The following is a 72,089-nucleotide window of genomic DNA, read 5'->3' on the forward strand; positions in this document are numbered from 1 at the left end:
TTGCACCATCGACTTGTACGAGATGGGTGGGTTAATTGTTTGGGAAGGAGCGGCCTCATTGCGAATTTCAGACGTGCTTTGACTCGAAATGGCGACCGTCGATGAATTCACCAATGTCGAATTCGCAAGGAATTCGTCAACGTGCATCGTTTTCCTCTTAGCATTTTTCTGATTTGGTAGGGCAGTGAATACCATACTATCACCGATCTCATTTTCAGTGTTAACTGTGGGAGTAGCAGTGTTCGTGCTAGGGTGAGGGGCCTCCGGCGGGAGACCCGTTTGTGGATCGAGCATTCAAAAAGAAGGGCTTTTCTCTCTCTAGGGCTTTTTTTTTAAGCTTACTAATAAAGGATGAGATCAAATAAAGTGCATTATGCTATCAGCTTAAATGTTAAAACTTAAAAAACTATGCACCTTACTCTACTCTCTCTGAACAAACTATCCTGCTACCTTAAAATCAAAATTCATAAAAACAAAAGCGACAAAGTTAAAGAAGACAACAGTGCATATATGATATGCAAGAAAGATAGAATAAGAAAGACGCAAACTTTGGTGACAAGGCATTCCCATGGCGGATAATCAATGGCAGTTTGAGAATCAAAAGGTGAAGGTAATCCCAAGGAAATATGAAGCTAAAAATGATAGAAAATTGGAATATTTTGATGTTTTGATTAGAAGAGTGAAAGGAAAGAAGAAAAGAGTGAGGAATAATGAAGCGTGTTTAGTGACGAATATGTCCGTGTTCAATGAGAATTTGTGTCAAGATATACTCCGTACAAGTTATAATAATCAAACTAATTCAAACGTAAAATTTACTGCAACCTATATATACGGAGTACAAGCCTTCTTAGACCCTTCGATATCATCTGCCAATAATCAATTTTGGTAATTCTTTCATGCTTTTTGTTTCTACCGAAATCAGCAATTTACATGGTTAACATCTTTAGTTCAATCCCAATCCCCAATTTCACAAACTGTTGGAGGCAATATTCGAGAATATTGCGATTATTTCCGTTTAGCATATTCTTAGCATATAGAATATTGTTAGCACATATTTAGAGTAGTTGGCACATATTTAGCACATATTCTAGGATAGCAATCTTTATGGTTTTTGCTGAGCATAGGTCTCTTTAGGTTGTATATATTCACATCCTTTGAGCAATACAAATCAGAAAACTCACGTACAACATATTCACTTGTCAAATTCTACATGGTATCAGAGCCAGGTGACCAAAAGGTCACGGGTTCGAATCCCACCCCCCTCCATTCTAAAAAAGTGGATAATCAGAACAGGCAAGGGAATCCCGCCTGCACCCACACTTCAAGGCCAAAAAATGGGCCTTCGTGTGAGGGGGAGTGTTAGAGTATAATACAATCGATTCCACAATTCGATCGTCTATCTCATATCGAGACACGGCCGTTGAATTATGGGACGATATCCGTAATCGATTTTCTCGTGGTAACGGTATTAAGGTGTATCAACTTGAATCGGAAATTTCCGATTGTAAGCAGAGAGATGATGAATCCATCATGGATTTTTATGGTAGATTGAAAAAGTTGTGGGACGATGTCAATGATATCGATGCCCTTCCTTCTTGTGATTGCAACGGCTGCCGCTGTAATATCTCGGTCAAGTTACGTCAGCGCCGGGAAACAAGGCAGACGCGACAGTTTTTGATGGGACTAATTCCGTTCTACTCCACTGCTCGTTCCAACATTTTGGGCATTACACCATTACCCTCCTTGGATTCTGTGTATTCGCGTCTTATGCAGGAAGAGGAAGTCCGTAACGCCACTCAGGAGCGTACTCCGGCCATGGCACTAGCGGTGCAAGGTGGTGGACAGGGGGCAAAACAGGGGAAGCCGAAACTCAAGTGCTCTCACTGTAAGAAACCCGGCCATAGTGAACCGCACTGCTGGGATAAGTATGGATACCCGGAGGGCCGCGAGCCACGGTCCGGAGCAGGGGGGAGTTCGTCGTCAGTTCACACCAACGCGGTGTTCGGTGAGCCCGCAATTGATGCAAATCATGTCCGTCTTCATGGTAAGCACACTGTCTCGTGGATCATTGATACCGGTGCTTCTACACATGTATGTGGGAATTTTAATTTGTTGGATGAGTGTGTTTCAATCACACCTCTTGCAGTGGGTTTACCTAATGGTGCTCGCCTCAAAGCCACGCATAGGGGCAAGGCGAGAATCAACGACAATTTCGTGTTGCTAGACGTGCTTTTCGTTCCGGATTTCACCTGCAATTTATTGTCCGTTTCGCAGATGCTAATTTCCCAAAATTTGTGTATTCAATTCACTAATTGTTCTTGTGTTATTCAGGACCCTATCTTGAAGACGAAGATTGGTGAGGGTGCACTCGTGGATGGACTCTACCATCTGCCCATGGATACCCCAAGACGTGTTAATGCGATCGACGATGCTGGAAATGTTGGTCTATGGCACCAACGGTTAGGTCATCCATCTTTTAAAGCAATGGAGTGTCTCTCTTCTATTAGAAATTTTAAGCATTATTTGGACAATAATAAGCATTGTGATATTTGTTTTCGGGCTAAACAAACTCGGTCCGTTTTTCCGATAAGTACTAATAAAGCTACACATTTATTTGATCTTTTACATTGTGATGTTTGGGGTCCATATGATCCGAATCAATCTTGTGGGTCGAGATATTTTCTTTCTCTTGTTGATGATTATTCACGTGGAGTGTGGGTATTTTTGTTCAAATCAAAGGATGAAGTAAATAGACTCATGCGAGAATTTTTTGCCTTAGTTTCACGCCAATTTAATTGCACTGTCAAAAGAGTACGGAGTGATAATGGGACGGAATTTAAACCTTTAATTCCTTATTTTCGTGAGCAAGGCATTATTTTTGAAACTTCTATGGTCAAAACTCCTCAACAAAATGCTCGAGTTGAGCGAAAACATCGTCACTTACTCAATGTGGCTCGTGCTTTGAGATTTCAGAGTTCTTTACCGACGGATTTTTGGGGAGAATGTGTATTAACTGCTGCCCACTTGATTAATCGGACACCAACCCGTATTTTGCAAGGAAAAACACCATTTGAGTTACTTTTTGGTAAACAAGCTGACCTAAACTTACTTCGGGTTTTCGGGTGCTTGGCCTATGCTAAAAATTTAAATCCTATTGATAAGTTTGATAGTCGGAGTCGGAAATGTGTTTTTCTTGGTTATCCTTTTGGTAAAAAGGGTTGGGCTTTGTTTGATCTCGAGACGGGTACGTATTTTCAGTCCCGTGATGTGCGTTTTATTGAAAGTGTATTCCCTTATTCGAAAGATACAGTGGTCGAGTCTCCTGTCTTGGCTGATGTTTCGAATGATGCTATTTTTATTGATGATGAAACGGTTGAGACCACTGCTGTCCCTGTACCTGCTGCTGGTTCTCGCTTGGGCGACAGTGGGGGTGGTGTTTCGAGTTCTGATTTTGTTGCAGACGGGACTGTCGCTACTGACAGCGAACAGAGTGACGACAGTGGTACTGTCACTGCTGCCAGTGAACAGAATGCAACAAATGGGTCTGAAACGTTACTTGTAGAGGCCTCAAATAATCAGATTCCAGGGGGTTCGTCTGGTCCGACTGAGGATGCACTTGGGCGTGGGAAACGCGACAAAATTCCGAATAAAAATCACAAAGATTATGTTAGTTGGGATTGCATTAACACGTCCTTGGATGAGTCACCCTCCGCCAATTCCGTCTCAGGTAGTTGTTATCCTTTAACACATTTTGTAAATTATGATCATTTTTCGCAACCACACCGTCACTTTCTTGCAGCTCTTACTCGAGATATTGAGCCTAGGTCATTTAAAGAGGCCATGGGTGATGCTCGTTGGAGAAATGCCATGTCCGAAGAAATAACTGCACTTGAAACCAATAAGACTTGGAATGTGACCGATTTGCCATCTGGAAAAGCTGCTATTGGGTGCATGTGGGTGTTTAAAATTAAACACAAATCTGATGGTACGGTTGAACGGTTTAAAGCACGACTTGTGGTTCTCGGTAATCATCAAGAAGCAGGTATTGATTTCACTGAAACGTTTGCTCCGACAGTTAAGATGGTCACAGTTCGTACCTTCTTAGCTGTTGCTACTATTAAAAAGTGGGAATTACATCAAATGGATGTGCATAATGCATTTCTTCACGGTGATTTAGCAGAAGAAGTGTATATGCGCATGCCGCCTGGCTTTAGTAAAGGATTTGAAGGTAAAGTATGTCGTCTTCGCAAGTCATTATATGGGCTTCGTCAAGCTCCGAGGTGTTGGTATGATAAACTTGCTACAGCTTTATCTTCTTATGGTTTTATTATGAGCGCTTCCGATAATTCTTTATTTACTTTCCGCAAGAATAAAGTCGAAATGCACATTCTTATTTATGTTGACGACTTAGTAATTGCTGGAAATGATTCACATGCTATTTCTACCTTTAAATCTTATTTGAGCAAGTGCTTTTATATGAAAGATTTAGGGAAGTTAAAGTATTTTTTGGGGCTTGAGGTTGCCCACAGTTCAAAAGGGTTGTTTCTTTGTCAACGAAAATATACCCTCGATTTGTTATCCGAGACGGGTCTTCTCGGGTGTAAACCCGCTAGTGTTCCCATGGACGAAAAACACCAACTTGCTCTTGCTAAGGATGCTCCTCTCGAAGATGGCACACGGTATCGACGGTTGGTAGGTAAATTGATTTACCTTTGTCTCACTCGTCCTGATATTAGTTACTCGGTGCATATATTATCACAATTTATGCAAAGACCGACCTCTACTCAATGGGACGCTGCTTTACGGGTTGTTCGTTACTTGAAAAATAATCCGGGTCAAGGGATTGTGTTTCGCCCTTCTTCGGCTCTCACACTGGAAGCCTACTGTGATGCATCCTATGCTAGTTGCCCGGTCACGCGCCGGTCCATTACTGCTTATTTCGTTTGTTTAGGTGGTTCCCCTATTTCTTGGAAGACGAAAAAGCAAGCCACGGTTGCCTTATCTTCCACCGAGGCAGAGTATAGAGCCATGACGGGGGCTACATGTGAAATTTTATGGTTGAAGGGATTACTTGACGGGATCGGAATTCGTATTCCTGGACCTGTTCCGTTACATTGCGATAATACGAGTGCCATGCATATTGCCAACAATCCGGTCTATCATGAACGAACCAAGCATATCGAGATTGATTGTCATTTCATTCGTACTCATATCCGTAATGGGGTTGTGCTGCCATGTTATGTCCACACTCAAGCACAGTTGGCCGATATCCTCACTAAGGCCTTAGGCCGTCCGCAGTTCAAAGCTTTGCTAGACAAGTTGGGCATTTCCGACTCCCATGCTCCAACTTGAGGGGGGTGTTGGAGGCAATATTCGAGAATATTGCGATTATTTCCGTTTAGCATATTCTTAGCATATAGAATATTGTTAGCACATATTTAGAGTAGTTGGCACATATTTAGCACATATTCTAGGATAGCAATCTTTATGGTTTTTGCTGAGCATAGGTCTCTTTAGGTTGTATATATTCACATCCTTTGAGCAATACAAATCAGAAAACTCACGTACAACATATTCACTTGTCAAATTCTACACAAACCCTAATTTAGAGATTCTGCAGTTAGTTTTTGATCCCATTCAGATATTAATTTGATATTCCTAATTATGAAAATACCTTTTGAAAATGCTACAAAATTATCAATTGAAGTATCATTTAGAGATTAGTAATTATTTGCACATGTATTAAGTCAGTGTTATCTGTCGTATAGGCATATTAGTGATTAATGCTTACTCTCTCCGTCTCAATCTTTTGTTTAATTTTTATATTCATTGTGAGTGTTATTTTTAATCAAAGGTAGTAATTTTAAAAATCTGGGGTATTCATATAAACAGACAGAGACTTATCAAATATTTGTGGTAATCTTGAATGTAGGTTTATGGTGTTCAAATCAAATAGCAGACAATTAACATGACAAGATGGCGAAAATGGTTGTTAATGTCGAGAGGGAGAGCGAAAGCTAGAGTGGGAGCAAGTGCTACTCCTAAGTTAAAGAAGTTTCATGTTCCCTGTCCACACAAATCGTTCCAAGTTCGTTTTCAGTACTCAATGTCCTATAGAAGAACAACAAAATGCTGTGTATGGACGAGCTTCCTCTTTATTTAGGGCAATAGAGATGCCGTCAAATGTTTTGGATTTCTTCGACAAAGTGGACATCTCGCTCTATAGACCACATGGTCATAGCTTTTTTGCTGATCCCATAAGCTTTCCTCCCATCTCTTTCACTGAAATCAGCAGGTCATTTAATATATGGGTGTTAACTTCCACTATTTGTGGTCTGAATTCTTTTGCGTGGTTTGGTGTGACCATTGCTCCACTGAATCAGACGCTATAGGCGGCACAGAGTATCACTATACTTTTCTGAGGGTAATCAAGAACTCATCGACCAAAACATTAAATGCGGTGGTTCTTGGGTGTTTCGGGGATTCATATGATTACAGATGCGGAATCTTTGATGCTACCCGTGTGTAACTGCTGGTTAGTGACTTACTATTTTCTCTTGGTGCCTTTTATTGCATTGTATTGTTCGGTGTTTCCGTTGCTAATGTTGTGGACATATTCTGTGATGTCTGGTACTGGTATGGTATCAAATTTTGGTCAGCTGTTACTACAGCTACAAGCTATTCTGGTTGCTAATTATCATCAAAACTGACCGTGTTGGCGGGGTTGCTTATGTGAATCCACACTCGGTCCTCTTTCCTTTGATTAGCTGCAACTACTGAATTTATTAGTCGAGTTGTTACGGGACGGAGCCATAAGAAACTAGGCAGTGACGAATCTTGAAACATTTTTTTTACAGGGCCGGAAAAACCGAGTAGTACTTTTTCCTGTATTAAATATTAACAATATTTTCTCCAAAAACATTCCTATTTTAGATTTTTTTTTTTCTTTGATTATATATTTGTCAATATTACTTTGATTTATTACATTCAAATTAAGTATAAGGAACATTAAGCAAATTTTTTGACTCCAAATTTCTCAACTTAAGAAAATTATGACTTGAAACTCGCTTGAACTAATATTGACCCGACCCAACCTGTACGGACTCGAAATAATATAAACCGATTAAACTAACCTACCGAAATGAACGCAAATAAAATTAAATTGAAACCGAAATTAAGGTTAACCTATTTAAAATCAAACAAATTTAACCCGATCCAAAACCGAATCGAATGATCCGTTCGTCGGGTATAGTTTTAGAAATTATGATGTCATTTATAAGATCATTTGATTCGGACTCATGGCTGAGTATCTCATTCGTCAATATGAATACTCCTATAAACAGCCATGAAGCTATACAGTTAAATACAGTTGTGATGTTTCTATAAGATCATTCGGGCAATTCGCCGAACATTTCAAGAAAGAGTCGTCAATACTTGTTGTGATTTTCAGTCCAAACTCTTGAAATCCAATTTCTTTGTCAAAATACAAATTCGAAAATCAGCCTTCAATTGTACAACCCGAAATGGACGAGCACATTCGGGTGGCTCTGAATCCAACTACCCTGTAAAAATGGGGTAACCGTATAACTCTCTGCTTCCTGCCTACTGATACTCTTCTTATAACCCGGCCATTTGACTCGCTTTGAGACATCGGCTCCCGGACCATGGTTACTATACTCGGCGTAATACAACGTCTTAAGGGCAAACTGCCCTTGCCAGGGCATCCACCCTGCAGGATCAACTAAATCCTCGATAGACGATTCCATAACGATTGTTCTTGAGTATTCTTTCCATGGTCGACCTAAATACGTTTTGAACTTCTTTTGAACAGGTTCAAGGGATTTATCGGGTTGAATCCGACAGTTATGGAGTACAAACCCTGTGTTTTCATGACGGTCAGCTCGGCCTTGAGCAGTTACGATGTTTTGTTGGTTATCCATTGGTTTTCGAACAACAATCAGACAGTTTTGGAAAATGGCAGCAGCGTCACCAAAGATAAAGTCAATTGTGCCAGTGATGTAGCAGCTTCGGTAGAATTGCCGGTGTGTTTGAGCGTAGAGCGTGTCTTGGTACGCTTCCATTCGACAGTTGAGGAATATTGAACGATCTGCTTGTACACGTATGGCGACTGCTTGGTGCTTTTCCGGGCCTGCTGTGTTTCTAAATCCCATCGCTATGCCAACAAATCCTTCTCCCATCACAGCTGAAGATTGAATTTCAAAATCATTTAGTAATCTGTTTCCGTGTTAAAATATTTTGGGAAAAATGGAGGCAAACAGAACATACCGAAAGTGGCAGTTTCAAAGGTACGTACTCCGTCTACAAAATTTTTATCTCCGGTAACAACAGTCTTCTGGGATCCATCTCCATACATGGTTATATTTACCATCTTTTTGGTCACTGTTACGTACTCCTTGTATATTCCCGCTTTAATATGGATAAAGATTCTGCAAATAAACAATCATGTGCAGTGGCGGAGCCAGGATTTTAAGTCAGCACGGGCAAAAGGGTAATATTATAAGGAGGCCTCAAAAAATTCGAAAATTTTAACTAAAAATTTCGAAATTTTTAAACTTCAGCAGGGGCGACCGCCCCTGCTAGCCCCCCCTCGCTCCACCAGTGATCGTGTGAGCTCTTACTTACTAATTTCCTCTTCATTCATGATCTAAATAGTTGTACATATGTTTGTTCAGCAAATTATCGATTTGAACTTTACCTTTCTTTGTTGTTCTCCGTCAAAGACTTCAAACACTCATTGATACTAGTAAAGTTACCACTCCCATCTTTGGCCACCGTTATATTTGCAACCAAGTTCGTAACCGCCCTACTATTTGCAAGCTTCCTCTCCTCACGACCAACCCACTCGGGGAACCCATCCTTATCGAGCCTCTGTGGCTCATTGGATGAGGGGGTGTAATGTAGGAGATGACGGGTGGCAGGCTTAGGCTTAGGCTTAGCCGCAGCAGCGGCAGCAGCAGCAAACTTCTGAAGGAATGATGAAATTTGGGAAACGAGAGCAAGGGAGTTGCTCACATACTCCTTAGTAGAATTCAAAGCACTTTTGATCTTTTTTTTGGACTCGCCCTCCGGAAAAGCATCAATGCATGTTTCTTGGTACGAATAAACGGCACTTAACCATGTTTTGAGGTCAGGAATCTTAGACTTGAAGTCTGTCACTTCTTGCCCTGTCTGCAAAAGTGCCTCTCCCAATTCCTCTACTGAATCCTAAGGTCAACATAATTCGTTATCAAAATGCATAATTATTTTACGCGACATTTATACTTTCTTATAACAAATGTAACACGCCGTTGTTATCTTAGGTGGCGACTACTATGATACCAAATTCCTTGAATTTTTCAATATTTTCGACAAAAAAACTCAGTTTTTTGTTTTATCTTTTGTCTTAATTAAAATTTGGAAGGACAATTTAACATTACCTTGTAAAGCTTCTTACAAACTTCAAACGCGGCCTTCTCGTCAGGCTTATCAAACTTAAACTTTTGTGTCTTGGTAATAGCCTGAACAACTTCTTCCGAGGCTGCAGAAATCGCGGCCTTGATGATCGCTTTAGGAGCAATTGTAGGGGCAGAGGAATTGGTGTGTACAACTCTAGTTAACGTTTCCTCGCATTTTGTCTTATAATCCGTAGGGTCACATAACATCTCGACTATCTTGCCCGATATGTTTGCTGCATCGCCTCCACCTCCTCCTCCTCCTCCACCACCACCTTCCTGAGTGGACGAGGCCGGGGTGGATGACGAATTACTGCTTCCTTTACTCTTGCTTAAACGTAAATAACCAAAAACTCCACCAACAATTGCCGCAATGAAAATAACAATAAAAAGCAAAAGTAGTAGGATCTTCTTCTTAGTCTCTTGTGCTCTTTCTTCTCTTCTACGCTTTGATAATTGGCCAAATTGCTCGAAAGCCATGCCTTGTAAAGGCGACGGTATAGACGAAAAAGACGGGAATGATCAAGAATGCAAAGATGACAATGACGGATTAGTTGTGAGGGAGGGAGGAGAGAGACAGAGGATTTCGGCCACCGTGTGCTTAGTTGTTTTTCCCTCTCTGTTTTCGTCTCCTCCCGCCTTTGTTTTTAGTTTTGTTAAATTCAATTAGGACTTATTTTTAGTATCTAGTTTCTTTTTGCTGAATTTTTGTTATCTTGTCTAATTAGTTGCAAGAAAAGAAAATGTATAAGTTTGATTGGATTAGAGAAGTTTTAGGTTAATTACAAAATATTTTAACAAAAGTTGGTTATTATTGGAAAATTTTGTTTTAAAAGTTTGTTAAAATATTGAAGGGATGAAATGGGCGATAAAGGGTATTTTCACATTTAGCAAGACGATTTTTCAGCATATTCATCCAATATTTGTCACTGCTCAGTAGGATGCATTTGGCAATAAAATTGCATTTTAAGTTTTTTTTAATCATTTTCTATATCCATATGCATATGGTCTTAGCTTAGATATGTATCCGGATCGAGAATTCGATAAACTAATACTAGGTGTGATTATGAGACAATACAGCTAGTGAGCAGCTCGAGCTCGGTTTGGTCAAAGATCGGCTTGTGCTCAAGATCGGTCAAGAACTTAAAGAATCTAGCCGTTCTAACGTTTGCTCGACTCAAAAAGGTCGCTACAGGCTCAAACTTATGTGACTGATAATAATTGGCTCTTATTTTATAAGAATATTTTAACATGGTTATATCTTTATATCACCATGTCAAATGTTATAATTGACCCCCAATAATACTTTTCATATCTTGTTATTGAAAATGTCTAAAATATAAAAATTAACAATTATATATAGGCTAGAGTTCGAGTCGAGCTCGGATTTAAGCTCACAAGTTTGATAGTGGCGTCAATTTTTTTAAGATTGGTGAGCTTGAGATCGAGTTTTGCTTTATTAACAAAAGTCAAGGTCAAGTTCGTGCTCGACCGAGCTCGTTAGCATCCCCAACTAATACAATGCTTATACAAACTATGATTTTTACAAATGCTTCATTTGTTTCATTTATTTGTTTACCTTTTTTTATTGTTTTATGGTATAGTTTAATCAAAGGTAAACAAATAACTGAGTCGGAAATCACATCATAATGTACAAGAACAAGTAAAACTTTACTATATAGTATTGACTTCACTAAGCCAAATCGTAACACTTGATACAAGATTACATATAAGAGTACTATTTTTTGTAACACACTCATAAGTCATACCTAAAGAAAAAAATTGTCGAAAAAAGAAAAATAAAATAAAAAATAAGACAGGTATATGTTTATTTACTTAGTATCTCTTAAGCTGCAGAAAGCCCACTTATAAAACTAACTCCCGTTGATGGCAACCACAAATTGCCATCAATAAATTGGGCCACAGTATAATTAAGAGCATCAGCTGAGGTATTCAAAATGTGATACCCGGCCCAATTAATTCTGGACCCGAGCGAAGCCCCGGGTCCGGAATTCATGTACTCAGCATAATACAGTGTGTCCAAAAACAAGTCTCCATTCCATTCTAACCACCCTTGGGGCCTCACTATATCACTTATGTATGACTCCATAACGACCGTCCTCGAATATGCCTTCCAAGGCCTACCTAGATAAGTGTAGGTAGTATTCGTAGTCGACGAGTTTAGACTAGAGTCGCCGGTGATATTGCAAAATTGGAGCGAGAACCCGGTGTTTTCACCCGGGTCTTTGCGACCTTGGGCCGTGATTGTGTTCTTTTGGTTTGATAGGCCCAATCGAGCTTGGATTTGGCAATTTTGAAATAGGGCTACCGCGTCACCAAACATGAAGTCGACCGTACCAGTGATTGTACATTCTTTGAAAAATTGTCGGTTTGCGTGGGCGTAGAGTGTGTCTTGGTACCCACGAAATGCACATCGATATAAGGCTGATAAATCTGAATCTGATCGGAATGCGACAGCTTGGTGCTTTTCTGGTCCGGCCGTGTTTTGGAAAGTAATGCCTCTTGCTATGAATCCGGCTCCGGTCACGGCTGCATTTTGATCAAACAATGGTTATTAAGGAAAAGCAACTAGTACATTTTTGGTAAAGCGTATTAAGTTACCTATATGCAATCAAAGACAATTTATTACAACTTTCTTGTTTCAAAGATGATTAAGAAAACACGCCATTTGCAATCAAATCATAGACCATCACTTTCACATAATTAGTGTATAAATAATAACTCCATAAACACAAAAAAGCATCTAGAAAATTTTCTTTCCCGAATCTAAAAGAAATCTCGATGTAAAAGCAACTTTTAACATAAAACTATAAAATATACTCGTACAAACTATAAACCCATAATTACATATCCCACTTATTTTTTTCCCCACAATATTCCTTATTTGGCCCACAATATTACCAAGTTATCCTTAGACTTTTTGATATTTACACAAAATGTTACTCCCTCCCATTCATCATAATCTTCCCATTTTGTTTTGGCACAATACTTTAGGAAAAGTATTAAAATAGGAGTAAAAGAGTTGTGTGGGGTTGGTGATAGGAGAGAGGGATGAATTATTAGTAGTTAAATAAAGAATTGTGGGGCTAAAACATAAAGGAAAGTAATAAAATATGAGTAAAAGAGTTGTGTGGGGTTTGGTGATAGGAGAGAGGAATGAATAAAATAAGAGTAAAAGTTTCTAAAAATAGAACGGGGAACAATAGATGAATAATCCGTTTCGGGAAAGAGGGAACATTATAGTGACTGGGAGAGAGTATTACATACTCCACCTATCAACCCACAATTACATACCCCACCTATTTTTTCCCACTTTACCTCTGCTTTTATCCTCTTTTCTTAAAAACTTCATTTTTTACCATGTTACCATTGATCTGGCATGAAGGGAGTACTTATTATTATACTTAATTATGGCCCAAGAAAATCATTTCCATAATAATGTGAAAAAATAAAATATAGGGTATATAAAGCCATAAAGGCGATAAAAAGACACCGGGTTTTACCATGCGATACTTATTATTGTACTTAATTATGGCCCATTTGAATTATATGATGCAAATTATATTAGATCATTGTACGGTGATAACATAAAAAATGACCATTTTGTGTTACAAAGTGATCATTTTTTCCATTACTTATAAATATGTCTCGTTTTATTGTAAAGTGGTTATATTTTCGCCGTTGTATCATACGACGGTTACACACCATATTTACTGTTTGATAATCGTTCCAAATATGGCAATGCTCAAGACTCAATTTCATTCACGAATAACAAAATCAGCATCAATCATGAGTAAAAAAAAGTCACTACACTACACATGTGCTCTCTTTTAAGTAGTGTTTTGTTTAGTCCCCTATCAATCTTCCTTTTTATTTCTTTTGCTTCTCTTTATTTTGGGAAAAAAGTTCTTTATTCACTTTCATGCATAATAAAGATGAAACAAGTGCGTCAAAATCAATATCACACTTGAAAAAGTTAATTTATATATTCTTTTAATGGCCAAAAGGTTAAAGCCAACACACAACGCAAGAATAACAAAAACCTTTAGCTATGAGATTGTACATTGATTTCGACTCTACCGCCTACACGCTTGCATGCTCTTCACTAGACTGACTACCAATGCATGGGTGACTCATTTAGCTCACTTATTTAAGTTTCACGGAACATAACAACACGTAGAACTCACAAATTCGGTTCAGGCCATTATCAGGACAGAGGAAGTAATAGTTACAAGGAGTAGTACTTTTTAAGTTTGAATTTCCCGTGACTTAATACAAAACGACCATATATTGATAACTGACCCACTGACCCATCTTTAAGTTAAGAGTATGTTACAATGTTGGAGTAATTTCATGGTTGAAGTAAAATTCAATCAACTTAGAATTGACATACCATCCTAGTACTCCTCATTGAATTCTTATGTTAAGATCCGACTCTAACGATTTATGACTGAAAAATGCTAATGAATTAATGAAAGGAAGAGAATGAACTTTATATTGTACGAACACTTGTCTAAAGAGTTCTACTACTACTACTAAAGATGGAGAATAATGCCTTACCAAATGTAGCGCTACGGTATGTGGTCCAACCATCGATGAAATTCCGATTACCCGTAATAATCGTCACGTCGATACCATCACCATACATCATAATATTAGTATACTTCCTCTTAATCTCCACGTACTCATTGTACACCCCTTTCTTAATATAAATCACGAACCGGTCCGTGCTATGGCTTGGGGCGGAATGGACCGCATCCATGATTTGAGTAAAATCCCCTGACCCGTCTAGAGCTACGACTGCATTTGGGGTCGGATTTCCCGTGGCTTGCAATAATTTACGTTCTGTTGGTCGCATCCAAGTTGGAAACCCATTATCATCGGTTTCTATCAGTAACCTCCTCCCTCCACCCGTTCGCCCCCCATTGCCCGAACCTGAACCAGTATTGCCAGAACCCGGCTTGGAGGTGGACCCACCCTTGGATTGAGGATCGACGTGGACCATATGGAGGATTTGTTGGACCAATGACGAAACTTGGCTTATGCTGCCGGACACTAGTTGTTTGACTATAGTCTCCGAACCTTGAAACCCTTCTAGACAAGTCTCTTGATTTCCTAGGGTAGCACTTAGCCATGTTTTCATATCCGAGGCCATGTCCCCTGTCCCATTGCTTTTACCTGCATCATATTAACATAATTAATAATGTCGGTTTTAATCAACTGCCATAACTAATCGAGTTTTTTCCAATCGACTAAGACCCTATTCTTGTGAACTCAGATTCATCCAGTTCAGTTCAAACAATTTCAGTTTTAATATTATAATGAATTTATTCTTTAATGAACTATATAGTGATTAACTCTCTCGACTTTTTCCTGATGTAAGACGTTCATGTAGAGCGGGTTCGGAACGCTTCTTGAGAAGGTAAGTGATGAGGTACACAAAGGTGGTTGTATAAGGTGCAAAAAAGTCAGCATAGATACGAGACATGTTTGATTCGCACATGGACATTAAAGAGCTATGCCTATCGTTACTAGAGAACAAAGATATGTCGTAATCTTATCACTCATTTATTCTAATCGAAAGATCTACGCCGTATAAAACTCTCCTACGTCTATGTGATTACTCTATACAAGAACTCGAAACATTTATGATTTACACCATTACAGTTTGGGAAATCGGCCCCCCAAAAAGGAAACCAAAAGTCAAATATCGTCTATCCTTCTCATGCATTCAAACATCAATTACATGCATTTGTATTATTGTACGTTTTAAAATACACTTTACTCCATTATTTTACTACAAAAACATCCTTGCCTCGATACACCAAACTGTTAAAAATGAGTAGGTCTCCTGAGAGACGGTCTCTTAATAAGCTTTATTGAGAGACCATTGTACAATTTTAAGAAAAAGTGGTACTAAAGTTAATAAAATATGTACAAATCATGATAAATGATAAAATGAGTACATTTATTATGTAAATAAGTACGAAATTACTATGTCACGATCAACAATAAAAGGGGTACGAAAGACAAATAAAAGGGTACGAAAGATTGGTCTCTCAATAATTTAGTGATAGACCGTCTCTCCTAAGTTTTAGTGGTTAAAAATAACCATGCAAAACGTTTCATCTATCCATTTACTTTCAATTTTTAAATTTTATCTTTAAGGTACAAAAAAAAGACAAAAATGTCACATTTTTTTGTACTAAAATGATCTTATAATAAAATTTTATAAAACGGTCTTATTAACGAATTTTTGATAATTTAAAAGACGGTCTCTTACAATTTTTAAAATTTATGATCGATCAGATTACTAAATAATGCATGAGGTATTGGTATCATCATTCTAACAATAATCCAATAAAATTCCAACAATTAAACTAGTTAGGATATTATAATTACACAAGAAATACTCCGACATTAAATGATGTTTTTTTTTTGCATGTGACAGACAACCTTCATATATTTAAGTATTCATAACACGAATTAGTGTTGAGTTAATCTAGAGTATCATCTAATGACAAAAGCTCGTTTCAAGTCATTTTCACTCGTTTGTTTAAAGTTCCTCATATAATTAAGAGAAGCACATGAAATATGAAAATGACTTAAAAGTAGGAAATAACATTTTATTGCTCCTCGACAATTGTTTAAGCTTGCTTCTAAATTAGTTTTATAAATGTACATACAGGCAAAACGTAAACTATCGACCGAGACAACATACGAATATTAAAATTTTGAAAACAACAAAATGATAGATTCGTACCATGTTGAGTAGTAGTGAGAGTTTGTGTCAACTCATCAGAAGACAAATCAAGCAAGTCAAGGCAATCAGAAATAGCAGTAGCATCTCTAAAATCACCAAAAACATCAGCAAACTTAGCAACTACAGAAGCAACTTTAACAACACCATCAATGGTGTTCTTCAATGACTCCGTAAACACCGATGCCGGAACATTTAAATACTCCAATTCTACTATATCTTCACTTGATAATCCCATGCATTGTTGTGGATGGTGCAACATTACCATCATTAACATGGTAATTAAGGCCACCACCTTATTATAATTATTATTCTTTTGAAATATTGATGGATTTCCCATTGTAAGTGTAGTAAGAGCCAAGTAATTAATTATGTACACTATCTATTTAGCTTGAGAGATATTATATATGAGAATTTGTGTATATTATGGTGACATAATATAAGGTAGCCATGAATATGAACAATATATAGTGTAGTTGCTTACTACCTTTATCTTTGTAAAGTAGATGCATTAAATAGGGTTTGAGAATGGTAAGGTGACAGCTTGGAGAATTTAATATTGAGGAAACTTCTTTTGCATACTGTATCTAATAGTGCCTATAGTAATAGAACTATTTTTCCTAAAAAAATTAAAAATAAAGGAAAAATGTACGCGGTGCCCTTGAAGTTTCATATTTTGCTTGAAATATTCAAATTTTTTTTTCGGGAAACTTTTAAGGCCCTGTTCTTTCTGTGGTTTATTTTCAGCTCACTTTAGTTAAATTTCAAATTCTATTGATTCGATTCGATTCGATTCGATTGATTCATTATTCATTCATTCAATTCAATTCGAGTTCACTTCAAATTTCTAATTTCTATTCGATTGATTGATTCGATTTAGCTCAGCTCCATTCATTCATTTCAATCACTTTAGTTCAGCTCAACTAAATTCGGCCAATTTCAATTTTGCGAATCTTAAACTTAATAGTTTTTATTAATATTATTAATATTAATATTAATATTAATATTTATATTATTATTATTATTATTATTATTTTATTATTATTATTATTTGTTATTTATTATTTATTTTTGTTATTGTTATCATCATCATTAACATATTATTAATTAATCATTCTCATTATTGTTATTATTATGAATATTATGGTTATTAAAGTCAATAATATTCATAATAATATAATTAATACTATTACTATTATTATTAATATGAATATTAATTAATAATAATATTATTAATAACATTGTTAATTTTAATATTACTATTATTAATACCTAATTCTTTTTTCATATACGAACTTTATTCTTTCACATACACTTTTTCATAACGTTCTATTTTGTACCCTTTTCACCTAAAACTGAACCAAGTGAACTCTGAAATCAATATTTTTCCCTAAAACTTAATTTAATTGCTCAATGACTTAAAACTTATAAGATGGATTCTAATTTATCAAAGAATAAATTAATTTACTTGTTATCAATTATTAATATTATTTGTTGAGTTTTAATTAATCAACCAAATTTTATTTATTTGTTAAAGATGAAATTAGGGTATGTCAATTTTTATTTATCTAATTAATTAAATTAGAATTGTTGGTGCTTCGTGATGGCTACCTAATCAGTCAAATTAGGATGATAAACGGCTAGACTTTGAACATCAATCTAGCAAATCAGTGCTCCATTATTTCACCTAAGTAGGTTGATGGTGAACCGTGGTTCATGGTGGCTACCTAGTTAATCATTCAAATTAGTATTATTATTATTATTATTATTATTATTATTATTATTATTATTATTAATGTTCTTCTTCTTCTTCTTCTTCTTCTTCTTCTTCTTCTAATAATAATAATAATAATAATAATAATAATAATAATAATAATAATAATAATAATAATAATAAATATATTAATAATAAATATATTAATATTAATATTAATAATGATATTATTATTATTAACTATAATAATAATAATAATAATTATTATTATTATTATTATTATCATTATTATTATTATAATAATAATATTTAGCATTAATATTAATATTAATAATATTAATATTAATATTATTTCGATTGATTGATTATTTCAACTTCATTCATTGATTGATTCATTTCACTCCATTCGATTCGATTCGGCTCGATTCGATTCGGCTCTAAAAAGCCAGAAAGAACAGAGCCTAAGAGGCTGTAATTCGTGTCTACGAGATCATAAATTGATAAAAAAAATTTCAAATCGAGTATCTTTCTGAGAACTACGGTTTGAAAAAAATTCGTTTTTGGATCCCGTGGCTAGGAGTTTTGGTACGTCAAACTTTTTTTTACCGAACAAACTTTGAGTGACCATATCTCTTGGTCACGAATTCCAAACTCGACAATTTTTTTTTCAAGTTGTAGTTCTCGAAAAGATAATCAATTCGAAAAAAAAAATTCGTCACTTTCTGAGCTCGTAAACACGAGTTATAGCCTCTTAAAGTTTTCCGGATCAAAAAAATTGGGTATTTCGGGCAAAATATCAAAGTTCAAGGGTACTACGTGTATTTTTCGAAAAATAAATGATGTGTTATTGATTGTGCTATATTAGACTTTAGTATTATTAATTAGAATAATCAGTAATTCTTTTATACGACGGTTTTATCAATGATAAGTCTTTGGCTATTAATACACTTTTGGATAAATAGTGATCACTTTGGAAAAAAATGGTCATTTAAAATTGTATATAATTAAGAATCAGTGTAGTTCCCGTGCTAAAGCACGGTAATTTCTGAATTTATTTTATAAAGAAACGTTCTCAAATAAATTATTTGTATAAATGAACTGTAGTTTAAATTAAATGTTATAATGTACTAAATATAATATTAATAAGAGCTAGAAAAAAAGTTTACTGTCATCAAAAGACACTTTAAGTAAGTTATTTTATTACTATTAAAAATAATGTTATATCATTGCATGCAACTAATTTATGACATTAATAATACAATTAAGTTAGTTGTATAATCTAATTAAAACGCGTATTGACCTTAAAACAAAAATCGGTAAAAACAGTGGGCTAATTCAAAAATTTGAGCTATTAATAGCTTTTACTTCGACAGGTAGGATAGAAAAAAAGTGGGTTATTTATAGGGTCCACAATTTACAATTCATCTAATATTATGGTGTTAGTATTCTGAAAAATAGGCCCAACTGAATAGAAGTTCTTTAGACGGGAAAATTAAGAGAATTTTTATTCTCTTAGTAGTAGGGGAGATTTAAGATCATTTACTATGAACAAAAGTTCCTAAATATTGGGATTAATTGGATATATAATATGACATATGAAAAAATTTATATAAAGTGCTTTTATTGTTATTAATCTTAGTAGTTTTGCTTCTGGCTCAATAGTTTGCTACTATGAAATCCCTTTTATAAAACGCTATATTTTTTTTTTGGTGCAAATATAAAACGCTATATTAGAATGGTTCATTTCACTTAAAAGTGATGCATGTTTTACTGCAATCATGTTTAACAAGTAGAGAAATACATGGCAGTATAATAAAATCATATAATCACATGTTTGGCCTAATAATGTCAGTTAATAGAGGCATAATTCTTTGCTAAAATAGTTGAGCCAAAAATATTTGGAGTAAGTCCTATTTGTTTAGTTAAAAGAGGATTGGTAACTTGTATATTCAAATACGATATTACATTATTAAATTTAAAATAAAAATAAAAATATAATTAAATGTTAGACTACTCTTCTTTAAGGTCAGTTCTATGTTATAAAACGATCCTATAAAATTGTTAATTTTATTTTGTGTTTACGTAAATTTTGATTGATAATTCATATTCTAGAAGTTAGGCTCTGTTCTAATTCAATTCCATTAAATGCAGTTCAGCTAGGATTGTAGTGTCGAGTCGAACATAATCCACAACTTCTTGAAAACAAAATGTGCAAAAGAGTATCGCATATATACAACTTTAATAAAATTGAATTGGTACCACGACAATAAAAAGAAGGCATCCACCATAGTCCATAGTGTATAGGATGGTGATGTTGATACTAAAAATTTCTAATCAGAAAACGCGTAGATAATTGATAAAATAGGATCTTGATTATGGAACAAAATTAAAGAGGACCCTCAAATCCTGTGGTTGTGGCCTCTTTGCCTTTGCATGTTTCTTTCTTTATGTAAACCTTTAATTTATTCACGTTCGTTTCTGCCCTAACATTCTTATTACTGGTCCGCTCCCATGTTATGTGTCTACGCTTATCGACTTCTAATGTCTTAATAAAGCCTGTCTACAAACATTTATTGACAAATTATATTATGAGAGCCTTGTATTGCGGCACAACCGCACAAAGTCTATTCTTTTAAGTGTTGATGATCGATTCGATACCTCTTGTGATGCAACAAAATATTTAGGCTAGAGGTTAACTAGATTAACATTGATGGAGTGGATTAGATCATATTTTTTCGATTTGATTATCAATCTAATAGATAACGTAGTTGCATTCTGTTAATTGTGATAATCCCTCATTTGGGAGATCATTTCCATATCATATATATAGTCAAATTACATCCTAGGTTAGATGATACACTTCCTAATAAAGAGGATATGGTAAGCTAATTACTAGGAACTAATAAACTAACAGAGACTAAATATTTACAAGATATGTACTCTACGAATATCCGAGATATTCGTCTAACACGCCCCCGCAGTTGGAGCGGTAGGAGAACGAACGCTCAAACTGGATCGAAACCGAGTAAACAAATGGCGAGGGAGTCTTTTGGTGAAGATGTCGGCATACTGATATTCAGCGGGGACATGGAGCACACGCACTTCACCAAGCTGCACTTTATCGCGAACAAAATGAATATCAATTTCAATATGCTTAGTTCGTTGATGCTGTACCGGGTTACCAGATAAGTAGACAGCGGAAATATTGTCACAAAAAACGAGGGTCGACCGATGCAAGGGAACATGAAGTTCGAAAAGTAAATTACGAAGCCAGCTCGTTTCGGCTACAGCATTCGCTACACCTCTATATTCGGCCTCAGCACTGGATCGTGAGATCGTAGGTTGACGTTTGGACGACCAAGAGACCAAGTTATCACCCAAAAAGACACAATACCCGGAGGTGGAACGGCGAGAATTAGGGCAACCACCCCAATCGGCATCAGAATACGCAGTCAGAGAGAAATTCCTGGATGGCCGAATGGTTAGCCCGTGATCAGCGGTGCCATGAACATAGCGTAGAATACGCTTCAAAAATTGTAAATGCGGGGCACGAGGATCATGCATAAATAAACACACTTGTTGAACCGCATAGACAATGTCGGGGGGGGGGGGGGGGGGGGGGGGGTAATAGTCAAATATTGTAAGGCACCGGCGAGACTACGATAGAGGACTGGGTCCTCGACCTTAGGGCCGCTATCCGCACTTAATTTCGAACCAGGTTCAACCGGGGTGCTACAAGGCTTACACGAGCTCATTTGGGCACGGCTAATAATATCTTTTGCATATTGATGTTGTGACAAAAATAACCCATTACTCGTACGCTTCACAGCAATACCCAAGAAATGGTGATGATTACCCAGGTCAGTCATAGCAAATTCATGGGACAGTCGATCAATAATAGACCGTAGCAGCGTGGGAGAGGAGGCCGTGACGACTATGTCGTCGACATATAACAGTAAATAGGCCATTGCATTGGGTGATTTAAATATAAACAGTGAAGAATCACACTTGCTGCTAACAAAACCTTGTGACAAAATAAATGTGGCAAACCAATGATACCAAGCGCGGGGTGCTTGTTTAAGGCCATAAAGAGACTTACGTAGTTTGCACACATGATGAGGAGTGGACGGATCAACGAAACCCGGTGGCTGATGCATATAAACCGTTTCCTCCAAGTGACCATTAAGAAAAGCATTTCTTACGTCTAATTGGTGTATGGGCCAAGACTTGGATACGGCAAGGCTGAGGACAATTCGAATGGTTGTGGGCTTGACAACGGGACTAAAGGTCTTATCACAATCAATACCGACTTGTAGTGTTTTCCCATTAACAACGAGTCGAGATTTGTAGCGCTGAAGAGTACCATATGCATGAAATTTATGTCGAAAAAGCCACATACAACGAATAATAGATGCATCCTGCGGGCGAGGAACCAAGTCCCAAGTATGATTGTCCCTTAACGCGGAAAATTCGTCTAACATGGCACGTTTCCAGTTAGGGTCTTGAAGGGCAAGGCTAGGTGATTTTGGTAAAGGAGAAATGGAGGTGGTGGCGGTATAGGCTCCATCAATGTTTTTGGGTTTGAAAATGTCATTTCTAGCAAGTGTTGTCATGTGGTGGGCAGCGGGAGGTGGCGGTGGAGGAGGGGGTAGTGGTGGGGAGGAAGTAGGGGCGGAAGCTGGTGTGGGTGTTATAGGAGAGGCAGGGGTCGTAGTTGTAGGGGAGGCAGAGGAGTGTGTAGTAGCAGGTGGTGGGGATTGATGTGTGGTTTCGGATAAAGAGTTGGGTTGAGGGGAGTGAGGAGTGGGTACGGTGGGAGGGTTGGTGGGTTGGTGGGTCGGGTAGAAGGGTCGGGCGGTCATAGATGAGTGGGTTTGGGTCTTCGGGTTGTGGGTTTAGGAACGAGTAGGTAGATGGGTCGGGTTTGGTCGATTCTGTGAAGGGGAAGGATGATTCGTCGAAAGTGACATGGCGAGACACATAAACACGACCCGTGGTGATATCGAGACAACGATAACCACGCTGACTCGGAGGATAGCCTAGGAAGGCACATTTGATGGAGCGAGGGGCAAGTTTATGTGGACGGGTTGCCGAGATATTCGGATAGCATGCGCAACCGAAAACACGGAGATGGTCATATGAGGGGTCTTTGAGGTAGAGGACGGATGTTGGGGTACGGAATTGTAATGTGGACGTGGGAAGGATGTTGTGTAAATGGGCTGCTGCATGAAGGGCATCAACCCAATATTGGGGTTGGACGGAACCGTGATGTAAGAGGACAAAGACAATTTCGTTAAGGCGACGGATCATTCTTTCGGATTTACCGTTTTGAGGTAATGTGTGTGGGCAAGAGAATCGAAAAATAAGGCCGGTATTTTTGCAAAATTACTGAACATGTTGTTGTCAAATTCACGGCCCATGTCACATTGGAAAGTTTTTATAGTCCGATTAAATTGGGTAGACACAAACTTGCTAAATTGTCGGAATTTCTCAAAGACCTCGGACTTAAATCGAAGTGGGTAGACCCAAACAAATTGAGTAAAATTATCAATTAAGACCATGTAATATTTGTATCCATTTTTACTCAAAATTGGGGATGTCCACAAATCGCAGTGAACGATGTCAAATGGAGCAATGGTTGTCGAAGTAGAGGAATGAAAAGGGAGTCTTTTATGCTTGCTAATTTGACATGAAGAACAAAGACTAGAAGTTTTAGTGCTATTACAACCAATATTATTATGCGAATTTAAAAAATTTAAAATAGAAGTCCCGGGATGGCCGAGCCGGGAATGCCACACGTCGTGGGTGTGAGGAAGGAGGGCTTGAGGCTGACGCGGTGGGGAGCTTGATGGACTCGGGAAGGGGACCGTGGACACAAGGTATAGCTCACCATTACTGTCACTCCGCAATATCGTTTTCCCAGTCGGAATATCCTTCACATAAAAGCCAAACGGGTCAAACTCGACACTAACATTATTATCTTTGGTAAATTGACGAACGGATATGAGATTTTTAATAATGCTAGGTGCGTGTAGGTGTAACACCCCGTATTTTATTAAGTTGGATAAAATTCTTTTAATTGCTATTTTGAATTTAATTACATCATTTAACGATTTATATATATATGCTTAGCTAATTAATTAATTTCATCATAATTCGATACGTTAATTTTAATAATCATTAATAAGTTTATTTAAAGTTAGTTCGAGTTTATTGAAGTTAGTTCGAGTTTATTTATTTAATAATTTCCGTTTCTTTACGAGTCCTTATGAAAGTTGTTTTAAGTGAACCCGAGATGGATTTTGGGAACAAAACCGTCCAATTAGCTATTTTGAGCTTATTTCACTAAATTAGCAATTTTTATAAATATTCGTTAGTTTCGTAAAAATCGCTAATAATTCCGATTCAAGCTGATATTGTATTATTTACGTTAACTAGCTGAGTTTATTTTATTTTCACTCACTAAATTTATTTATTTTGATTACGTGTCGTTTATGATATTGTTACTAAAACCAGTTTAATTTAACTTGAACCGATTTGTAGAAACTAGCTAGAATTCTTAACGATGAAGAAACGTACGTATAATAAATAGCGAGTAGCAGTTTGCTCCCTCATTTCTCACGCAACATTTCTTCTTCTCCCTTCCTTTTTCTTCTTTTTCGTTCTTTTCATTTTTTTTTTTTTTTTAAATTGATTCTGCCACTCCGTTTGGCATCCGTTATCAATAATTTTCGTTCCATAGTGCTGCTTTCATCGTTCCTGTCAATCCGTTGTAAGTAAAATTCATTTTCGTCATGTATTTTTACAAACCCATTTATATTTTCAGCTTTATTTATTATAAGACGGTTGTATGTACTAAAATAGACGGTCTGATAGAATATTTGTTAGTCATGAAGGACTAGTTCGATCGGAAAAAGGTAACGATAACGGATTACTAAATATTACTTGTAAAATATGTTTATTTCGAATCTTTGGTTAGTCTGTTTTATAATTGAGACGGTGTATAATTATATATAGGGATCCTTATGGATGTTAATTAGTCGGTTGTATAGTTGAGACGGTGTATACCGATATGTGGAGATGATTGAGACGGGGTATACTTGACCTCTAGGGATCATTTGGGATGCTAGCTAGTAAGTGGTATATTTAAGACGGTGTATACTGACATGTAGGGATCGTTTTGGGATGCTATTTGGGATCTTGTTTAGTTGTGGTATTGTGCGATAAATTAGGATCATTTTTTTGAGTCCGCTTTGCAGGTACTTTGGGACATTTTTGGGACTGTTTTGACTCGGTTTAGGACTGGTTTAGGATTGATTGAACTCTGTTTGGTACCGTTTTGTGCGCCTTGAGACGATTTTGGGACAATCGAAATGGAGGCCGTGTGGGCTGTTTTGGCCTCGGTTTTGGGAGCCGTGACAGTCGGGTTTGGGCTCGATTTTGGACGGATAAAATGGTGCTTTATGGGACTGTTTCTAGGGCGTAAAAGTTGTGACAATTTTCTTGGTATGCCTGTCAAAAGGGAGGGTCATAATGGTTTATGAACATAAGACAAAAGAGCTAATGAATATGTTTACATGTTTTGATTTAAATTAATTTCCGTCTCATATTTTATATAACGATAATTCGTTAATATCGTCCCTTCACATAATCATTTTAGGTGACTCATATATGGTTGAAGATGAAGAGTAATTTTGGGTTTTAGAAGCTTTCTCAAGTTTATTGCTTGCCTTTTTCTAGCTTAAGGTAACTATTCCGAGTTACTCGACGAATTAATGTCACATTAGTAGTTAATGTTGTGCCTGTTGTTTGTTAAGTGTTTAGATGATTAATAATGTGTTACTTTCGTTTTTCACATGATAGAAATTAGAAATAGCATGAGAATTATATTGTGATAAATTTTATGATTTGGGCCAAAGTAGGCAAAGACTACGAAATGGGCAGTTGACCGAACGAGTTTGGTCAAACTAGGTTTAAACCGGTCAGCCTCGATTTGACCGATGACCCGTCGCGGGACTCGGGTCGAGGGTTTGTCTTTGAGGTAAGATTGGTTGTTATTGGAGGTTTTATGTTATGCATTGATATTTGTAATTATCATTTCACATGTTGGTTGTTGGATGCTTTGGATGCCTTATGCTTGAGTCTTGTTTGCCTTTAGCCATTGTAGTTTATTCTCATGGACTATGATATTGATGGTTAGCTATAATTTGGTTATTGATGACATTGAGGATATGGTTGGATTACACTACAAGGAAAACCCGGTATAGTGACGGACGAATCCGTCACTATATAGCGTTTCCCGTCACAAAAAGCGGGTTTGTGACGGATTATCCGTCACAAACCGTCGTCACTACATATGGTCACAAAAAACGGGTTTGTGACGGATAATCCGTCACAAATACACCTGGGACGGATTTGTGACGGCTAATCCGTCACATAGTTTATCAACAGTGACACGTGTAATCCGTCACAAAAATCAGTTTTGTGACGGAATATCCGTTGCAAAACAAAACTTTTGTGACGGAATATCCGTTGCAAAAATGTTTTTTTGTGACGGAATATCCGTTGCAAAAAAGTTTTTTGTGACGGAATATCCGTTGCAAAAAAATTTTTGTGACGGAATATCCGTTGCAAAAAAAAGATTTTTGTGACGGATTTGTGACGCTAATCCGTCGCAAACCGAAACAACATTTTTAAAAAAACCAAAGTTTGCTGTCTGGCCACAATGCACATAGCATTGTTTCAAAGAAAAACCCGCAATATACAACACAACCCCGTCGACCGCAAAGCGGGAACCAATCAACAATACGTTTTAACTAACACCAACACCGAATCATAAAGTTAAAGGTTGTCTTTTATAAATAAAATCTAACATAATTAAGTTAGTGGTTTACATAAACTTCATCAAATCTACCAAGGTTCAAGATTTGATTTTTATTTAAGAAACTAAGAGTTTACCTAATCGGGGTAACGTCTTTGACTACCAAATGGATGACCGTCATCCGTGAAATCGTCTCTACGAAATGGAGGCGGGCCACCCGAGCATGTAGGGGGGAGGGGAGTCCATCCATACTTCTCGAACAAGAACGCCTCCATGCTATCTCCTTTGTACTTTTGGGTCATCATCTCTCCCTCCATCCTACCGATTTGTCAGTCGCAATTGTGAATTTTCCATTGTGACTCGAGAAAGCAAACTAGGTGAGTAAGAAGAAACCGAGTGACGGGCAAGCCTATTAGCTGGAGGATCGTACAACTCGGTGCCGCCGACCCCATACCCCACACGCGCATCTTCTCATTATAGCCTCCACTTGCAAAGATAGTAGGACTCGTTCGGATCCGGGTTCCGAGTCCCTCGGGCATTGGCTGGTTCATAAGTCGACGGTAACCAACCTGAAAAAGTAATAAGTAGGAAAAAAGTGTTAGTTAAAATTTAAATTAAATAATACCTTACTAATTAATAAAATAACATAAGAAGGCTAATTAAATCGATTTTTTCTAATTAAAGAAACTTACATCGGTCTCTTCTGCTCGAGGGTTAATCCAGTTGCCATGCTTATCTTTCTTGGACTTCTCCATGAGCTTGTACGGTGTGGCTTCAGCACCCTGAAAAAATTATATGAAAAAAATATTACTCCGTATTATAGATCGATAATCGTTAATTCTTTGTTATGAGAAAACTAAGTGATGAAATATACTAAAAATCAATACTTAAATGAAATAAGAAATTTATAAATTTGGGAACTCAAATGTACTTACCAATTCCTTAAAAGCCAAAACTGCATTCTTCCTTCCGAGAGTGTGGGTTGCTAATGCTTTCCCATCTTTCGATCCCGACCTTCTATTTACCTTATTTATTTCTGAAGTTTTAGCAAATTCGGGATTCTCTATTGGCCTTTTCTTCAATTTCTCCCAATTTGTGACGGTAAGCCACTCCGGCTTTTTCTTTAAGGTGACGACTTGGGCAATAATCTGGGTAATACGCCTCTTGATCCGACTCTCCCACTCAGTCCTAAGGGGATATCCTGGTTCGTGGGCTCGAACACTACCCTGAAATTAAAAAAATATGAATTGTTATTAGTAGATAAATAAATTTAATTATATTATTAAAGAATAAAAATATTATTAAAGAATTAACCTCAAAATATTGCCACATCCTCTCTCGCTGCTCATGAGTCATCTCTGACCAATTGGTGACGTACTCCACGTACGTATGAGTGAATGACTTGGTCAAATAATCGCGGACCGGCTTGTCCTCCCACCTTGAAATAAATGACATATTTTCAAAGTATAATATATAGGATTTTGAAAAATATTGACAATAATGGGTAGTATTTTGAAATGCGTCATTATTTAAATAATATATAAGAAAGTCAATAAAAAATAAAAAGGGAAAGCATTACTTACCGGGATCCTAGGGCGGGATCCTCCGATAGAACAACTCGCATGTCCTCCTTTCTGCTGCTGCTTTCTTTGGTGTGTGGCTGTGGTTGTGGCTGCTCTACCTCCTGCTCCTCCTCCTCCCGGTCATGTCGTCTACGACTACCACTTCCAAACATCCGTCTAATTATGTTTCCACGACCTACCATAATTACTAACTATAAACATTCCAAATTGTTAGTCAAATATGTGATACATAACGCAGCATATGTCTAAATCACACAAGAAAGTCAACAAAAATAAATCACACAATAAATTGTCTTAAAATTAACCTTAACTCAAAATAAACATCATAGTTTTACACAAATGGATTAACATTATTGTTAACCAAAAAAATTGAATAAAATTACAGCTAATCTCCATCACTATCACTATCACTACGAATTAAAATAGCTTCATCTTCTGAAAAAAGCATTCCGACTTCGTGCACTTCTTCCTCATTTTCCCACTCTTCTCCCTCTTCTTTTTCTTCATCATTATCTTCATCCTCTTCGCCGCTTTCTATAACCACTTCGTATTCATCTTCACTCCGGATGTCTTCCACCAAAATTGGTGAAATGGAATGATCATTGACAACGTCAACATCTTCTTGAAAGTCAATTTCTTTAACAGGAGCGTCGACATGTGATCTAGCCTTGATTTTAAAAACCGCGGACCATTGATTATCTTGCTTAGTGGTTGGATAAGGAGAATAACAAACTTGATCAACTTGATAGGCTAACACAAAAGGATTATGTCCACGAAGTCTCTTTGCTTGGTTTACATCTACAAGTCCGTAAATCTTATGGATATTGAGTCCTTGTGGAGAATTATCAAACCAATCACATTTAAATAATATGACCCTATAAATCCTTGGACCGGTATAATAAGCAAGCTCAATTATTTCATTTAGAATTCCATAGTAGTCCAACCCTTCTATGGAACTTACACAAACCCCATTGCTTAATGTAGCTTTCTGAATATCAACCTTCTTCTTAAAAGCACGAAATTTATAACCATTGATAGAATATCGTCTCCAAGTCCTCACCATGTTACTAGGACCCATTGCTAGAGTCTTAATTAAAGGATCCTTCAATCTATAAGCCTATTCAATAAGAAATGTTTTAACGTGTTATAATTTATCATTCTTAAATAAGTAATGTGTTAGTTGTCTATTTTAAATAAAATGTATAACTTACTTCATTCCTGAACCATTTCGTAAAACTTTTGTCATGTTTGCTCCAAACGTCATCCGACGAAACAACGTCAGGAAATGTTAGTTTGATATGTGTCTCAAACTCCCTATATCAATAACATGTTTTTGTTATATATTATTTATAATTTAAGCCACGTACGCATAATAATTAAGAATGAATTTAGTAAATAAGACGTAACGTACTCTTCATAACGCTCTAACAATTTTTCACAATTCCTTAGCACATAAAAGTGAGCTTCTTCGAACTCTTTCTCATCCAAGAATCTCTCATAACATTTCCCGGTTGTAGTTCCCATGTCATCATTGAATAACGTGGGTAGGTTTGAATTTAGATGATCTTCTAAATTCAAACCAACATCCAAGTCTTTCGCTTTTGTGTCAATATGATCTTCAAAATATAAAGAACAGAAATTGGAAATTTCCTCTAACAAAAAAGCGTTGCATATGGAACCTTCCACGCGGGCTTTGTTGGTAATCTTTTTTTTCAAATGATTAAGGAACCTAAAAATATATTAAATTTGTAAATTAATAATTAGTTATTATTGTCAATCCAAAATAAATGGTTACAGGAGTAAATAAGTGATATATTACCTCTCAAATGGATACATCCATCGATATTGAACAAGTCCTCCAACTTTCGCTTCATAAGGTAAGTGAATGGGCAAATGCTCCATGGAATTGAAGAAAGATGGGGAAATATCTTCTCTAACTTGCATATTATTTCCGCAATGTTTGCCTCTAAACGTTCCATAGATTCAACCTTAATTGTAGATGCACATAAGTCTCTAAAAAATTGGCTTATCTCCGTTATTGCATTCCAAGAAGCCGTCGGGAGTAAATGTTTCAAAGCAACAGGTAATAAACGCTCCATAAAGACATGACAATCATGACTTTTCATCGAATGCAAGATCAACTTCACATGATCGACACACCTACTCAAATCAAGCATAACCATCCGGGAATTTCAAAGAACAAACCCAATCACACAAAGCCTTTTTTTTCAAAGATTGTTAAAACAAACCTAGATGTTGTAGGCCGTTTATAACAATTTTCAATAAAGTCAGCTTTACCTTTAGGTCCAAATGTAGTTTTCTTTGGTACATTCATCACCGTGTTGATGATCTGTTCAAAAAAGTTTTTCTCAATGTGCATAACATCTAAGTTGTGTCGAATCAACAACGTTTTCCAATAAGGAAGTTCCCAAAATATGCTTTGTTTCCACCAACCTTCCTTCTTGTCTTTCAATCTTTTTAATTCTTGATCAGAAGCATCAATTACTTTTGGTAAATCTTTTACCGTATCCCACACCTCGTCACCGGATAGTTTCGCTGCGGCTATGCGGGTTACAATTTTCTTCTTCAAAAAATGCTTACAATTATTGCGAACGGATGATCGGTTTTAAGAACTCACGGTGACAATCGAACCAAGAAACCTTGCCACTATGTTTTAGCCAAAAAGATTTATGGTCTTTTTCTTGACAATAAGGACAAGCACGGTACCCGATTGTAGACCAGGAAAGCATACCATATGCAGGGAAATCGTTGATCGTCCACATTAATGCGGCCTTTAATTGAAAATTTTGTTTCTTAGAGACATCATAGGTGTACACACCAGTTTCCCAAAGTTCTTTCAACTCTTTGATTAACGGTTGGAGGTATACATCTAAATTTGCCTTAGGGTTCTTAGGACCTGGAATGAGCACAGATAAGATCATAAATTGTCTCTTCATGCATAACCAAGGAGGTAAGTTGTACGGAGTGACAATCACGGGCCAACATGAGTAATTCCTCCCAAATTGCCCAAAAGGGTCAAATCCATCTCAGTACACAAACCCGGCGAACATTACGAGGCTCACTTGCAAATTCTGGATGTTCTCTATCGAAATGTTTCCAAGCTTCTCCGTCACTTGGGTGTGCCATTGTCCCACTTTCTCTTAATCTAGAGTTTTTATAGTGCCAACTCATCTCACCTGCTATGTGCTTGGTTGCATATAGTCGTTGTAACCTTGGTGCAAGCGGGAAATAAGTTAGTGGTTTACAAGGAATTCGTCTCCCGCTTGAATTCTTTGCACTCTTATACCGATCTGCATGGCACTTTGTGCATTTCTCAAGATTAGCATTTTCCTCCCAAAAAAGCATGCATCCAGTAGGACATGCATCAATCTTCTCATGGGGTAGTTGCAATCCCTTAAGCACCTTCTTAATCTCATTAAAATTGCGCGCCATTTGATTATCCTTTGGAATAATGTCACCAACGAACGACATAAAACCATCAACGCATCTAAGAGATATGTTGTTCTCACATTTGAGTGTTGCCAACCTAGCGGCCGCTTGCAACAGACTCATATTACTTCCCTTATACACTGGTTGTTCGGCTTGTTCTAGCATTTTAAAGAAGGAAGAAATTTGAGGGTTTGGGGTTTCATAACGCACTTCTTCATCGCTAAGGTCGTCGGGATTAAGTTGATCTTCCAATATTTGTTCAATATTATCGCGTAATGCATTTTCTACCATCTCCCGGTAAGGATTTCCACTAACTACACTACTCGTACTTTCTTGGATAGGCAAATTCTCACCGTGGTGCGTCCATACATAGTAATTATCGGCAAAACCATACGAGTAAAGATGACTTAGAACATCCCTCTTTCCTCTATAAGCTACATTCTTACATTTCTTACATGGACACTTCATTTCACCTACATCCTTATACACGGTACTTTGTTCCGCGAATTCAATAAACTCCCTCACACCCTTTGCAAATTCAACCTTAGGTTTCTTTTTTTCATCTAATCTTTCATACATCCACGCTCGTTCTAATCTTTTCATGTTATGTATCTACATTTCAATATATCTATGTTATAAACAAACAATAGTAAAATAAGAATAATAGCAACCAAAAATACACAATAAATATTATCATACAAATATATAATTATTATCAACAAGTACTCCATCTTTGAATTGGGTCCTTATCACTCCAACCTAAACTCCGTCAATGTATGCGTTTCAAGTCACTAGTAAACACACACCTGTTATTTATTAATGAGGAAAAAATTCGGCAGCAATTCCCCTTAGTTCTCCAAATACACAATGTAGAATAAATAATTATTCCACATATGTATTTAGAGAACATTAAAGGAATCGTTACCAAACTCTTTCGTCATTAATAAATCACAAGTACGTGTTTACTACTTAAGTGACTTGAAACGTACAAAGACAGTCCCAAAACGGGGACTATTCAAGAATTGCTCCTAATGAGAAATTCTTGAACGGGTACTAGGTCAACATCAAAACAAACAATAATTTGAACATCAACAATAAAAACAATGGCTACTAATTTTAAACCAATTTCTAACTTACAATTTATATTCTTCTAATTTCTAACTAGCATAACAATTTGTAAATGACATTTTAAACCAATTTTCAACATTTGACATTAGTTTATGATCATATCTAACTTACATTTTAAACAAATTTCTAACTTACAATTTATATTCTACTAATTTCTAACTTATATTTTTAACCAATTTACATTTTAAAACAATTTCTAACTTACATTTTAAAACAATTTCTAACTTACAATTTATATTCTACTAGTATACTACTAATTTACTCCTTATATTTTTTAACCAATTTACAATATTTTTGACCAATTTCTAATTTCTAACTAGCATAACAATTTGTAAATGACATTTTAAACCAATTTTTAACATTTGACATTAGTTTATAATCATATCTAACTTACATTTTAAACAAATTTCTAACTTACAATTTATATTCTACTAATTTCTAACTTATATTTTTAACCAATTTACAACATTTTAAAACAATTTCTAACTTACATTCCACCACAATTTCAAACTTAAAATTTATATTTTACTAGTATACTACTAATTTCTAACTTATATTTTTAACCAATTTTCAACAATTTCTAGCTTACAAACCTAACCATTTCTAACTTACATTTTTTACCAATATCAACAACAATAATACACACAACATCAACTATAACAACATAAACAATAACTACATCAACAACAATAATGGCTACTATCCTAGAGTCATTAGCATAATTTAAATAATAATTAGTAATTTAAAAAGATAATTAGTAAGAAAAGATTACCTAATTAACTAAAACTGAAAAATGATGGTGGTTGATTGCGGCGGCAAGAAGGTGGCGGCGGCAGGAGGGTGGGGTGGCGGCGGCAGGAGGGTGGTGGCGGTGGCTGATGGGATGAACAATGGTGGTGGGCGATTTTTTTGGGTAAATAATTAGGGAAATTGATTTGGGGGAAATGAGGAAGGGTAGGCTCGCTGCTTTGATTTATCAGAAAAAGAGAACTTGTGACGGAATAGCCGTCACAAATTCCGTCACATAGCCGTGTTTTTTGAATTTTTGTGACGGAATATCCGTCACAGGTTTTTAATTATTCCGTCACATGAATACTTTTTAGATTCCCTCTGCATGAAATGACGTGTGTCGTCAAGAAGAGTAAATTTGTGACGGACTATCCGTCACAAATCCGTCCCATCCCCGTGTTTTCAATACACTATGTGACGGGATATCCGTCACAAGTTTATTTTCCCTTTGTAACGGAATATCCGTCACATAAAAGGACTTGTGACGGAATATCCGTTGCAAAACACTGTTTTTGTGACGGACTATCCGTCACAAGTTCCTCTTTTGTGACGGGTAATCCGTCATAGGCTTTGGCGCCCTTGTTTTTCTAAACGCGCCAAATTCCTGTGACGGTATGTGACGGCTAGTCCGTCACAAATGTAAGCCCGTCACTAGTCCGTCACAAGTCCGTCACAAACCCGATTTTTGTGACGGGATTTCCATCCGTCCCTACTGTTCCGTCACTATGGCGTGTTATTCTTGTAGTGTTATCTGCTGAATAGACATTATATAGCCTTTCACATGATAGAATGTTAGCATTTATGTTGGTAAGTTGGACTCTTTGCCCCTCTTATGGTAAATTGGGTATCCTACTTGTCTTGTGTGGTGTGGGCTAAAGTATTCAAGCTGGGACTAGCTGGGACTAGGTCCTAGGTGAGTATTTCGGCCTTCATCATAGATAGGTCATTATAGTCTTTGACGAGTGTATGTTCACTGCTTAATAGCCTCTGTGTTCCTGACTTGGTGGGTTTATATCCAAGTTGGGGCATGACCTCGTTACTTATTTTGAGAGTAAGTGGTCAGCTTAAGTACTAGCCAACCCTTTGGTGGACTCCTTAGGGTACTCACTTTGTTTTTAAAAAAATTGTGGGTCTTGGGTGCGGTGGTGTGTATCCGCATGTCTAGGTCTGCGCAGATTTAGGTTAGGGTTGTGTTGTGTCTTGGCCATGTTTTGATAGAACCTCTGAGCCAAGATACCGGTTCGATTACCTTCCCTACCTCGTGGTATAGACTCGAGTTACAGAGTGACTATTGACCGTACTAAGAACTTATGCCTGTCTTTGATATATTGCCCTTTCTTGTTTGATGATTCTATGAATCATAGAAGGTGAGATGCAAGCCGGCTATGGTTGATAGAGTTTGGATTCCTGAATGTTATGTGATTCACATGATAGTGTAGTATGAGTCGGTCTAGTATTCGCATGTTAGGACTATGTGTTGTTATATTGTTGTTCACATGATAAGCACGATTGTCTAGCATCTATATGCTAAGGCTATGTGTTATTCATATTCATATTCTTATGTTTACATGTTATATTAATTATGACATTTCGTGGCTAGGAGAACTCGGAGTTACTCCCCACTGACTGTGGCTTTCGTATTTGTATAAAATGCGATTGACAGGTAGGTGATGCATATATGGGGTACACGGACGAGCTAGCGAGCAAAGAAACCTTGGAACCTAGATTGGTTTTATTTTGTGACCCTTAAACACTTTTTATGTCACATACATTTTAGGGACATATGTCTCCCTCTTTACATTTGGTTGTATAATTTGCTATTCGCGACTTTAGCGATGGTTATGTTGTGAAACTTCTAGTTAGACCTTGTATGTTTGACACCTTCCAATTTGGATATCTTTATAACAGGTTCAGGTTTTTAAAAATTACAGGTTTTTACCCAAATGAACCTATTACAAACATATCCATGCAGTTTTATTCTAGAATTACGTGTTTACTTTTCCGCAATAAATGAGGGTGTCACAGTAGGACATTATGTAGGTGAAGGGTACGGGAATTTGTGGTTAGGCTAGAGGTGCCGGAGCCCAAAACTGGAATACTATTGCCATTAAATAGAGCGAATTTTACTCGAGTTAAGCGGAGTAGAAATCATACCTTGGTCCGAAGTCAAATGAGAAGATGCACCCGTATCCATGTACCAGGATTCAAGATAGTTCTGCACAGATAGATCTTGGAACGACTGACTAAGATCAGTAGGTTGTGTCGCTTCAGTTTCCAAGACATAAGCCTGGTCATGATTGCGTGGTGATGAACCACGATATTTGGGGGGACGAGGCTGATTAGGGCTTGGCATGGTCCAAGACTGAGACCAGCCGGGGTACGTGGGGTAAGGGCAGGGAGGTGGGGTCCAGGGATACGGCCACGGTTATTGTGGGGCCACGGTGAGGGTGGTGGGAGGCTGTTTTGTGGAGGGTTAGGAGGGTAGTTGTTGTTGTTGTTGTTGTTGTTACGATTTTGGTTGTTATTATTATTGTTGTTTTGACGAGAACGATTATTGTTACCATTGTTGTAGGACTGACGCGGGGGAGATGATTATGTGGCCTTAGGGTTGGGTTCGACCCACAAGTCAACAACGGGGGTGCTAGGTGCGGCGAGAGCCGTTTCGGGCTCCTCGCGGCCAGATTTTCGATGTAATTCTAACTCAAGCATACTACGGGCTGTCTCAAAATTAGGAGAAGTCTGATTAATATAAGAGGCGACGGTGTCATATTCACCTGGAAGGCCACGTACCAGTTGAATGACAAGGCGGCGGTCAGTGACGGCGGCGTCGACATCTTTAAGCATCCCGGCAAGCTCGCGGAGGCGCTGACAGTAAGCATCCAGCGAGGGCATGTTTGCGAGACGGAGATTATTAAACTCGTTCTCGAGAGCGGCGGCGCAAGCCCCTTTGTTGTTGTTGAAGATGTTCTCAACCCGTAACCACGCAGCGCGGGCAGTTGATTCATCTTCAAGCACACGAGGAAGGAGTTCATCGCTAACGGTGCCATAAATCCACTGGAGTACATGCGCATCGACTTCACACCACGAGTCATAAGACTCGTCAGACTTCGCAGGGGCCGGTGTGCCATCTATGTGAGACAAGACCTTATACCCACGAGCGTGAAGTTTGAATAAGTGAACCCATGATGCGTATGTAACTTTCGTGCCGTCGAGGACGAATTTTGTGCTGGATATTAGAGACCGTATACACCGGATGCAGGCCGGATTTAGGAGAGGAAGCATCAGGGGCCATGGTGCGAGAGGCACAGATAAATTTGAAAATTTATTTGGGGCGGCAACAGGCACAGGGCGAGAGGAGAGATCGAAAAATCCCCTAATTGGCTGATACCATGTTAATTGTGATAATCCCTCATTTGGGAGATCATTTTCATATCATATATATAGTCAAATTACATCCTAGGTTAGATGATACACTTCCTAATAAAGAGGATATGGTTAGTTAATTACTAGGAACTAATAAACTAACAGAGGACTAAATATTTACAAGATATGTACTCTACGAATATCCGAGATATTCGTCTAACACATTCAATTAAATCTTATTCAATTATTTTTTAGTGTATACCATTTTATTTAATCTGAATTCGAGTCCACTACGTAGGATCACTAGGTCTGTATAGCTTTCATTCCCTCATGAATTTTAACGTTACTACATTCTCAAGGCTTGAACTCGAGCCTCTGATTAAGGTTGAACAACCTCTTACTAGTAATCTAAGTGTTTATGGCTATAATCTTTGATGTTCCCTTTTGTTAAATGGGATGCGCTTATGACTTTATTTGAATGGGTTTCGTATAGACTTACCCTCTCTGTCATCCCGGTCATTTGTTGTCCTATTTCATTTGGGATATTTCAGTCAATTGTTGTCCTTTCTATTTTAAGAATGCATTTGATGAACAAATTGATCATTGGCACTCAATTTGGTTCACTTGTCACCTAACAATTGACTTTCTCCTCTTTCCTTAATTTTTGTGCCAAAACCAAAGAACAACAACTCACCGATACAAATGAAGTATTAAAATATGTTAAGAATATAAAATCGTTCGTAAGACTCTAACCATCAACTTTAATCATGTAATTGATCGGACCAACAGTTTTGATTTGATAAGTTGATGTAACATGATCGTTGTAGTTGCATGCATGAAAAGTCGTGTGCCTACGCGTAAAATGTTTTGGAGGTAACACATGCTGGTTTCTTAACTTTTTGTTGATCGTTGTTTGGTAGCAATATTGTTTGGATTGAACAAATTAAGTATTTATTACATAACTCATTGTTTTGTACTTTCTGATTTCTGAGAACACAAGATTTCCAAAATGTCCGACTTCATTGCTTCATTCCCTTATTTTACCTTAAATAATATGACTAGTGTGGACCATCCTAGGTTTAACTTATGCCTAGTTATCCCCTAATCATTTTCGCAAATTCTCATTATAGACGGACACTATCCGTCTATACGTATAGACGGATACCATTTCCCCTCACAAAATACCCATTTGCCATAAAGTGGAAAGCATATGGGGGTGCCCCACCTTGTCCCCCCTACCCATTTTATTAGAGGTCTTTACCCGTCTGTTCGCCACGCCCGTCTATACCAAGACCTATTGAATCATTTTTAGTTATCCATGTGCGTGGTTGATTAATTTGGAGCCATAGCATTCCCTTATTTTACCTTAAATAATATGACTAGTGTGGACCATCCTAGGTTTAACTTATGCCTAGTTATCCCCTAATCATTTTTAGTTATCCATGTGCGTGGTTGATTAATTTGGAGCCATATATAGCCATTCTAGTATATACTACAAAGTTGGTTCATAATTCAAAGATGAGACTCATGAGAGTCTTAATTTTTTTTTACTATTTTTTTATACATTTGTTTATTGTATTAGGCATGATAAATGAACACTAAAAACAGATTAAATTATTTGGGTGCAAACTCATATCCCACGTCGATAGAATAAAGATGGAAGCTCATCTTTATAAGTATCTAGAAAATATAATAATACGAGTCTTTTGGGAAGGACCAAGAGTAAATCCGTGAGGGCTTGGCCCAAAGCGGACAATATCGTACTATAACAGGTTGTGGACACAGATGCAGCAGAAGCTCAACACGGGATATTCACGCTTCCGCACAACAAGTGATATCAGAGCTCAAGGTTCGACATGGGCTAGACACGAGGATATCAGCAGGCCCAAGACTTGAAGTTGTACACTGTAAGGCATGGAACTCCTAACTCGGGGTGAGTCTTTGAGCAAGACCGATCCATGGCCAAATGGATAAAAGGCGTCATAGGTCTTGTGGGACAAAGACTATTTGTGTACTAGAACTGTTGATTAGGTGGACCTTTATCAGGTTGGGTGCTACAGGTTTGGTGGGTCCTTTCCAGGTTGGATGCCAGAGAGCGTTTGTGTTCTAGGACTTCTGAAGTGGCGGACCCGGCAGTGACATGTGTGCAAGACATGGCTCGTGGTAGCATTATGTGTCGGCTAAGGAGAGGTTATCATGTGAGGTTTCGAGTGTCTAGAAGTTGGGGTTGTAGGTTGTAAGTTGTAGGTGTGGGAAGTTCTCCGTGGAGGTCAAGGTCCAAGTAGAGATGATGGTCTTTGGTTTGAGAGGGGGATTGTTAGGGTGCAAACTCATGTCCCACATCGGTAGAATAAAGATGGAAGCTTATCTTTATAATAAGTGTAAAAAATATAATAGTACGAGGTCTTTTGGAAATGAGTCCAAGAGTAAATCCGTGAGGGCTTAGCCCAAAGCGGGCAATATCGTACTATTATAGCTTAACTTAAATTGTTGCTTCTCTATTAGTTAAGCTTACATTAATTCGAAAGAAAAAAGTTGTCGAAGTTATTGTTGCTTCTCTATTAGTACATAATATAGTACTCTCTAGTATCTACACCCCTCATTCTATTTATTTGTTTATCTTTTAGATATTTAATTAGAAGTATTTTAGTTAACTGTTAAAGGTAAACAAATAACAGGACGGAAGAAATATTATTTATAAATTATTATTTTTCCTGCATATTTTCGAAAATATAAATAACTTACTCCTTATCAAAAATATCAAATGATACTTCCTCCTATTCAGCCTAAACTTCCCTCTTTCCTTTTACATGGTAATCACGTTTTGTTCCCTCTTTCCTTATTTGGTAATCTTTGTGTGGTCCAAATTCATTTCCATGTGGGGTAGGGTGTTTTGTGTGGTCCTTTAGACGGTTTATTCCGTCTGGAAGCTTCAGACGGACCTTATGTGACTATTTTATAGTCAGATGTGACCAATTTTAAATGGTAATATTTTTATGGTCAAATGTGATCAATTTTTATAAAAAATGATCACATAAGACTCGTTTGAAGTCTTCAGACGTAATAAGCCGTCTAAAATGAGAATTAGTGTAAGCAGTATATAGAGGGGTGGATGGTCATAGTCTCATAGATGGGTAGGCAAAATGGTGGGACTTAGAAGATATAAATGAATCACATGGTCCGAATTGAGTTCCCGCTCTTATAATTAATACGAAACTCAAGTTGAACCAAGATTCATAATTAAGTCGTAAGCTTGTAAACGGGATTCAGCATGCAACAACACCTAACTGTACCCGATTATTAATCTAAGGAGGAGCATAAATAAATAAAGAAGAATACGGTAAGCGTCTTTTTCCGCATAATGCAATCCTGGTATAAGTCACACTCTCATCTTATTGCTATGAATGAATCTTAAACTAACTGTCCTTACTATGGGTCGTCTTCTCGTAGGTAGGCCGTTCTTATTCAATTTCGGATTGAAGTACTCTCTATGATACAAGAGTGTATATATATATACAAGGGTTGCACTAGTTCAAAACTCAAAGGCTCGACTTGTAGTATTTGGGAATCACCAAGTTGCTCGAGGGGATGCATCTATAGAAGTAGCTTAGTTCGTCTTTTTACCTTGTTGGAGAGTTACTGAACTAGAAAGTACTTTGTACTTTAAGGGTGTGTTTGGATAGCAAAAGTGGAGGGAAAGGGAGGGGAGAGAGAAGGAGGGAAGAGAAAGGGATGGAAGGGAAGGGGAGGGAGAATGAAGAAGGTCATTTTCCCTCCAAATCTTGCCTTTGTTGGAGAGGAAATAATTTGCTTGGAGGGGGGAAGTGGAGGGATTCATTTTCCCTTCCCTCAAAATCCCTCCACCTCCATTTTGCTAACCAAACAAAGGATTTATCATCCCTTCCTTTCCCTCCCCTCTCTTTCCCTCCAAATCTTCCTATCTAAACAGACCCTAAGCGCCTATAGCCCTATACAATTATTAGACTTGTCAAGTTCTTAATTTCATCAATGAAAGTATAGGTGATCATGGATCGGGCCTTTACGGACTTGGGCCGGGTTGGGATGAGAATAACGGCTCATATGTGTGGGGTGCACTAGACCGGGCGGGGCCAAGTTAATGGGCATATTTAGCGAGCCCAAACCCGGCCCTTAGGGGATAAATTGGGCTTTTGGGCTTAAATGGGCTTTTTGGGCCATAAACTTTACGACATTAAAGAAAGACATAAGTAGTTTAATACATTCAACTAGTACTTTATAAACCTACTTAATTTTTAAAATCGTGTAAAATATGATGAAGTGTATATAATGAAAAATCAAAATCATAATTTTTCATCAAAAATGATCTGAAAGTCTATCAAGACGTCATAGTTTGGCTTAAAAACGCCGACCCTGCTATGCAGTCCTATTTAGAATGCTGTTTACACTCGAAAAACACTATTGTAACATCAAAATACGACACTCAGAACCGATGAACAGTAACATTCCGCGAACAGTGCCCGTGCGTGAATAGTGTTTCACGAACAATATTTTTTTTTCTTAAATCAAAACTAAAAACTGATTAAACAATTTAATCACCTAATCAAATTAGGGTTTATTACATATAAAATCTAATTAGATCCAACCAAATTGGAAATTTTAAGACACTCTTAAATTAGGCATCTAACAACAAATTAGGGCTTTGTTAAAATCAATTAAATTAGGGTTCTTTTAATTGAATTAAAGGAATACATCATAATATCAAATATTACGATATACATCAACATCTATTATGATACAATCCTAAATTTAATGTTTAACAACATATAACAATTGCATTAATTGAACTAATTCAATTTAAAAGTCCTAATCTTGTAACTCTAGACGAGGTGAAAGTCAGTCGTCTGTTGTAATAGTTCAACTCAGAGATTCGAGAAAAGAGATAGAGATTTATAGGGATGACACTTTTCCTACCCATGTTATTATGTTTTTGGATAAGATGTTTAAAAACAACAATTATGAATTGTAGACGATTATGAATCGTTTTTGGGTTCTTAACTTGACTTGTTCTAATTTACAAATGTTTGTATATTACTTTTTACATATGATGTTAAATATTAATTGAAGCCTGATGTGTTGATTAGAACGGCTAGGTTCCCTTTTACCCTTTTCCTAAGAGAACTAGCGCCATGTTTAGGACCCGTGTCATGTATGACTCGATATTCCCTCAATAAAAATATTAAGTAATGTCCTTCCAAATTAATGACTGTAAAATACTTATTTCGTTGAAAGTATTGTCTGCCAAAGTAGAGTACTCCTTCTATATAAGTTGAACAGGTGGGTAACAGTTACCCATACGTGAGATTTGGTTCACTTAATAAGGTGATCAAAACAGTTTTGGACTTTGGGGCAAATAGTCAAGTCACATAAAATGTTACCTGACGACTAGGAGTCGCATTTGGTGCGATTGACATATGATGTCTACCTTGATATGTGTAATTTAGGCGATGAACCAAAGCTCACTCAAGTTATATATGATTGGGGATTCTAGGATAGTATGCACATATGAGGGTTGTGTGTGTAGTGAATCTTAAATTTGTTTAAAAATGTCGTACAAATTGTGTGTCTTAAATTGGTTAAGATAATTACAGTGTATTAATATATATATATATATATATATTTAGTTTTGCATATGTTGATAGTTGTAATTTATCATTGTTGTCATGTTTTTCAAGTGAGTTTGAATCGTTCAAATTCATAGATTGGTTTCTTTGAGAATTGTTCTCAATTAGGCAAAGTGAAGTTTGTCTTCAAAAGAAATTTTATCAAACCATACTTAATGCTAGTATATAGTTTAGACTATATTCCGAAAGTCATAAAGATGACTATTCGTACCATATGTGTCAATTGTTTAAAATAATGGAATTGTCCTGCTTAGTGAAAAAAATATATGGAATGATCCACTTAATCCACTTGTCATTGTTATGACGTACTTATATTGATAATTTGGATTAATTGGCTATTCTTCTCATCAAAGGTTGATGATTGAAATTGTTTCAGTTCTACCTTAAGTTATATTCAATTCATTGTGAATGATGCATGTAACTTAAGCGAATTTCTCACTTAGTGACAATTAAGTTTCATATCAAGAAGAATCAAAAACTAATATTCTTTGAGTTCGTCAGTAAAGAGACTTTCAGATATGAGTTTAGGCACTGGTAATGGTGGAATGGACAATCGTTATCAAGTCCAACCTGAAGATCAATGTCTAAACATGTATGGAAATCATTTAGTGATTAACGTCATTATTGTAATTACAGATAGCATTGGAAAGATAGCTTTTATAAATGTCTCGAAGATCTGCGAAGCTATTAAAGTATGATTTCTAAATAAAGTATGCATGTTATAAAAGTAAAAGTTACTACGAATATTCTACTATAAAGTATAAGATACCAAAGATGGTATTTACATTGTGGATGTAATGCCATGTGGAGTAGGATAATGGTAAGAAATGGAATAAATCTACGTATATAATGAAGAAATGCATTATGCGTAGAATTTATTCATTTGAATGTTGTATTGTTCAAAACTAGATTTATTTGAATAATAGTATTCTTACATTTTTTGTTAGAAAAATGTTAATTCTTTCATGTTTGGACATAAATTGAATTAATATTTTATAAAGAACAATTGTTGTTCTCTTTCTTGTTAAGACAATTTTAGTTTTGTTCAATCTCATCTATGACATGAAATACAAAAAGGGTTCAAGTCTTATGACTCGAGTTTCACGCGCTTACAACATTGTCTTATGCGTCAAGAAACAATAAACATTCAAAGAAGTTCCATGATGATGGAACTCTAGGCCTTGTTGATTTGGATCGACTACGGCAAGTGGATTTTATTTAAATGGTGGAAAAACTGTAACGTGCCTCTAACTTGTTAAGAGGGCAACCGACTAGTTTGGTCACACATATTCAAATATGTGTGGATTAATTAAGTGATGTTGTTAAGGAATGAGATTCTAATACTTCATCATAATTACTATTTTCAGTAATTATGCATGTGTTCATACTATGAACATTAGTCTGATTTTCTAAAAGGTTTACTTGAAATAGACTCGGACTGAAGTAAAGGTCAACTTAGGAAGACAATCAACATCGCTCGATTTGATCGAGATGGGGAAACTTGAACCAAATGTTTATGATCATCATAATAGTAATGAAATTGTTTCACAACTAGTCTTAAGAAGACAATCTAAGTTTCACAGTAAAAATATTAGAGAAAAATTATTTTTTCTTAAAGTACATCACTAACTAAAATTGGTATGTGGTATTTTGGGAATGTCACAAAGATATAACTGTGCGGGTTCGTCCTAAATGGGAAAATATCATACTAATTTTATTTTGATGGTGGTCTTTTCTAAATGATTGTGGAATGTTATATCTTATAAGATAAGAAGAGCCTTATTTTGATATGGTTCTGTCTATGATGGGTCATGCAGATCTCACTATTTTATACGCTCGAAATTATCTAGGTACACAATTTAAAATTGTTTCCATCTAAGTCAATGAATATATACATTACATATAAGATATGTAAGGGAATTGTTCCTATATAGTATTTTCTTAATATTTGAGATCTTTAAAACTTTTTAAAAAAAATAGTTTTCTGAAATTTAGACTCAATTTTGATATGTACTTTGTGGGATTATCCTAAGGTAGGATATTAATTTTACGTCTCATTCAAGTACAAAGAGTTTCTTACTTGAAATGATTCTCAATGGGAATATTGTCTCCAAACAAACAGTGGGAGTAGAATATTCTTAAGAAGATCAATATTCTTAGGAATTCTCATCAAATGTTGATGGAGATGGCTAAAATCCATGAAAAGTCATGGATGTACCACCTATGAATAAACCCACATAAGTTTGACTTTTAAGGAAGCAATAATGAGCTCCAACTCAAAAAAAGTGTAAAGTGGCTAGAGGCCATGAATCCAAAATAGTTTCATGTATCATTACAAAGTTTTGTACTTAGGTTGATGCCCCGATGGTGTTGTAACCATATAGAGTTTGGATTATCCTAGCACATGTCAACATACATGAAATGAGATTTGACAGGTATACGTGAATAATGTAGTTTTTGTCAATGAAAATATACAATAAGTTGTATCAGACACACCTTGAGATTCACGTTATCAGAGTGTGTTAGGCAAGTGAGAAAGTTTTTGAAACGAGTATCCATAGGTTGGAAGTTGGGTTTATATACTTCTTATTATTAGCATCTTATTGGAGTTCTTCCGCATCCAAGTAAGTTTACTAATCACCCTTATTTTTAATCTTAATACTTAACATGCACGAGGTCTTGAGAATACTGTAATTCAAATTTGTTGAAAATCATTACAGAACCCTTCATATAATACTACAAAATATAATAAAAGAGAATCATCGCCACACTAGAATCATTAATCATGTACAAGTAAATATGATTCATGTTTTAAAATTTCAATAAATATAAATGAGTTTGTAACGAGTTAATTTTAACTTTAAAGCTACTTTCATAAACTTTATAAGAAGAAAATATCCATTTGTAAATTAAAGCGGGCCTGGCCGTGCCAAAACTTGGGCCACACACTTGGTCCAAACCTAGCCTAAAAAATACTTTGGCCTTTTTTGGGGTGGTCCATGGGATTTTTGGCAAAAATAAAAGACCCAAGCCCTTCAAAAAATCGAGTCGAGTCGGGCTTTTGGGCTTAGCCATTTGATCAGCTCTAAATGAAAGCTCTAATTTTTCGTTATATGAGAATTACTAAATCACAAAAGTAATTCATCATAATCTAATGGGACGTATTTTTTCACATAGAAATATTACTCTTTCACATGCGCTTTTTACGATTTTATCCATATCATTTTTTTCTATCTTCTCACCCAAGACCAAATAAAATTCACCCACCCATCTAACAACCACCAATTTCCTTCCTCCCTAAGTCGCCCACTGACATTCATACCCTGCTCAGGCCACCCTGATCACCGTCCAAATCCAGAATTTTCCATCCAGATCTGGCGACCGTATTTTAATGAGCATTGTTAATGAAATCATAAAATAATACGCAAGTTAGCCATCGTTTATTTGGTCGTTTTCAAGCCTTCGTTCTTTACCAAACAAATTATTCTACTTGTATTTCTTTATCGTATTCGAACACTCTTATTGGCCACCAACAATATCAGTCATCTTTACATGTTCTTGTAATTTCCGTTAGACCACTCTTTCAATAATTTTGTGCTTTGGGTAAATTAATTCATTTTTTTTGTGAATTAAGATCCATTGTTGAAATCTTTGAACAATTAGATTGGATTTTAGGGGAAAAAAAGTAGAAGGGTTAATCTTATTATGTTAGTGGTTATAGGGACAGGGGTATTATATGGAAAGGTAATGACAAAATGTATGTGAAAGAGTAGAATCCGTATGTATGCTGAAATGGTTTCAAGTACGACATTGTGACTAATTTTACAACTAAAATGAGTACTTTGTTACTTATGAAGCATCGAATAGAGTGTGTGGTTTGGAAATCAAACATATACACAACTATATACTTTGTTACTTATGAAGAAACAAAGAGTACATTTGATTTAAAAATGAAACGTGTGCTATTGATTTTACTTTATTCAGATAAGGTAAATTATACATATGTAAGATAGTAATTGATGCAATGGCTTCATGTCCCGTAGAAAACCTTTTTTCGCAATTATAATATGAAAATTCATAGCACTGCGATTTGTATAAGACGCATTAGCGAGTGGTCTTGATACTACCAAGAGGTCTTTATTTTAGTGAGAGTTTATATTCTATATGATTGATACGTTTGTATGACATGTTCTTTTATATGATAAAAGGTTGATTTTGCATTTAATTATCGTATAATTGAATGTTTATCCTAAAATAGTATACATTGTTTAAACAGATCACCAAGTGCGTGACTTGGTTATGGAACTTTGTTTTGTAAGATAATGTATTTATATACGTCTCTAATTAGGGCATAGTGAAAGGGACACTTACGCCTCATATCGATTATTTGTGAGTTGGTTGATGACTACGTTCTCTAAGTCATAATATTGAGATATCAAACCAGGCACATGGATACATGTTTGGAATGTGTATTAGACTGATCCGTCAAAAAATTTTGTTAAGGTATTGCTTAGTGTCAACAAAGTTTTTTTCACCGTTTGGTAGTCTTTAGACCTGAGTCTTTGACTATTCTGTACATGTGAAGTGCTAGTTTTGACATCATCAGACGTCAACCGTGACTGGTGACTATAAAGGTGATGGTTGAACTTGTTATAGAATGTGTGACAGAATGTGGTTAGACAAAATGGGATTTTCTCCTCCTTTGAGAAAGGAATTTATCATCTTCGGCCTTTGGAAGAGTGGGAATTGTATAAGTGCATGGCCATGCCCAGACGAGGTGAAAGTCATTCGTCTGTTGTAACAATTCAACTTAGAGATTCGAGAAAAGAGATAGAGATTTATAGGAATGACACTTCTCCTACCCTACTCTCTCTGAAGAGATAGAAGCAAAGAGATTATGGTGCCTTATAGGACATAAGTGCAAGTAGGAGACTGAAAGAGTTAGTATGCCCATATGTCCGGAATATTGTATAACCGATTAATTCTATCTGGCTACAATGTTCTGCTAGGAGCCGCTTGTAGTTCGAGTCCTAAATGAGTTAGGATTTGGGTAGTATTAATCGGTCCGTTACACACTAGATGAGTTTTGGGCAATTATAATTAATATAGATTAATTATTATACAGGTAATAAGAATAATAAAAGATTATTCTATTAGACTTTCATATCCTAGATAGTCTAGGATTCTCCTTGAACTCCCTATATATAGAGATATAAGGGGAGATGTTTGATGATCAGTTTTTCAAAAAGACAAAAATCTCAAGGGAGAAAAAGGGAAGAAAATTGCCCTTAAATTTGTACTAGCATACATGCTGTTTTGGTAAATTTCTACCAATTTAGGGTTAAAGTGGTCTTAGTGCCTAATCAATATTACGACTTGTTGACGATTTTATTTTGTGTGTTATGACGAATTGAATGTAAACGTAAATAAAGGACACACGCAATTTTGGTTACGCGGAAAACCCGATATGGGAAACAACCGCGGGGGGAGACCGAATCCCAGCAATGTTTTCACTATAATTTGGTGGAAAGTACAATGTGAGACGTTTGCTAGAGCAATTATACTTTCAATGTTAGGGTTCTTGAATGAATCTTAGGTCTTGTGTTTATGCCCCTTATATAGTGAAGCTCTTCCTCCTAGGGTTCTTTAATTTGCTGCCTCATCAAGTATTCCGAGTTTGGTCTAAGGTTGGACTTTCCTTATTCAGAATATGGTAACGACTAGGATTTCCTTATTTTACTCAAGTATATGCGAGCGTCCTAGTCCGGGTCCAAGCCTCTATGCACGCTGACTCTGGTTTTGCCTCCTGGTTCTGCCTCCTGATCTGTTTCCCTGGCCCAGCCCATATCCGGAATTTGGGCCTAACACATGCTTATATTGTGTAGATACCGGTAGAGGCACAATACTTGGAGCGTTACTATGAGACGGTCTCATAGATTATACTATTATTCAAGCAGCTGCAATTTGGGATTATATACTTCTTATTATTAGCATCTTATTGGAGTTCTTCCGCATCCAAGTAAGTTTGCTAATCACCCTTTTGTTTAATCTTAATACTTAACATGCACGAGGTCTTGGGAATACTGTAATTCAAATTTGTTGAAAATCATTACAGAACCCTTCATATAATACTACAAAAATATAATAAAAGAGAGCCATTGCCACACTAGAATCATTAATCATGTACAAGTAAATATGATTCATGTTTTAAAATTTTATTAAATATAAATGAGTTTGTAAAGAGTTAATTTTAACTTTAAAGCTACTTTCATAAACTTTATAAGAAGAAAACTAGTTTTGGAGCCCGTGCAAATCACGGGATCGTTAATAATTGATTGTGTTTAAATGTTTAATTTGTGAATAACTTATATGGAGTAGTCCCTCTCTCTCAATCATTTGTTTAATCTAAAAAATATAATTAAAAGGCTACCCTAAAATGACAAATAAATGCCACATAGACAAAGTCACGTAGGATCCAAAAAGCCACCTAGATTAAGATTTAATGTGACGTGGCATATTTAAATGTGATGTTGCATATTTTTAATATGACGTGACGAATTCATATGACATGAATTATAATCACAACAATACTATTATACTTCATACGAAATATTAGCCTTTCCTAATTCATGAGAAAATAAAATATAAACAAATCATTCAAAAAAATTATTTATCCAAAAAATATTGTGAGTTACAGAATAGTATATTTGATGGAAAACAAAAGAAATGATTTAAAGGCCTGGAAGCATTGAAATTGGAACAATGAATTGGAGAATAAGAATCGGTTTCTGACTAATTACTAATTATGCATAGCATTTATTATGCATATTATAACACTATGATAAGATCAAATTGACATATGTGCATCGTACTTTAACAGTTTGGCTAGCAGTTTGATTTGTAACCTATTTGACAAAATAAAAATAGAACATAAGTGTTACAGAGGAGACTAAAGTGTAGGAAAGAGTGAAGGACAATAATGTAACAACATGTCAACAACTTATTAAATATTTTTGCTACCATTCGATATTTCAAATACACCACTATAGAAAAAAAGAAAAACCGACAAAAGTGAAAGTCATTGAAACAAAGTAAAAATCTATAAAGAAGATCCATAGCCATTATTTCCAATCTCGTGGATTGTTATTGATACGTGAGTATATCATTCTTCTATAATATTAATACAAACACACAAAAAAAACAAAAAAAATTCTAATTAATTCAAAATATAACAAAAATATAAAGTGAAACAATTAATTTAGTTCTCTATGTATACTTTTCGTACCATACCAATTTTTTAAATAAATTTGAAAATTCATTCTCCTGCAATATTAATTTAAACATAAAAAAATAACTAATAATATTCTTATTAATTCAAAATAAAATAAAATAAAATAAAAAGGCAAAATAATTAATTTAGTTCTTTAGATATACCTTACCTACCAATTTTTTGAATAAAGTTGAAAATTCATTCTCCTTCAATATTAATACAAACACAAAATATAATAACAAATTAATACAATACATAAGAATAATAAAAACGAAACAATTAATTTACTTTTCTATGCATACTTTAGGTGCTATTTTTTTGAATAAAATTGAAAATTAAGGTGAATATAATAGTTATATATATGGAAAATTCTATTACTAATTCTCTCAAATTTTATGAATGAAAGGAAAATAAAAAATATAGTACATAACTACTGAGTATATATAGTAATGATGAAAGGAAAGTTAAAAGGTCATTTCGTTAAATAAAGGAAATAATAGTTAAATAAATATGGTAAATAAATAACAAAATTTATGAGAGGAGATCAATAGTTTACAATACTTTTTTCTTTCTTTTTTGTGTTTAATTTATACCTTAATTTTGAATAAAGTTGAAAATTCATTCCCATGCAATATTAATATAAACACAAAAAATAAACACAAATTAATACAAAACATAAGAACAATAAAAAAATAAAACAATTAATTTACTTTTCTATGTTTACTTTAGGTGCTATTTTTTTGAATTAAATTGAAAATTAGGGTATATATAATAGTTATATTTATATATGAAAATTTTTATTACTAATTCTCTCAAATTTTATGAATGGACGGAAAATAAAAAAAAATGGTACATAACTATTGAGTATATATAGTAATGATGAAAGGAAAGTTAAAAGGTCATTTCATTAAATAAAGGAAATAATGGTTAAATAAATAAGGTAAATAAATAACAAAAATTATGAGAGGAGATCAATAGTTTACCATATTGTTTTCTTTCTTTTTTGTGTTTATACCTTAATTTTTTTAACTTACATTTTTTAATTTTCTTAAATTGGTAATTGATGTCACTTTTTTTTTGTCATGTCACATTAAAAGTTGCCATATCACAATTAAACTTGTCATGTCATATTTTTTAGATTAGTCTTTTAATAAGATTTTATAGATTTTTTTTTGAATAAAATTGAAAATTAGGGTGAATATAATAGTTATATATATGAAAAATTCTATTACTAATTCACTCAATTTTATGAATGAAAGGAAAATAAAAAATATGGTACATAACTACTGAGTATATATAGTAATGATGAAAGGAAAGTTAAAAGGTCATTTCATTAAATAAAAGAAATAATGTTTAAATAAATTGATATACGTGGCAATAGGGAGTGTGTGCGTGGCAATTGGAAGAGTGTGCATGGCTTTTTTCTAAGTCAATGTAGCATTCGTAATGCACGCATGGTTTTTTCTTCGCCTACATGGCCTTTTAAGGTTACTCTTTTAATATAGTTTTATAGATATCCACTTATAAATTAAAGCGGACCTGGCCGTACCAAAACTTGGGCCACACACTTGGCCCAAACCTAGCCTAAAAAATACTTTGGCCTTTTTTGGGGTGGTCCATGGTATTTTGGGCCAAAATAAAAGACCCAAGCCTTCAAAAAAGCGAGTTGAGCCGGGCTTTTGGGCTTAGCCATTTGATCAGCTCTAAATGAAAGCTCTAATTTATCCTTATAGGAGAGTTACTAAATCACAAAAGTAATTCATCATAATCTAATGAGGCGTATTTTTTCACATAGAAATATTACTCTTTCACATATACTTTTTACGATTTTATCCATATTATTTTTTTCTATCTTCTCACCCAAGACCAAATACAATTCACCCACTCATCTAACAACTACCAATTTCCTTCCTCCCTAAGTCGCCCACTGACATTCATACCCTGCTCAGGCCACCCTGGTCACCGTCCAAATCCAGAATTTTCCATCCAAATCTGGCGACCGTATTTTAATGAGCATTATTGATGAAATCATAAAACAATACGCAAGTTAGTCATCGTTTATTTGGTCGTTTGCCAGCCTTCGTTCTTTACCAAACAAATTATTCTACTTGTATTTCTTTATCGTATTCGAACACTCTGATTGGCCACCAACAATATCAGTCATCTTTACATGTTCTTGTAATTTCCGTTAGACCACTCTTTCAATAATTTTGTGCTTTGGGTAAATTAATTCATTTTTTTTTGTGAATTAAGATCCATTATTGAAATCTTTGAACAATTAGATTGGGTTTTAGGGAAAAAAAATAGAAGGGTTAATTTTATTATGTTAGTGGTTATAGAGATAAGGGTATTAGATGGAAAGGTAATGACATAATTTATGTGAAAGAGTAGAATTCGTATGTGAAAATTTTGAACCTAATAAGACAAATTAACGCAGATGTTAACTAGTTTAGTTGGTAAAGTCATTAAATATTTATTACTCATGACCTGATTTCAAACCCCATTTATATCAAAAACATCCTTACAACTCCCTTTACACCCAAAAAAAAAGTAAAAAAGATCACCAAAACAACCGATTACAATCATAATCGTCATATCCCCTCTTTTATAAAACAATAATGATCTCTCATAAGTGTAGTATACTCCCTATATCTGAATTAACTTTGAATTAACTTTTATATATTTTTATTTTAGTAGAAAATATTTTAATCAAATGTAAATAAACTAGTGTAAATTCCGTATAAATGTATGTAGAGGTGGCAATTATTGACACAACTCGAAAACACAACACGAACCCGACATGAAATTAGTGGGTTAGGGTTAAGACCTTGTGACCCATTTAAGTAATTGGGTTGACACGGACATGAAACGAAACTTAAATGGCTCGGTTTAGGGTTGAGCTCTTTTGACACGAACCCAACACGAATAACCCATTTATTTAAAAATGTCATAATATTTGTTGGTTGAGTCAATAATTAAACCAAGCAACTTAAAAATAAGTATTTTCATTCATCATATTTGGGATAATACCTTTATAAAGCTTATTTTATTTTATTAGTTTATTAGGTTAAATGGGTAAAGTGGATTAAAAGTGACCTGCTTAAAGATAAATGGGTTAAACAGGTCGGGTTGGGTTATAGAAAAATTAAATGGGTTGGGTTAGAGTTGAGACAAATGGCCCGTTTATATAATTGGTTCGGGTTAGGGTTGAGGTAGTAGTGACCCGTTTAAAGTTGACACGGACACGAACACGACACGACACGATCTGTTTGTCAGGTCTAAATGCATGGTTTTTGTTAGGTTGTAATTTGTAGAGAAACTAAGGCCCTGTTCTTTTGGACTTAAAGTCACTTAATTTAAGTTCACTTCAGATCCTATAAGTTCGATTCGATTCGATTCGATTCTATAAGTTCGAGATCCTATAAGTTCGATTCGATTCGAGATCTTATAAGTTCGATTCGATCCTATAAGTTCGATTCGATTCGATTCGAGATCCTATAAGTTCGATTCGAGATCATATACCTCACTTAATTTAAGTTCACTTCAAATCCTATAAGTTCGATTCGATTCGATTCGAGATCCTATAAGTTCGATTCGAGATCCTATAAGTTCGATTCGAGATCGATTCTATAAGTTCACTTGATTCGAATCCTATAAGTTCGATTCGATTCGATTCGAATCCTATAAATTCGATTCGATTCGGATCAGTTAGTTTCAGTCCAAAAGAACAGGGCCTAACTGTAATACCCGCCCTGTTTAAGGACCTCTTGACCGACCGTTGGACCAGAGGAGACCCGTAAAAAGGGATAGGAGAGAGAATAAAGGACCTGTGTCTCTGTTTACTCGACCTAGTAAGGGCTACTTGGCCGAGTAGTGGTAACACTCGACCGAGTAGGGATTACTCGGCCGAGTATAAAGGTACTCGACCGAGTATTGCCGCTGTTGACGCGTTATTATAAAACGCAAGATGGTAAATCTTATTTCATTTTCGACGGTTCTTTATCTCTCTAACGCTAACCCTAATATCTCTCTCTCTCTCTCTCTTTGTTGGACCATATAGCTTATATGTTTATGTTTTGATGATGTCAAGGTGTTTTACATTTTATATACTTGTTGCGTGTAAACGTTTGTTAAGTGTTTTAGCATTAATTCATTACGAGCAACAAAGAGGATTGTGACAATTACATGAGAAGTTCAAGCCCTTGTTCAAAGATCAAACAATTCAAAGATTCATTCAAGTATTACGTGAAGACGGAGTTTGTCTAAAGAATAATCAAGCTTGGATGATGATGTAGCCTATACTCGAAGATCTCCTTGAAGATTAGAATAGTATAGGTGATTATCTCGTAATGGTAATCAAAGAATGAGTTTCTTAAATTAGTAAAGTTATAGCTTTGCAGCTATAACATTACTAGTAAAAGAGCTCAATGTTATAGCTCTTCTACTATAACATTGAAATGCTGAGTTTTCATACACGACTTATAAATGTTTCGAAAATTGTTTTATCATTGTTTAAAGTTTATTTTAAGTGTTTTAATGAAAGTATTTATTTTATAAAGCCCGGTTTAGTGAGGAGTCCGGTTTTATGGTTGGCGTTAATCGATGGTTATTGGATCAACTTATGTGTTGGACTTTACTATCAATTAGGGTTTCCATATAGCCTCTCCTAAAACCTAAATTCTAATTATATATTAAGATTAGGGTTTGCATGATTCACGAGCTTATGAGCCGTGTTATGCGTGTTGCCTATGAGATATTAGGTAAAGATTTTATTCTATAATAATATCTTTACATATCTTATATCTTATTTAATATATTTGTTTATGGTAAAAGATATTCGTGTTTTAGGAAATCTTATCATAATCTTAGAATTTATAGTAAAGATTATATTTGGAAAGATTATATTCTATCTTTTAGAATATTCTTTATTATCTTTTATGGCTTTTAGGAAAGAGATAATAAGAAGATATAATTTGTAATTATATCTTATTATTTCGGTTATTAGAGTTCTTGTAGAAACCGTGTAGCCTACATCTTCCTTGCCTATAAATACTTTGCTATTTACAACATCTAAAATAGAGACCTTAAGCATAAAAATTGTTTTCATATTTTTAAGAGCAAACCGTGTGTTTTTAACGAAAACCGATTTGCAAATTTTGAAAGGTCGTGTGTTACAAAACTCGCATACTTGTTCTTCATTTATCTTTATAAGATAATAGTGCTTAGTTGATTTCTTAACTTGTTCATTAACGTGAACCTTTGTTAGAATCATTAGTACTTTCTTATTAGCGTAAGTTAGTCACTCGAGTATTTAACGGTACTCATTGAGTTAGAGCTAGAGTTAGTTGTACGAGTTGGGTTAGTAAATTTGTAATCCGTAGAAAGGTACTAAATTTATTAATCGAGAATAGTGGACGTAAGTTTCGACTTGTGAAACTGAACTACTTCAAAAATCCGCGTGTCTCTTCTTGTTTTGTTCTTTCGTTTACTTTGCTTTCAATCGTTAGTTGATTAGTTAAAGTTTAATCAATAAACTTTAAATAATCAATTACATACGCACAATCAAAAAAGCTTTAAAAAGTTTTAAATCCTCAATTCACCCCTCCTCTTGAGTATTTTGGATCAATAGACTCTTCAATTGGTATCGAGACTCGTGCTCTTGATTGCCTAACCGCAAAGAGGCCGATCTATCTTGTTTTTCATTTATCTTCTTGTTTTATATTCCGCTGCCTATCACGTGATAAATGGATTCCAAATATCTCAAGTGTCCCGTCTTTGATGGGAAGAATTACGGATTGTGGAAAAACATGATGACTCACTATGTGAAAGGACACGATTGGGAGTGCTGGAGGATCATTTAAAACGGACCGCACAAAATTCTTGTAGCATCCGAGGAAGGCACTACCTATGAAAAGAAAGAAGAGGACTATGTCGAGGCCGACTACAAGAAGGCCGAAAAGAACTCCAAAGCGATAAGTCTTCTGCAAAACGGAATGACTTCTACTGAGTTTGATCGGTTCTCTTCATGTTCCACGGCCAAGGAGATATGGGATGGGCTCGAATTAGCTTATGAAGGTACTTCCATTGTTAGGAAGCACCGAATTGATTTGCTTATGCAAAAATATGAGCTATTCATTATGGAGCCTAATGAGTCCTTAGATAGCATGTCTGCAAGATTCTCAAGCATCATAAACGAACTAAAAAACCTAGGTAGGAAATTCAGTACTGAGGACATTACTAGAAAGGTTCTTAGGAGCCTTACTAAGAAGTGGCGTGCTAAGGTCACTGCAATGGAGGAATCACGAGATCTTGAAACCTTGTCCTATCAAGAACTCATTGGTGCTCTCATGGCCCATGAAATTACTCTTAACAAAGACGACGCTGAACCAAGTCGCAATAAGAGTATGGCTTTAAAGAGCGAAGAAGTGGACTCTGACCTAGAGGATGAAACTGTCTTGTTTGCACGATGTTTTAAAAATAAGATTTTTCGAAATAAACAAGCAAAATCATCCTATAACAACAATAACAACAAGTCATTCAACAAAAAGGTTAATGACTCAAAATCGTCTTTCGCAAATAGAGGTTGCTTCAAGTGTGGAGAATCTGGTCATATGATCAAAGATTGTCCAACATGGGAGAAGATAAAGGACAAGACGAAACGTGAGAAGACAAAGAGAGAATTCAAGCAAGTTATGATGGCTTCGTGTTGGGAGACCTTGACTCGAGAAGATGACGAGGAATCAAGACGACGAAGTAGCAAACCTTTGTCTCAAAGCAGTGTTAGTCTTGACCTAATCTCCGACAAAGACAATGAAAGCACAAATTCTCACTCAAACTATTGCTTTCTTGGAGAATCGAGGCGAAGACGATGATGAAGAGGTAAGTTACCTTGAGCTTAAGAAACGTGTTAGGAAATTGTCTAAAAGTGCTTTAATTGAATTCTTTGAACAATCTCTTGATAAGTGTCACGAACAGGATCTGGAATTGAAAGATCTAAAGGAACAGATTCTCGAAATTGCGGAAGAGAATCACACTCTCAAGACTAAAGCTAAGAAGTTGAAATCTAAGGTTACAGCTGAGAAAGCTACAACATTAGATTCTACTAAGGCTGAAAAGAAGGAATTAGAGTCAAAGGTTATAGCTAATGAAGCTATAACTTCTGACCTAAAGCTTAACATCAAGCATCTTCAAGCCAAAGTTATAGCTAATGAAGCTATAACTTTAGAACTTAGAAAAGTCAAAGAACTTTTGGAAACTAAGGTCACATCTAATGAAGAAGTGATCTTAGATCAAAATAAAGAGATAGACTCTCTTTCAAAGCAATTGAAAGAATCTAAGACCGATATGATCAACGTTAAGAAACACCACACTGATGTTGTGTTCATTCTCAACAAACGATTCCAAGACTTTCGTGACAACTTTAAAAAGGACAATGATGTAGATCACACGAAATGTCAAGAGGAAATCAAAACCCTAAAAGACCTACTTCTACACGCTAGAAAAGTCCATGACAAGTGGGAAGGTAGCACAAAAGTCCTAAACTTCCTAACCGAACAATCTGACAATAATATGAAGATGGGGTTAGGACATGAGTGCTACAGCCGTAGAGATCACTCTAAATGCAAATCAACAACTTCGGATTTTGATTTTAGAAAAAGGAAGTATGCTGATCTTCCTGAATATTTGATTTGCAATTACTGTGGTCATACGGGTCACATCCAAATAAATTGTGTCAAAAAGGCTCATGACTTACGAAAGAATGCCGAATATGCTAAAACTGTTGACACAATTGTCGAGGATAAGGAAACCCCCACTAACGAACCTAACGAAGAAAGGAACAATAAATTTCGTTGGTTCTATGACATGGCCTTTGGCTACTCTAAGAAACCTAGCACCTCACAAAGCCCTTGTAGATCTCAACCCAGTAAACCTATTCACAAGGCAACTAGTCAAGAGAGACCTAGAGAAGTTCCGAGACCTAGAGAAGTTCCGAGACCTAGAGAAAACCTTAACCCTAGAACTCCTCCCAAGCCAAACAAACCTAAAGTTAGAAAAACGGTCATTAGACGTGTTTGGGTTTGAAAGGATTTAGTGTTTAGAGTAACTAATCATAAGGGACCCAACTTAGCTTGGGTACCTAAAAACTGTATCTAATCCCTTATGCAGGAAGAAGTGAAAGAAAACAATCAATGGTATCTTGACAGTGGATGCTCAAGACACATGACCGGAGATAAGAATCTGTTTCTTTCACTCAAGCCTTTCAACGGAGGAAAAGTGACGTTCGGGGACAACAAAAAGGGAAAAGTAATCGGCGTTGGCAAAATCGGAATCTCTAAGTCTCATGCAATAAGTGACGTTTATCTCGTAGATGGCCTTAAACACAATTTGCTAAGCATATCTCAACTATGCGAAAAAGGTAACAAAGTAGTTTTTCATACTGACAGTTGTCGCATTATTATTGAAGGTACTAGCAACGTTATTCTTGAAGGCCACCGAAAAAGGAATGTTTATATGGTAGACTTAAATGATGTGCCTACTAACTCTTTTTCGTGCATGAAAGTTACACTTGATGATCCTTGTTTATGGCATAAACGTTTTGGTCACATTAGCTCACTGACCTTGAACAAACTCAAGAAGTGGGACTTGGTTGAAGGGTTGCCTAAAATCAAGTTCGACCAAGAAAAGATGTGTGACACATGCGCAAGGTGCAAACAAGTAAGATCATCGTTCAAACCTAAAAGAGTAGTAAGCACAAATCAAGCCTTGGAACTGGTACACATGGATTTATGTGGACCTATGAAGGTAATGAGTAGAGGAGGATCCAGGTACGTCTTTGTTCTTGTAGATGACTACTCAAGGTATGTATGGCCTATCTTTCTTCATTCAAAAGACGAAACTTTTGATGAATTTGATTGTCTTATGAAACGTGTTCAAAATAAATATAAGACTAATCTAGTATCTATTCTTACGGATCATGGCACCGAATTTGATAATCAAACCTTTATAGAATATTGTAGAGTTAATGGTGTAGGGCATAACTTTTCTGCACCAAGAACTCCGCAACAAAACGGTGTCGTTGAACGTATGAATAGAACCTTAGAAGATATGGCACGTACAATGCTCTTGTGTAGCGGTTTACCTCGTAACTTTTAGGCTGAAGCCATTAGTACTTCTTGCTATATCCATAATCGTGCTATGATCCGACCTATCCTTAAGAAAACCCCCTATGAACTCCTTAGAGGTCGAAAACCTAATATCTCCCATCTTCGCTGTTTTGGAAGTAAATGTTTTGTACATAATAACGGTAAAAACCGTTTAAGTAAATTCGACCCTAGAAGTGATGAGGCGATTTTTATAGGATACTCAGATCATAGCAAGGCTTACAAAGTGTTCAATAAGAGAACTCTCTGTATTGAAGAAAGTGTTCACGTTATCTTTGATGAAGATAACGTGTTCGATAAGCCTTTACAGGATGAGGAAGAAGACTTGGATGAACCCGACTTTCGTCTTTCAAGAGATGATCCCCCCGGATTTGGAATTAGAGGATAATGAGATTGAGGGAATAAACGATGAACTTGATCGTTCCTCAAAAGACAAAAAAGAGAAGGACAAAATTATAGTTGATGATACTATAACATCGACTCAAAATAAGAACTCCCAAACCAATGTTATAGATGATGTTACTGTAACATTGAATCCAAATCAAGGTGTAGAGTCTGAGGTTATAATCGACTCAAACACAACACCCGAATTGGATTCAGGAGGAACTTCCTCTAATTCCGAACCAAATGAAGTCGGGACAAGCTCAATTAACGATGGCGAACCAAGCACTTCAACGAAGTAGAAATACAAGAATTCACACCCCATGGATAATATTCTTGGAAATATTAAGAAGGGTGTTCAAACAAGACGTTCCTTAAACAACTTCTGTTCCTTCTACTCTTTTCTGTCCATGATCGAACCAAAGAACATCAATGAAGCTCTTGCTGAATCAGATTGGATTGTAGCTATGCAAGAAGAGCTACAACAGTTCGAAAGAAACAAGGTTTGGCATTTAGTTCCTAGACCAAAAGATCGAACAGTCATTGGAACTCGGTGGGTCTTCAGGAACAAATTAGATGATGCCGGAGTCATTGTCAGAAACAAAGCAAGATTGGTGGTCCTAGGATATAATCAACAAGAAGGAATAGATTATGACGAGACCTTCGCACCTGTTGCTCGTCTTGAAGCTATTAGACTTCTGATAGCATTTGCTGCACACAAAGGAATGAAGCTCTTCCAAATGGACGTCAAGACGACATTTTTGAACGGTTATCTACAAGAGGAAGTCTTCGTTGAACAACCTCCTGGTTTTAAGAATATCAAATTTGAGGATCACGTGTTCAAATTGGATAAAGCCCTATACGGATTGAAGCAAGCACCTAGGGCTTGGTACGACAGATTATCTAAGTTTCTACTTGACAGTGGATTTAGTAGAGGATCCGTCGACAAAACCCTATTTCTAAAAACTGAGGGTTCTGACCTTTTGGTTATTCAAATATACGTCGATGATATTATCTTTGGATCGACCAACCGAAGCCTATGCAAATACTTTTCCGAGTTGATGACTTCCGAGTTCGAGATGAGTATGATGGGAGAATTGAAATTCTTCCTAGGTCTGCAGATACAACAGACAGATGAAGGCATTAAGATCCATCAACAGAAATACATCAAAGAGTTGATTCGGAAATTCGGGATGGAAAATTCACACGCTATGCCTACTCCAATGGTCGAGAACAAGAAATTGACATTGGATGAAAACGGTAAATCAGTTGATGAAACTACTTACCGTGGGATGATTGGGTCACTGTTATATTTGACCGCAAGTAGACCTGATATTATGTTTAGCGTATGCGTTTGTGCGAGATATCAATCGTCTCCCAAAGAATCGCATATGACGGCCGTAAAACGAATTTTACGTTACTTGATTGGAACGGCCAACTTATACCTATGGTATCCAATGGAGTGCAATTTTGATCTAGTCGGCTATTCCGATGTCGACTACGCAGGATGTTCTCTAGACAAGAAAAGCACGTCGGGTGTCGCTACTTTTATCGGACCATGTATCATCACATGGGGTTCGAAGAAACAAAATTCGGTTGCTCTCTCAACTGCTGAAGCCGAATATATTGCTGCAGGACTGGTATGTACTCAACTTTTATGGCTTAAGCAACAATTACGTGATTATGGTGTTGATGTAGGATGTATTCCTATTCTATGTGATAATACTAGTGTGATAATAATCTCTAAAAATCCCGCACAACATTCACGTACCAAACATATTGAAATTAGACACCATTTTATTAGAGACCATGTTGAGAAGGGGAATATAAAACTTGAATTTTGTAGTACTGAAAAACAATGGGCAGACATTTTGATAAAATCATTAGCTAGAGAACAATTTGAGACTTTACGGTTGAAAATTGGTTTAATCAGTGGTACCTAAGCTTCTATATGTGTTTAATCTTTTTATGACTGACTAGTTAAGTTAAGATTGTATGACTGTGTCCGTATATTACGTTGCATGAATAATTTCGTTTATAGAAATATTTTTTCATAAGATTCTATTTGCTATTTAGAATTTAATTGATGTACAAACTTATTCTTATCACAATAAACAAACACACCATATCTTTTATCTTTCCAAAATTTTAAAAAAAATCTCACAAATAAGCTCACAAGTACACGGCTCATATCTTTCCTATATCAAACCAACTTCCTAATTCATGTCTTATCATCATAAATTTCCATACTTATCACTTTCCTATTCCTAATTAATAACACTTACCATATTACACCTACACTTGTTAACCCTAAAACCTACACCTATATCTACCCTTGCTTGACCCGTCCACCCATCCCCACTTGCTCACTTTTTCTTCTTCCACATATTTACCATCATTACACATCTTCTCTTTTACTCCAACAATCACCATCATCCCCTTTTTCAAACAATCTCCATTATCATGAACACATCCCATGCAAAAAATACCCGATCCTCAACCCGTCACCACCAAAACCGCCCCTTTCCTCACCAAACATCACCTTTGCCACCACATACTCCTCATTCCATGAAATGTCCTTCACCACAACCAAATCCAAACTCGCCCCTGTTTCGTAGTCGGGACGAATCGGTTTCCGAAGGCAAAAGACGCCGTCTTTTCAAGGGTAAAAATAAAGTTGTTGGTGATAATGGTGAAGCGATTGTAGAGGAACCCGAGGTGATAGTTCGGAATGGTGTTACTCGTACTCTGCTTAGGGATGTTTCGAAAGCCGCGACAAAGGAAGGGTTGAATCGTGTTCGGCTTACTCATGATGAAAGCATCTTGGTTAATCGAGTTTTGAGGTATTCTATTCATGGTGGTCGGTATTATCCGAAATCTTGGTTGGTTAGTGTATCCGCTCTTGCTTTCTTTATTAATTTTCTTGATTTTCAAGGGTGGAGTCACATAAGTCAGTTTTCGGGTCCTATATACCCGGTTGAGGTGGTACAGTTCCTTGCTAGTGTGTCAATTAAGAAAGGAGTGTTGCATGCGGTTGTTAATGGTGTTGATGTTACCGTCTCTGTTTCGGATTTCTGCTCTGCTTTTTCGGTTCCTAATGAAAGGATTGAATTAAATTCGAGTCTTGAATGGTCTAATGTTGGAAGTGAAAAGGAGTTGTTAGTGAATCAGTATTTTGAGGAGATGACGGAGGGTGTCAATATCGTGGTTCGACCTCTTTCGGCTAAAATCAAGTTCCTCTTAAATTTTTTGTGGAACACAGTGGTGCCGAGAAGAGGGGGCCGTGATAAGGTGTCGAGTTATGAGGCGATTATGGTTTATTCTTGGTTGGAAGGTCAGAAGGTGAATTTGGGTAGTGTTGTCTTGCACCGTATCATTCAAACTAGTCTTACGGTTATTAAGGACAAGTTGAGCACCACAATCGATTTGCCGTATGGTATGTGGATATCTCGTTTGTTGGAAATTAAACAAGTAATCGGGCCTGACAGTTACGGTGTTAGTGCTAGAGATTGTATGTGTGACAAGTTAATCAAGCTAATGGGTCTTGTTGTTGATGGACCCGAATTGCAACTTGCAAAGGATGTTGAGAAAGTCCCGGTGGATTCGGGTTTAGGAGTTATGGAGTCGAAGTTGGAGGGGTTTATGAGAAGTTTAATGGAGAAATTCGAGGAGCATTCGACTAGTTTGGCTACGGCATTGTCACGGGTTGGACCATCTCGGTCTTTAGACTCGGGTTTGGATGCAAGTCGGGTGTACTCGTGGATGGAGGATGTGGACAAGAGATTAGCGGGTTTTGAGAGGGAGCTGAAGGCTATTCGTGAGGAAGTGTTCCCACACGGTGATCGTCTCACTTTCCTTACGAGTCAGGGTGGTGCTTTGGTGATGCACGGGAAAGCGATGGCCGGTGATCAAGCTCTAACGTTGGAAGCTACAAAGGCTCTTTCTTTGAAGGTGCTTAACTTTGAGAGGAGCATTGGTACTCTTTCACAGTTGGTTAGGAGCTCATTCGACCGTCTTGATGCTTTGGAGCACCGTACTCGACCCGACTACGTGAACCCGTATAAGACCCGCAACATCTGATTTCCTCTCGTCCTACCCTCATTAGCCTTACCTTAGTTAGCTTTTCTTTTATTTCTTCTAATGGTGTGTTAATCAAACTCTTATTCGGCCCATTTTGGCAATACACTTGTGGTTATGGCCCAAGTGTTCTATTAGACATGTGATCATTCGGCCCACTTTGGCTTTAAACATGTTTAATTCTTAGTTTGTATGCTAATTATCTTTTGATGCTTATAGTCTTGCATGTTATTTTATTTTTTATGGCGTTTTTATCTCTTGTCTCGTCTTATATTATTCTAGTCATTTTTGATTTGTTCTTAACTTTTCGATGATGTCAAGAGGGGGAAAGAACGTCTATAGTAAGCATCTACCTAAGCTTGCTCCTTGTCAAGACCTATTCTCTCTTACAGTCCTTAAGTTTCGGTTTTTGAATAATTGTCTTGATCTTGCGTTAATCTTTATTATCAAGATAACGGTATTATATTGAGGGGGAACTTTTTCATTAGTCACAATTTTAGGAGACTTGCCATCATCAAAAAAGGGGAATTTGTTGGACCATATAGCTTATATGTTTATGTTTTGATGATGTCAAGGTGTTTTACATTTTATATACTTGTTGCGTGTAAACGTTTGTTAAGTGTTTTAGCATTAATTCATTACGAGCAATAAAGAGGATTGTGACAATTACATGAGAAGTTCAAGCCCTTGTTCAAAGATCAAACAATTCAAAGATTCATTCAAGTATTACGTGAAGACGGAGTTTGTCTAAAGAATAATCAAGCTTGGATGATGATGTAGCCTATACTCGAAGATCTCCTTGAAGATTAGAATAGTATAGGTGATTATCTCGTAATGGTAATCAAAGAATGAGTTTCTTAAATTAGTAAAGTTATAGCTTTGCAGCTATAACATTACTAGTAAAAGAGCTCAATGTTATAGCTCTTCTACTATAACATTGAAATGTTGAGTTTTCATACACGACTTATAAATGTTTCGAAAATTGTTTTATCATTGTTTAAAGTTTATTTTAAGTGTTTTAATGAAAGTATTTATTTTATAAAGCCCGGTTTAGTGAGGAGTCCGTTTTTATGGTTGGCGTTAATCGATGGTTATTGGATCAACTTATGTGTTGGACTTTACTATCAATTAGGGTTTCCATATAGCCTCTCCTAAAACCTAAATTCTAATTATATATTAAGATTAGGGTTTGCATGATTCACGAGCTTATGAGCCGTGTTATGCGTGTTGCCTATGAGATATTAGGTATAGATTTTATTCTATAATAATATCTTTACATATCTTATATCTTATTTAATATATTTGTTTATGGTAAAAGATATTCGTGTTTTAGGAAATCTTATCATAATCTTAGAATTTATAGTAAAGATAATATTTGGAAAGATTATATTCTATCTTTTAGAATATTCTTTATTATCTTTTATGGCTTTTAGGAAAGAGATAATAAGAAGATATAATTTGTAATTATATCTTATTATTTCGGCTATTAGGGTTCTTGTAGAAACCGTGTAGCCTACATCTTCCTTGCCTATAAATACTTTGCTATTTACAACATCTAAAATAGAGACTTTAAGCATAAAAATTGTTTTCATATTTTTAAGAGCAAACCGTGTGTTTTTAACGAAAACCGATTTGCAAATTTTGAAAGGTCGTGTGTTACAAAACTCGCATACTTGTTCTTCATTTATCTTTATAAGATAATAGTGCTTAATTGATTTCTTAACTTGTTCATTAACGTGAACCTTTGTTAGAATCATTAGTGCTTTCTTATTAGCGTAAGTTAGTCACTCGAGTATTTAACGGTACTCATTGAGTTACAGCTAGAGTTAGTTGTACGAGTTGGGTTAGTAAATTTGTAATCCATAGAAAGGTACTAAATTTATTAATCGAGAATAGTGGACGTAGGTTTCGACTTGTGAAACTGAACCACTTCAAAAATCCGCGTGTCTCTTCTTGTTTTGTTCTTTCGTTTACTTTGCTTTCAATCGTTAGTTGATTAGTTAAAGTTTAATCAATAAACTTTAAATAATCAATTACATACGCACAATCGAAAAAGCTTTAAAAAGTTTTAAATCCTCAATTCACCCCCCCCCCCCCCCCTCTTGAGTATTTTGGATTAATAGACTCTTCACTCTTACATATCACCCACCTCTCTATACACTCTCATCTAGCCTAGACACTAGCCCAGGAACGGAGATTGGTTTAAGAGTGGAGTGTTCAACTAAGGATGTCATCGTTGTCGACTTCGGTCCGCGTCTCAAGGTAAGTCGATGTTTCGTTGTTGTCTTTCAATAGGTCTTTGGAGTAGTCGTTTAATAGAACGTGGTTACTCTTTGTAGCATTCGTCTCGGAGTCTTGCCTGGCTAGTTGTTGGATGCATTTTAATGGATTAGGGATAAGGTAGGGTTTCCCTATTCGGTTTACTGTTTAATTGATTTGATATTATGTGGTAATTATTTGTACGATTGATATTGTGATTATCTGCTGTTGTTGGATTGGAGTTGGAGGTGGTTTGCGACAGCTGTTTCGGCAAGCCGAGCTTTCGAGCAAGGTTGTCGACAATCATTCTGTCCACTTTTATCGTACTCTGTCTTATTTTGGTTATGCAGTGAACTGACCCCGTGTTATGTTTTCAAAACTATGGTGATCCATTAGGGGATGGTGAGCAGTTGGTTTAGCAGGTACAGCTGGTCTTGATGTTGCGGGGCTTGGAAGGGAATCGAGTCATCACGCTACCGAAGTAGATGTTACCGTCACTCATGCTTAGTAGTCCTTATAGTTATTCATGTTGTATTTTGCCACGCTGTCCTACGATGTAAAGTCTTAATCTATTTAATATAAGTTATGCTATTGTTTATTTGATCTACTTTACTCGGAAAACCGAGATGATAACACCTTCATACATGGAGGTGGTCCTTGGTAAGGCACCTTGGTATACGGGAGTGTTACAAAGTGGTATCAGAGCGACGATTTTGGAACCTGAACCAATGAGCCAAATGAATGTAGAGTGTCAAATTAAAATGAACCTGGTGTATGTTTGTTGGGAGCCCCTTATGTCGGTTTTGGGTGAGAAGGCGCCCTCATCTCAGAACCCCGGCCCCAATCATGCTTAAGCCAACCATCATGGAAGGGTAGATGTATAGGAGTGTTCTGTGTCAAGTGTGTGTGTGTGTGTGTGTGTGTGTGTGTGTGTGTGTCATATGTGCATGTTTGTAGTAGCTTGTGTGGTAACATGTGTTGAAAACTATGTGTGTGGTACTTGAAAATAGTGAATCTTGTGAATTTGTTGGATGAACTGATAAGAGGATTGCGTATGTTGATCATGTTAATATGTGATAAGGGAACTTGTAGTTGAATATGATAGACCTCGTGCATGACATGTGTTTTATGTAATTTCCAAAGGAATAATGAAGTATCGAATGTGTATAGAATTGCATGATAAGGTATGTTGACATAAGTTCATAGCTTGATCTTATCTATTATATAGTCAATATTGATTTGTATATATTCGTTGTAACACAGATTGTTTACTACTGTTACGTGCATAGAAACATGTGTCAGATCGTAATGGAGTTTCATAATTTATGACGTGCCTTGCTGCGATTGAATTAGGGTCTAACGGTGACGAGCTCATTTATGTGGAACTCCGAACGACGTTATTTGTTTTGTAGGAAAAACTCTTGATTATTTAAAATTCCGTTCCTGTTCTATCGAACTCGGCCGAGTAGAGTTTATACTCAACCGAGTAGGCCATACTCGGCCGAGCAGAGAGACATTCGACTGAGTATTCAGACTGGCAGATTATGCGTGCTACTGATCTCTGGATACTCGACCGAGCAGACCAAATACTCGACCAAGTAAGCCATACTCGGCTGAGTAAACCCGATACTCGACCGAGTACCCATTTATCGCGGCCCAGCTCGGTTTATTTCGAAAACCCTATAACTCTTCTTTTCTCCTTATTTCCGCCTCATTACTTCTTCTCTTCCTCAGAACTCTTCAAAATTATTTCTCTCTCAAAACACTTGGGTGATTCTTGGTAGTGATTGCTTTGGATTTCCTTCTTGCTTGTTCAAAACCTCAATCAAGGCAAGGTATCCAATCAATTTCTTCAACTTTGCTTTCATGTGTGGTAAAAATTGTTCAAGAATTTTGAATCTTTAACCATTGTAATCCAAGTTTATGTGCTTCTACTTTGATGCTTTGAGTTCTAATTGCTCTTAAACATCGCCCATGTATATTATAAAATGATTTTATGCTTGAAATCGCTCATCTTGTGTTACAAAAATTTTCTAGTGTTTGCATCAAGTTTGATTTTTGGTCCCTTAGGTTGCCTTAGGATGTTCTTTAAGGGTTAATTGATGATTAAAATGCTTCTTTTGGTTAGCGTGACTCGTATTTTGAGAGAAAAATCCGTCTTAAAACTTCGTCTTAAAATTGCCTAATTCGAAAAACAGCCCTTACTCTGGCAAATTTTTGGATATATCCTTGTTGAAATTCATACTTTTGCAGCATGCCTAAAGCCAAAGCCCCAGCTAAGAAGTGGACTCACGCCAATGTTCAATTGGAAACAGGTCAATCTAGCCGAGAACCGGTTGTTCCACCGATGGAGGAGTACCCATCGGTAATTTTCTCTGACTTTGATCAGCGGGCTGCTTTTGTGGCCTTGATGAGTCGGCCCATGAGGCCAGCCCGTTGTATAGACCCGGACATTTTGGAGACCTTGGGGGTTAAAGGGGATATCGTGCATATCTTTGAGATTTTGGGGATGGAGAGATTCTACCACCTACGTAAGAAGTCCTACCCGTATCTGACCCTGGAGTGTTTGAGCTCCTTTGTGTATAATGTGAAAGGGAAAACCGTCTCTTTCCGCCTCATGAACGAGGATCATGAACTAACCCTTGATGAGTTTGCCGGCCACCTTGGCCTAGAGACAGAGAAAGAGGGGTACATTAGTGATGTGGCGAAAAATAGTGGGGCACCTCACTACCTACCTTACCTAACCGGGAGACCATTCCGAGTGCGAGTTCCATGTTGATTAATGATGTTCAACACGTGTCACTTCGTATGTTCCTTAGGATGATGACTTGCCTTTTGTTTGCGAGGGAGGACGTGAGTAAGTTGAACTCTCATGAGGTCATGTTGTTGATGTCCTATCTTAACCTCCGTCGGGAGGAGCCTTTTTACTATAGCGTCCCCGGGGCCGTGTGCTCTAGCTTGGACCATATGGCACGGTCTTTGAACCATCGCATTTATTGTGGGGCTATAGTGACCCGCTTGACTGACTTTGAGGCGCCACCTGCATCGGGTACCGGGTTGTTTGAGTTCATCCCTACGATGGATGAGAAGTATTGGTGTCATATCAGGTGGCTTAAGAAGTTAGAGGATGGGTCGTATACGTGGAGAGTGAGGGGATCCATGTGGATGGTGCTTCCCGCCCCGAGAACCTACCCATGGTTAACCATTTGACAGAGTATGACCCGGGGAATGGTGAGCGTAGACCCGACCCTCAGTCCTACTTGATCGACCCCAGGATTTTGCTAGATCTACCTGAACCTACCACCGTGACGGTAAATTAGCCGATCGCTCCTCCACCCCGTGAGCGCCGTAGAGGGAGAGCATCAAGGGAGGCCGAGGCTGAGACTGAGCCTTGTTTCTCTGCACCGAGCTTTTACCCACCAAAGTACTGGCCCTACCCCACTGTCCACGACCCTAGGATGCAACTTAGTGACCTGACTTAGCGGATCTCCACTACCTTGGTGCTTCGGAACATGCATGAGATGACCTACAATCAGGGTATCGGGACAGGGTTGGCACAGCCGGTTTGGTGGAGAGGACCCGGAGTGGACACGGAAGTCTTCGATAGTTACGGAGTTGACCCTAGCTTTTGGAGACCACCGGAAAACACAAGAGTTTGGCTGCCTTGTGGCCAAGTTGCACGAAAACGGACACGACACGGACACACGACACGGCAGTTGAAAATTTTTAGGACACGGACACGCAAAAAAAAATCAATATACATATTAATATAAAGGGAATTTGAAGAGCATTATAACCAACATCTAAACTTTGGTCATTTAAAGGCCACAAAATCGTAAAATGACAATCAATATTAATGTCTTATACGTTAAAATCAACATGTCTTAATTAAAAACTACAAATTTCCAAATTACAAACCCAAATTTAAATAAGCATTCAAGTCTTACAAAATAAAATAAAAGGTATCAAAGGTTCCAAATAAAAAACCCAAATTCGAGTCTTACAATACTATTCGCCATAGTTATCAAACCGAATATTTTCCGCAAAATATATTAACATTAAAAGGCACCATAAATAAGTTGGACAAACAATGCTCACCAAAAGCTGAAAAAAAGGGAGTTCACGGATCATCCTTTGCACCATTGTAATTATTCATTAAACTTCTTTCGGTAAGTCGGATTAACAACTCAGTTATCCGCTTCCGAAAATTACCCCTAAATGAAACAAACCCTAACTTTTGTAAAATCTACAATAATCTCCAAATTTAAAACCACCAAATTTAATAACAACAACAATAATTATTATTATAACGATTGATTTTAATTAATTTGATTATGTAGAAACTTATTATTATGTATAATATATATAGAGATTAATATAGAAATAAAACGTAGATTGAGAAATTTGGGGGAAATGAAAAGGCAAGATACATGGCAAGATAGGTTGCCGGCGGCGAAGAGGAGGCTGACGGTGGCCGGACTCAGGCGAGGGGCTCGCCTGAAAGGCGTCGCAATGCAAGAAAAACAAGGGGATAAATGAGATGTAAGGGGAAAGTGGAAAAGTGAGATGTCGTGATAACTGATAAAGTGAGATGTTGATTTCAGAACTGCTTATTTGGTGTGTCCATCAGACATGGGCCGTGTCCAACCATGTTGGACTGTGTCCGACACGTTTTCTTTTAACATAAAAACCGGGGACACGGTTCAAGGCGTGTTCAGAACGTTTTCAGGCGTGTCCTACGAGTGTCGGAGTCCGACACGGGAACGCTCAAAACTAGGCGTGTCCGTACAACCTAGCTTGTGGGATCGTGGGGAGCCAACTATGGCAGTCAACTAGGCGGTGGGGGCTACTCAGATGGAGCATTTCAGGGAGCTGGGACATCTGGAGCAGGTACATCTGGCACCGAAGGTGGTGAGGAGATGGAGGATGATGTAGATATTTGATTTCTGTTGTATCTCTAGACTTGTTTCTCGGTTGTTGTTGTTGTTGAATATTTGTTATGCTTAGTAGTACTCTTTTTATTTTGTATGATTGTAACTGGCCATGAGGCCGCTACTTGTTTTCCCGCACTACGTTTAAGACTTTTAGACCGGAACTTTGTGTTGTCTATGGGGTATCTCACTCTTTGCAAGTATGATCTTTGGTGTGTGTTTTAAATTTCGAAATTCGCGTTCTGCCCTGTAAAACTCGACCGAGTATGTCGATACTCGATCGAGTATCGCTTACTCGACCGAGTACACCATGATACTCGGCCGAGCATCCGGAAAATACATCCTTCGTTGCTTGAAATTGTTACAGAATTAGTTGGGTAACTGTTTTGGTACGTACATGCTTCAATACCTTGGTAATATGTTCGGACTTTATGAGATGCGCCTTGTTTATATGATCACGTTATACGATTGAAATCTGCGAGGTGACGGTAATAGTGATCTAAGATCTGGTATGTGTGAGTTGGCGGTAATCGGTGTTGAGTAAACGGCAATGGTATCTTCATACTGTTCGTATTTCTGGCATATGTTCCGTGTTTGTCTTCCAAGATTGCACGAATGGAGTCGTTGGTCACATACATTATGGGCATGACATGCTTGTCTTGTGCTAGGATATAGGTTCCATGGTTGTTGTCTTTTGCGTATGTGCAAGTTTGGTGGAAGGGCGGAATGAACTTTGGGGACGAAGTTCCTTTTAAAGGGGTAGATAACATCGCGGTAAAAGTTCTAATGAGTCGACAAAGTTCTTCTATGCTTCATCTTTATAATAACTTTCAAGTTCTGAGTCGTCACAAACTTAACTGTATAGTGATACATAGTAATCGTTGAAAACTTGTCAAGTATGTTGTTTAAAAACCTACCTTTATAGGTGTCTTATATGTTAAACTTTGGGTGGCGTATGTTGTAGTGAAGAGATAGGTCTTTTCTAGGTGTTGTCTTTGTTTTTGGGATATATGAGATGAACTTCGGGGACGAAGTTCCTTTTAAGAGGGGAAGACTGTAATACCCGCCTTGTTTAAGGACCTCTTGACCGACCGTTGGACCAGAGGAGACCCGTAGAAAGGGTTATGAGAGAGAATAAAGGACCTATGTCTCTATTTACTCGACCTAGTAGGGGCTACTCGGCTGAGTAGTGGTAACACTCGACCGAGTAGGGCTTACTCGGCCGAGTATGAAGGTACTGGACCGAGTATCGCCGCTGTTGACGCGTTA

The 72,089-nt window shown here is 36.6% G+C and overlaps 1 protein-coding gene and 1 long non-coding RNA gene across 2 annotated transcripts; both read right to left on the minus strand.

Annotated features, from left to right (window-relative positions):
- Positions 1–7,423: 7,423 nt before the first annotated feature.
- Positions 7,424–16,689, minus strand: LOC141595636 (uncharacterized). The gene is made up of 7 exons (XM_074415599.1): positions 16,237–16,689; positions 14,034–14,651; positions 11,302–12,002; positions 9,438–9,968; positions 8,717–9,225; positions 8,287–8,447; positions 7,424–8,203 (listed from the first exon to the last, which is right to left on the minus strand). Exons 1-7 carry the CDS (start codon positions 16,571–16,573, stop codon positions 7,506–7,508), a joined length of 3,555 nt encoding a protein of 1,184 aa, XP_074271700.1. The 5' UTR covers positions 16,574–16,689; the 3' UTR covers positions 7,424–7,505.
- A 10,607-nt stretch (positions 16,690–27,296) lies between these two features.
- On the minus strand, positions 27,297–27,794 carry LOC141595805 (uncharacterized). Its single transcript, XR_012522298.1, has 3 exons — positions 27,704–27,794; positions 27,461–27,550; positions 27,297–27,337 (listed from the first exon to the last, which is right to left on the minus strand). It is a non-coding gene; the product is annotated as an uncharacterized LOC141595805 (long non-coding RNA).
- Positions 27,795–72,089: the final 44,295 nt, after the last annotated feature.

Source organism: Silene latifolia, chromosome 8 (genome assembly GCF_048544455.1).
Source record: "Silene latifolia isolate original U9 population chromosome 8, ASM4854445v1, whole genome shotgun sequence".
NCBI lineage: Eukaryota > Viridiplantae > Streptophyta > Magnoliopsida > Caryophyllales > Caryophyllaceae > Silene > Silene latifolia.

What these genes read in the sequence shown, in the direction of transcription:
- LOC141595636 (XM_074415599.1), bottom strand. Translation starts at nt 16,573, where the DNA reads ATGGGAAATCCATCAATATTTCAAAAGAATAATAATTATAATAAGGTG. An exon ending in ACGGAGAACAACAAAGAAAG is followed by an intron (nt 8,448 to 8,716) that starts GTAAAGTTCAAA and finishes GTTTATTTGCAG; the next exon opens with AATCTTTATCCATATTAAAG. An exon ending in CTTTGAAACTGCCACTTTCG is followed by an intron (nt 8,204 to 8,286) that starts GTATGTTCTGTT and finishes TTCAATCTTCAG; the next exon opens with CTGTGATGGGAGAAGGATTT.